Source organism: Canis lupus, unplaced genomic scaffold, assembly GCF_011100685.1.
Source record: "Canis lupus familiaris isolate Mischka breed German Shepherd unplaced genomic scaffold, alternate assembly UU_Cfam_GSD_1.0 chrUn_S1660H1854, whole genome shotgun sequence".
NCBI classification, from domain to species: domain Eukaryota; kingdom Metazoa; phylum Chordata; class Mammalia; order Carnivora; family Canidae; genus Canis; species Canis lupus.
The window spans coordinates 1-72,089 of NW_023330506.1; the positions used below are offsets into that span (position 1 = coordinate 1).

The 72,089-nt window shown below is 37.2% G+C and overlaps 1 long non-coding RNA gene and 1 pseudogene across 1 annotated transcript; one reads left to right on the plus strand and one right to left on the minus strand.

Annotated features, from left to right (window-relative positions):
• Nucleotides 1–5,880: 5,880 nt before the first annotated feature.
• Nucleotides 5,881–21,691, minus strand: LOC119878480. Its single transcript, XR_005386945.1, has 4 exons — nucleotides 21,629–21,691; nucleotides 17,490–17,567; nucleotides 9,162–9,288; nucleotides 5,881–6,555 (listed from the first exon to the last, which is right to left on the minus strand). It is a non-coding gene; the product is annotated as an uncharacterized LOC119878480 (long non-coding RNA).
• Nucleotides 21,692–38,817: 17,126 nt separating this feature from the next.
• LOC119878479 lies at nucleotides 38,818–47,955 on the plus strand (annotated as a pseudogene).
• Nucleotides 47,956–72,089: the final 24,134 nt, after the last annotated feature.

Sequence of the window (72,089 nt, forward strand, 5' to 3'; positions counted from 1 at the left end):
ATTGATTTATTGATATTGAACTCACATCCAAATGCTGCAACCCTGTGCATGAATGGAGCTTATGTAGCACATATTTCATCCATAAGGCATGTCACAGTCTTGTGCTCAGGACCACTAGACACTTCAGCAGTATATTTGGGGGCCATTTTAAGTGAAATCACCAACAAAAAGCACAGGAATGCAAAACATGTGCCCCTAAGTAAATCACAAGAAAGACATGTATTAACAGTATAAGACCTGAAACAGAAAACCAGCGCGTATCCCTGGTCAGTCTCAATTAGGAATGTGCACATTTGTAGACTCAAATTTTTCCCACTCTGCACACATCCATGAGCGACTGTGAAAGAACCATGAGTATTGATGGCAAGTAAACAAATATGCAAACACAGAATCTGCTAATAAAGATTATTGCTATAATTTAGATATGTGGTCTGAACATAATGGACTTAAACCATAAATAAAAATATAGATAAATCATGGCTTCAAGAAATAATGAATATTAGAACATCCTTAAAACTAAAAAAAAAAAAAGAAAAATAATAATTATGTATCATTTACCTTGCAGGATGACTTTATAGCAGGACTCAGAGGGACACATAAATTTAAGTACTTATTTTGGGAAAGAAAAAGGCTAAAAGTGAAGGGATTAAAGATAGAATTTTATTTTTTTAAATTTTTTTTATTTATTTATGATAGTCACAGAGAGAGAGAGAGAGGAAGAGACACAGGCAGAGGGAGAAGCAGGCTCCATGCACCGGGAGCCCAACGTGGGATTCGATCCTGGGCCTCTGGGATCACGCTCTGGGCCAAAGGCAGGCACCAAACCACTGCGCCACCCAGGGATCCCCTAGAATTTTAATTATTTTTCAAATAATGGGAAAAAATGAATATGAAGGGAAGGGAAACAAGAGCAAAAATTAATGAATTAGAAAAAAAGAAAATAAGTTTGAAAAACAAAAGGTTAGTTTTTAGACTAATTACATAAAGTATTATTATCTTTATCACATTACATTTGAAAATGCACCTTCAGTGGATAAATTCATAAGGAAATAATACTGCCACCAAAGGGATTAACAAAAATGGGATAAATACATAATATTAAATAAACTGAATCCACAATAAAACAACTCACAATAAAATACCATTCACAAACTGATTTGCCAAACACTGAAAATGCAAGAAACGTGTAATTCCAGTCTCACCCACAATGGTCCAGAGATATACCCCTTAAAAGAGGACTCACTTCTCAATTCTTTGTGATGAAAGAATTTCAAAACTAGGCATAATGTAAATTTTTAAAAAATCAGTTGTAAATGTCAATGTCAAAAGATTAGCAAGTCGTTTGAGGTAATAACATATATGGTGCAGCAAGTGTATTTTGAATTTATCCCAGGAATTCAAGATACATTTAATTTAGTCATTTTTCTCTACCTGACAAAAATATGGTTAAGAAGAGCTCCAAGTTTTATATATCCTGCAATTCCTACCCTTTCTAAAACTAACTAACACTGCACAGCATTCTTATAGGTCTTGATAGATGGAAATAAATCTCTGTAGATGTGCATTTAAGAAGCACAGATAATGTTGCTCTTTGTAGACTCTCCCTTCATTAAGAACTGCTTCCTTCTCTGGGGCCCCTGGGGGGCCTAGGGCGTGACGCCGGGGTCCTGGGATCAAATCCCACATCAGGCTCCCTGCGTGGAGCCTGCTTCTCCCTCTGTCTGTGTCTCTGCCTGTCTCTGTGTCTCTCATGAATGAATGAATGAATGAATGAATGAATGAATACATCTTTAAAAAAGTCTTCCATCTAGATTTTTGTAACTAAAATCAGAACTACATATAGAATAAAGATACACTATCTCTGCCAACCTACATTTGTTCAATCATGTTCAATGATTTTTCAAAATTTGTTAGAATTTGTTCAATTCTAACAAATGAACCTAGAAGCATCTTTTGGAAACTAAACTTTCATAAGTAAAAGAACTTTTGCTTTGGGATTTAGTTTCTGATACATGAGGCAGCAGCACAACTAATTGGAAAAAGAAAGCTCACCAGACCAGACAATATCTGGATCATGGATTATATTTTTGGGGAAAAAAAGTAATTCTTACCTCCTACTATTAAACAAAATTAATGGTGGATGAAATACACATATAAACAAACATTTTAAATAAGAAGAAAATACAGGTAAATTTCAAGCTGATAGCTTATAGATATTTTTAAACATATAAGAACAATTAAAGAAATGAAGACATTGTTTACATTTACAAGATAATTTTACTGGATCAAATAACCTAAACAATTTCCAAGTCGATTAGGTAGACTGTAAGGAATATCAACAACAAATATTGTAGACTAAGATTTAATATTTTCAGTATATTGGGGATCACACCATAATAGAAAACTATCAAATTCTGTTAGAAAAAATAAGCAAAAGAATTTATATAGAAATTTCATCCAGAAATCTGTCCAACTTCATCAATAATCCAACAAATCAAGTAAGAACATGATATGGTTTTTGGATTCTCTATTTAATAAAACCGTAATTATAAAATAATAGTACCAGGCTGGAAAGGTGTGGTGAATGAGAACATATAGAGAGGGTATTACAAAGTATAAAACTTCTGAAAACCAAGTCACATTAGAGGATTTAAAAAACTCTTAATTTTTGACTTAGTTACCAGTTGTGAGCATAGATTTCAAGTGGTGGTAAGATCACAAATTTATTATAGAACACAAGTGTTCATTGATGACAAAGACTGTGACATAGGAAATTGGAGAAAATCTAAGTGTCCAATAACATGGGGATGGATAAATAAAGCACATCTACTTTTTAATAAGGACATTAAGTTAAGTTTTAGGAATATTAAACTCCAATTATGTTACTGCATTCGTATCAATGTTTATCTTTCCAAAAAAAGACAAATTCCCTAGAATGTTATACATATTAGTCAATACATCTTCTTCTCTAAGGCAATTTTCTGAATTACTGTATATTTTTATTTGGAGCAAAGGGATAAAATTTAATGTGTTAAATTATTTTGGATAATTTCATAGTCAACAGTAGACTGATAATAGTGCGTGCTTTCAGTGTAGACACATTTTCTGATCAAATGAAGAGTAATTTATTATAATTGCTCTTGATTTTTTAAGTAAAAGAAGAAATGAGTGTACTTCACTATAAATCATATAATTCTGTATAACTGATATATGTCATTAAATTGTTCCACACACTTCTTAATCAATACTGTATACACAGCTATAATTTTTGAAATTTTTTTCTTAATCAATTCTCCTAGGAATTTGTCTTATAAATAGTCTACATTTACCTAACAGCTACAGTTATTCACCTGATTAGTTAATAAAGAAACATTAGAACAAAGATTTTAATAATTGAAGGTATTTTACAGTTATTTAGATATAAGGGCTTATTACATTTTACAATTTGATATTTTGGAATCTTATGAGATAGGAAATAAAATATTACATCCAAATTTTTTTTTATTAAATGAACAAAAGTCCATGTATATAAATTGGCTAATGCTACCTGACTAAATAGTTGTAAAATAAGTTTAAGTTGCGTGTCCTTTTCCTGGCCACAGAAATATGTGTGAAATTGGAACAGTACTAATTCTGCAAAATTTTACTATTGGTGGTCACCAACTGCAAACGATAATATGAACGAAATCACTGGGTAAACATGAGTCCTGTTGTAGATACGGGATGGCCACTGAAAGCTTTTAAAGGAAAAGCAAAGAAATGATGTAGAGCTCTGGGTCCACACTCACTTTCACTTGTTTTTCCTGCAAGATACAGCAAAAGCAGCATCACCTACAGTCAGGAAGGAAAGTTATTTAGGTACTACTTGTTTTCTAAATAGAGCAAGCGAGCACACCTGGGCGGGGAGGAGGGGCAGAGGGAGAGAGAGAATCTTCAGCAGGCTCCACACCCAGTGGGAGCCCCTTGGGGGGGGCTCAGGCCCAGGACCCTGGGATCACAACCGGAGCCGAAATTAAGTCAGATGCTCAACCAACTGAGCCACCCAGGCACCCCTACGTACTGTTAATATTAGCATTTTACAGACTTAAAATGGAGTATTCTTGTAAGTGGGTGGCTCAGTTTTTAAGGTTTCAAGTCACTGTTTAGTATATTGTTGTATAAGATGTAGAGATAATGACTCAACTGATTTATAACCAAATTGGCCATTTTCTCTTAATTCTTATTTCTCTTAACTCTCCAGATATACTGTTTGTCCATGTATTTAACAAGTGTATCCTCTTCACCTTATTTTCCATTTAATTGTCTACATTCAGGTATTTTTCATAGTATTCCTGCCTTTTTTATTTTTTTGCCTTTTTTTTTTAATTTATTTATGATAGAGAGAGAGAGAGAGAGAGAGGCAGAGACACAGGCAGAGGGAGAAGTAGGCTCCATTCACCGGGAGCCCAACATGGGATTCGATCCCGGGTCTCCAGGATCACACCCTGGGCCAAAGGCAGGCGCCAAACCACTGTGCCACCCAGGGATCCCTTTTTTTGCCTTTCTGATCTTACCTTTCTTACCTTCAAATGCACACCACAAAAGACGTGCTGCGTGCACGGAGTAGGAAATCTACCTCCTACTTGCAAGTTCTAAATTTAATCATTGTGCTCATTCTCTAAGCTTCTATTTCTGGCTTTTGAGGGAGCGCGATCCAATTCCAACCCACTTGCGCCTGAACTCCTGAAGGTATACACGCATGCAGTTTAAGTCGCTGTGCTAGAACAACACTGCTGACTTCACAGAAGAGAGAAAACCTACTTTGATTAAGCCCAGTGTGGGGTACAAATGCCATCACTCAGGCTAGCTAGGGCATGCAACTGAAGTGTCTACCTAGGGGGTAAACGGGGATGCAACATCATCTGGGGATTAGTGACATGGAGGTAGTGAATCCACAGATGTAAAAGCAACTCCTTATACTCTGTAGAAGCTAAAGGCAGGATGCCAAGGAAGATCCCACACCAATAAGTGTCACGGAGGTGGGTAGCCACCGCCCAAACCCCCACCTTTGTGCGTGCATGCACAAAATGTTTTTCCTAATGCATACAGCAAGGAAAATGTTCAATCAGGAAAGTCTGCACAAGGAGAGTGGATTTCTATCCCATGGAAGGATATTTACAACAGCCTCTGGGAAACCCCAGTGCAGATGAAAAGTGTGGTTCAAGGTCAGTGCTACTGGAAGGTACCAAGTGTTAGAAGCCACAGGACTCGCAGAGAAAAGACAATGGGGACCCCACTCTGCAGAGATCGTTTATTCAACCCTATTTAATCTTAAGCAAACTTAACTGCTTGTGGCGATTTTGGCCTGATTTTTAGACCTCTACTGAAGGAGGATTTTGCCATTTTAAAAGTGGTGACTTCGCCTTTTAAAGGGGCTTTCTATAGAGTAGGATTGGCTTTTCCTGAAGTGGATCCAGGAGAAAAATGTGTTTCGTGTTATTAGTAGAGGACGCAGAGAAGGGTGTGGGGAGCAGAGTTGAGAGAGGGTGAGACTGGCTGTAGCTGCCATAGCATCCAGCGTCAGAAAGACTGTTCCTTTCCTCCTTGATGGAATGACCCTCAGGACTGGGTCTTGTCCCCGCATTTAGTTTTATTATCCAAGTCTCAGTAATTCTTTCTGTGGGACTAATTCAAAGCAACCCAATTCCTTGCCTAATGCATTCCTCAAGAGAGCTCTGTGTAGGCCGTTTCCTAGTGTATTTTGAATCAGCCATGACCCTGGGATGATCTTCATGGTCATTTCATTCCCAGGGTGAGGAGATCTGAGTGCTCCAACTCCTTCCCCAGGGAGCTGAAAACCATAGGTGCCATTGGAGACCCTTACCATTAAAATGTGTATCTGTAATTATATCCAAAATCATCATTTTATTCCAGACTTATATCCCTAGAAATGACAGAGAATCACCAAACTCACAGTCTACCAGAAGTCACACACTGGGAATGCAGTTAAGTTAACATGGATCTGTATCTTCCAGATTTATGCAGACCGTATGCATGTGAGGACGAGGGATGGGAGAGGTCTTTGGAAGCCTCAGCTGCTCCCCACTGCTACTTCTGGAACCTCTTGTCCGATGTGGAGAGGAGCGTCTCTGAGCTGCCCCTTATCCCATCTTCTTGATTCTGTATTATTGAGTGAGCTTCTTAAACATGTACCAGGTTCTTCACAGATGGCTTGTGCTCTTCTTTGACAAACTTTACACAGTTTGGGAGGCAGCAGTTTTTCTGTTTGCAGCACTTGGACTTCAATAGTAAGTGCTTCATAGCACTTGTTGACTATGTGAGGTCTGCTCTTCTCACTGCCAGGAATCATTTCTATAGTTGCTCCCCAAATAGCAGCCCCAAGTAGCCTCTCTCTGTCCCTCCCTCCCTTTCTCCCTCTCTCCCTCCTTCTCTTTCTCTCCTTTCTGTTTTCATGCTGTCAGCTTGGTCCGTGTTTTTCTCTAGTGGTAGTTTGAAGTTTCCTGTCGAACTTTTCCAGCCATAGAAATGTTGCCTGGCGGATGCTGCTTGAAATATCTCCACCATAGGGAAGAAGTGATTGGCATTAGGACAGTGAACAGAGAAAATCTCCTAATGTGAACAACACCACCCAGCCCTGTGTATGGTATTCAAGGCATAACCTTCCCTGGAGGGCACTGGAGATTGGGGTCACTGCCAACAGGAGGCTTAATTTGCCTTTCCACTTCTTAAGGTAATATACCTGATTTATGAGGACACAAATTTCTGCCACACAGTGATACCTACCTGAATAGACTGCAGTTTTATTAGAATCTCTTACGTTCCATTGGTATTTTTTATAAGGTGAATCCTAGCCACCGTATTTAGTCTACATAGATCACACCTGCTCTTCTTGATAGGAACGGGGACTTTGTTCTGGACACTGATGCACATATAATGCTCTTTCTTGCTAAGTACTCTAAAAAATAGGCACTTCTGCTATTGTCGGCTGTGTAGGTTTCTACTGGACCAAGTGTCTTTGGAGAGTGACTTTTTCAAATTTGGTGCCGTTTCTGAAGGTGTATCCTAGTTAGTACCAGGAAACTCCGGAGGACTAATTACACTTAAAACATTCCCCTTCTGATCTTTCTTCGGGAAGAAAAATAATAGTTTTGTTGTATTACCGTGGCACAATGGTTAACTTGTCCAACTCATAGCAACAATTATATTCTAGTTGGTTCTAAGAGGTATGAATTGCGACAAAATAGCTCCTATGACTAGCATATGTGTGTGGTGGTTAAAGATATTAAGATGTCACAGGACTAGAAGTAGTCATTGGTTATCCTATGTTGTTTTATTGTTTGTCAGATACCACATGGTCTTTCCCTGACCAGTCTGTTTTCTTTGCAATTATTGACTAAAGAAAGGTAAATACATTTGTGCAATTTTAAACTCAAGTGGATGTAATGGAAACTAATGGCTCCCACAGAGTAGATGTGGTTAAGATATAAATCGTTGTTAGAGACAATATTGGTCGTTATTCTTCATATCTGAATACCAACCCAGGCCCTCTATATGTATATGAATATGTATAATGTTATCACATATAGTGAGTATACATATATACGTATAAATATACATATACATGTATAAATATATATGTATTTATTAATGTCCATAATTCTAAAAAGGGCACCAGAGAGCAGAGAGGAGATAATGGACTTATATATTTCATATTTATTTTAAATAAATTATTAATTTTTTGCTTGTGCAGTACACCTCTTGGTAGTCCTTTGTCTTCTTATGAAATCTCTAAATTATTCTATTTTCCATGTAAGTAGCTGGCCATTTATTTCACATCAATTATACTCAAATTAATATTCTCAGACAGTTTAAGTCTGCCTTTATTTTATAATCGGCAGAAAAATCTTTCTTTGAATGTTAGGTTGTGTTGCCAGATACAGTTTTGATTGAGAAAGATGTAGATCTTTTTCTTCTCCAAGAATCCACAGGCTATACAATCAGTACATAAGTAGTAATAAGAAGTAAAGACTAATAAAAATCATAAAAATATGCCGATAAAGTTCTAGCAGCAGTTCTGAAGAAATTAGAGTGGGCTAATAGAGGAGTTGGCATCTGACATAGACCAAAGTTAATGTATTGACCTAGAAGCATGAAGAGCATAGACAGAGCAAGGAACCTGACCAATTCATAGCAATAAGATTTCACAAAGAGTTTGGTGAAATAGAGAGCCTCCCAAGCTCTGAGTGGAATGTTGACACTTAACCCTTTCAGACTTAAGCCTTCCAGATGTTAACTACCTTGTATTTGGCATTAAATTGGATCCACAGTGGCTGTGGGTATAATGAAAGAAGTCACATTCAATGAAAAGGTACCTGTCTGCTTATTTTGCACACACAGGCCTCTGCTAGGTGCTACAGGAATATCCATAACATTTATTTTCTATATGCTCCATAATTATGTTATGAAATCAGCATTGCTAAGGCCAGGATCCAATCTGCTGCCTAACAGTATTTTTACTCCTGGGTTAGTTCTATTTATGGACTGTGGGTTGAGGAGATATACTGTGATGTCATTTCCAACGTACATAGAAAAGGAGAATGTAGTTGTAACAGAATGGGATGATACACATCGCTCTACCTGGTAAAATGGGCCAAAGCCTAGCCACTGACTACAGATCCCAGGGGACTGCGGTTGAGACAACCTGGCGGATGGCTCCCACAATATGCTTCCTCCTCTGCCTGTGAGTACAATCACTCAAAAGATTTTATGTGTGGAGCTACTAACCATAAAAGGAATGAATGTAATTTTAGTCATGACACTTCTCCAGAAAATTAATTTTTTCTTAGTCTATCAAACGACCTATGATAGGATATTCAAATTCAACTTTTCAGTTTTCTCCCAAGTTTCATCTCACCTGCAGAAAAGATGACTCTGAGATTCCTGTCTATGGTTATTTCTTGGACAAGTTTGGGTCTGAGACATTCTGGACCTCAGTAATGAGTGAACGGAAGGCCTAGTTTCACCCCAGACACATGAAATATTGAAGCTGGAGCAACAGGAATTTCTAGATGGCTCCTATAGATGCTCTAACCATCTGTAGCTGAAGGCATCCCTCTTCTCCCCAGCTGCACCACCTATTTGGTATAGACTTCTGTCCCCACCTGTGTGAACTCAGTGCAGAGGTGGAGCCTGAGCCTGAAGACAGCGATACAGAGGCATGTTTCCCAGGGAATTCAATGCAGTTCCTGCTGACCCCTGAGTGGAGGACCTGCCACCAGCATGAGTAAGCTGAGAAACCAGAGGAGAGAAATTAAATTCTTAAAACTTTAAAAGACAGGCTTCTGTGTAATATAATCTAGCCATTTTAGGGTCCGAACAAGAAATCGGTGCATCTGATTGATTTATCTTACCCTTGAAACCTGCCCAGATGTGGCATCCAGGTGATTTTAGTGCCTTGTGTTTGGTTAGTACAGCAGGCATAGGAATCTAGCCATGAAAACATGGAGAATTGGAAAATCAAGCTGCCCAGGGAAATGGTGTTATAGTATGTATGTGAATGCAATTCAGGTAATTTTCCTTAAGATAATAATGGGGAGGTTCCTATTTCTACTAATATGTTCAAGTCTTTTCTACTAGAATGTAGATTTGATGAGGAACGAAGCTATGTCCTCCTTGTCCTGTAACTCCTACCCACAGGAGAGTGGTTTTCTAGACCAGCAGGATCAGTATCACCTGGGAAATTGTTAGAAACTTGTTAGGATCCAAAGTACAAATTTTCATGCCCTTCTCCTTATCTATCATATCACAAACTCTGGAAGTGGGGATACAACAATTTTGTTATAATAAGCCTGCCAGGGGATTCTGATGCAAGATATTCCTGGCACATAGTAGACATATATCAAGATGTGCTAAAGGGATGAAGCAGTAATAACATAAGAGAGTAACATTTCTGTTTTGTAAAAACATATGCAAAGCACTGATGAAAGGTGTTTCTCTTACAGCATGAATTTTTATAATGTAATAAAGGAATAACTGGACTGGTTTATTAAGAAACACAGTTTGCACTACATGCAGAAATGCTGGTATAGATTTCACAGCAATCAGGAGTTACCTCTAACCCTGTGTTATCAGTGAAGATCTGTTTCTCAGGGCAAGGATGTAGTTGCTTTATACCTGGCCATTGAGCTTTTGTTTTATCCTTTCATATATTAGTGGTTGTTGCCAGCTATAATTTATTCTGATTTCGCATATGGGTATATTAACTTCAAAAATAGTTTGCATTTCTTAAGCAAAGGCAAAGTTCATGAACATTTGTGTGACTGATGGGTCCAGCTGGTGATAGAAGAACAGACTGTCCCTCCTCTTGGTGATCACTAGCAAACTTGTTCATTCTTTAGATGCTGCTCGGTAATCAACTGTGTATTTTTGTCAGTCTGCAAGGAAACTATCAACTAACTCAGAAAGATAAGTATCTTTCTTATCACTGTAATTGCAATTAGAAAATGAGTTTGCCATATTTGACACTCTAGACCTCTACCATCACTTCTCCCCTTCCCATTTAAATAATGGATTCAACAACATAATTGGATAGTATAACTTTTAGGAGCTAAATTCTTAAGTTATAAGAACAAAGTAGCATGTAATATTCTAAATAGGATGTACAGTCCTACAAATATCAGTGACAGAAATCTTGAAATAAATCATAACTGACGGCAAAAACCATACATCTCCTGTAACTTTTCCTAATAGAGTCAAGAATCTGATTTGTTGAAACTATTAGGTATTCCTTAATTATTCGGCTCAGTGAACAGAGCTGAGCAAAATATACCAAACATAATCTGTTAGCTAAGTCAGGATTTAGACACTTGAAATAGATTATGTTTGTATTCCAAATCAGATCATGTATTTATTCAGAGCATATGATGTACAGCTTACCATGTTAATGTGCTGGTGGGAAATATAATGAGTATCAGAAACCTTTTCTGACCCGAAGAATTGGCACAAAACATAGACTCAAATACACTGAGAGTTCTAACATCCTATGCATTGCTAATATAGGACATTTCTAATTTTTAAGTCTATATAGGCAATTCAATTTAGTTATTTAACACTCAACATGTATGGCTTGAACTCATGACCCCAAGATCGAGAGTCACAGGCTCCATGGCCTGAGCCAGTCAGGTGCCCCAAGGCAATTATATTTTTCTTTCAGGAAGGAAGGTTTATTTATGTATAAGTTCAATATGTCCATAACAGTTGCCATGCCAGTAAATACCATATATTAAATTGAGCTATATGAAATTGTCTTTGGGTAGGTCAAAATCATAGAATATTAGCAATTTGGGATCCCTGGGTGGCGCAGCGGTTTAGCGCCTGCCTTTGGCCCAGGGCGCGATCCTGGAGACCCGGGATCGAATCCCACATCAGGCTCCCGGTGCGTGGAGCCTGCTTCTCCCTCTGCCTGTGTCTCTGCCTCTCTCTCTCTCTCTCTGTGTGACTACCATAAAAAAAAAAGAATATTAGCAATTTCATATGGCTCAATATAACATTGTTTAAAAGATGGCTTTACATTTTTTGAAATATTGTGCTTTATGTTTGACTAATGTTGCCATGAATTCTCTCTGTGGATGACTTCAGAAGTCTGCATAATTTCTGTTTACTTGCATTCCTCATCCTATAATGTACTTTGAAACCATATGAGTGAACATTTGAGGAAGATTTTTAGTGTCTTGTTCTATCACAAATTAATACTATTGAGTGGCTTTGAAGGGTTATTTAAGCTTCAAAAATATATAGTCCTGGGACGTCTGGGTGGCTCAGCAGTTGAGCATCTGCCTTCAGCTCAGGGAGTGATCCTGGGGTCCCAGGGTCAAGTCCCACATTGGGCTCCCCACAGGGAGCCTGCGTCTCACTCTGCCTGTGTCTCTGCCTCTCTCTGTGTCTCTCTTGAATAAATAAATAGATATTATATATATATATATATATATATATATATATATATATATATATAGTCCAGTAAGAGAGTATTTATCAAATAAGAGGAGCCCAGCACAGAGGAGACATTTCATATTGCTTAACATTCAAATTTTACCTATATGTTATTAAATTGATGTGAACAATTTAAGAAATGGTCTTATACTCATTTTTACAGTAAAGTAATTTTTCAATTATGTTAAATTTGACTTTGAATTTCACATATTGCCATTTTATTTTAGCACCTCTTTAATCACTGTTTTGTGAATTGAATAAATTAAAATATGTAATTGAGTTTTTAGAAATATTAGCAACTTATTTTAATATTCAACTTGATGACATCATCAGTGGAAGATGAGATTTGAGGCTTTTGCTTTTGAGAATCTAAATGGTCATTTGGATTCTTTATTTTGTAAAAGAAAAAAAAATAAAAGTGAATAGTGCAGAGATTGAGATTACACCACAAACCTCCCCACATCTACTCCAAAGAAAGTTCCATTAATTCAGATTTTAGAAAAAGATAATAAATTTCTTTATAGTTACATTTTATTTTTTTATTTTTTTAATAATAAATTTATTTTTTATTGGTGTTCAATTTGCCAACATACAGAATAACATTTTAAAATCCAGCATAAAGTTTAATGACCATTTTAACTACATTTTGAATGCTTTATTTAGTTTATTCAATTTCACATAATGCTTCTCTGCATTGAAAACCTCTTTTCTTTACAATCTCTGCTAACTTCTATTTCTCTAAAATAAATTCCAAATTATTTAGCTTCATATTCAAGATCCTTCAACATCCAGACCCCATCTATCTTGCAACATTGCTATATAGAACCTTCATTTCATTCAAATTTGTTTTTTGATATTAAATCAGCAAATAACCACAATGAGGTACCACTTCACACGCATTAGTGTGACTACTGTTGGTAAAACAGAAAGTAACCAGTGTTGATGAGGAAGTGAGAAAATTGGAAATAGTGAGCATGTGAAGTGGCGCAGCTGCTGTAGAAAACAGTATGGCAGTTCTTCAAAAATTAAAAGTGGAATTACTGTATGAGCCAGCAGTTTCACTTCTGGATGATATATATCCAAAAGAATTGAAAGCAGAGTCTCAAAGAGACATTTGTATGCCTGTGTTCATAGCATCTTTATTTACAACAGCCAAAAGGTGGAAGCAACTCCCATCTATTTACAGGTGAATGAATAAACAAAACATGGTTTTTACAAATAATCAAATGTTACTAATCCTTTAAAAGGGGGATGATGACACCCTCTATAATGGATGAACCTTGAAGATATTATGTTATCACAAAAACACAAGCACTGCATCACTCCCCTCCCAGGAGACACCTAGCATAGTCAAATTCATAGAGGCAGAAAATAGCATAGTGGTTCCAGGAGCTGAGGGAAGGTGGGGATGGGGAGTTGTTTGATGGGTACCGAGTTTTAGCTTCACAAGATGAAAAATTTTGAAGTTCTGTGTCACGATGTCAATGTACTTAAAACCACTTACCCATACACTTTAAATAGTTGAGATGGTTAACTTTATCTCATGCATTTTTTACCACCATTTTAAAAAATTAAGTGAATAGATAATTTTTTAATGTTCCAATAATAATAATAATAATAATAATAATAATAATATTCCTATATCTAAAGCAAGTCCTTAGAAAGTGGTTTCCGGGATCCCTGGGTGGCGCAGCGGTTTGGCGCCTGCCTTTGGCCCGGGGCGTGATCCTGAAGACCCAGGATCGAATCCCACATAGGGCTCCCGGGGCATGGAGCCTGCTTCTCCCTCTGCCTGTGTCTCTGCCTCTCTCTCTCTCTCTCTCTGTGACTATCATAAATAAATAAGAAAAATGTTTGAAAGTGGTTTCCAGTCACTGTGTTGTACACCTAAAATTAATGTGTCAACTATACTTCAGTAAAATAAAATATAAAAATTAAAAATTAGGGGATCCCTGGGTGGCTCAGCGGTTTAGCACCTGCCTTAGCCCAGGGCCTGATCCTGCAGTCCCAGGATCGAGTCCCACATCAGGCTCCCTGCATGGAGCCTGCTTCTCCCTCTGCCTGTGTCTCTGTCTCTGTCTCTGTCTCTCTCTCTCTGTCCCTGATGAATAAATAAATAAAATCTTAAAAAAAATTAGGGACACCTACGTGGTTCAGCAGTTGGGCATCTACCTTTGGCTCAAGGTGTGACCCTGGGATCCTGGGATCGAGTCCCACATCGGGCTCCCTGCATGGAGCCTGCTTCTCCCTCTGCCTGTGTCTCTGCCTTTCTCTCTGTGTCTCTTATGAATAAATAACTAAAATATTAAAAAATAAATATGAAAATTAAAAATTAAATACCAAAGGGATGGCTACTAAAATTAGTATGGCAGTTATATAATGTATTGAAAAGTCAGAGATTTCTTGTCTCTTGCTGTTTTAAGGATCTTCTCTTTATCTTTGGAATTTGCAAGCTTAACTATTAAATGTCGAGGTGTTGAATGGTTTTTATTGAATTTGGGGGGGGGATCTGTCTATCTCTTTGATCTGAATTCCTGTTTCCCTTCCCAGATTAGGAAAGTTTTCAGCTATGATTTGTTCAAATACATATCCTGGACCTCTGTCCCTTTCGGCGCCCTCAGGAACCCCAATTAAACGTAGGTTTTTCTTCCTCAGGCTGTCATTTATTTCCCTTAATCTATCCTCATGGTCTTTTATTTCTCTTTTTTCCTCAGTTTCCCTCTTTGCCATCAAATTGTCTTCTATGTCACTCACTCGTTCTTCCCCCTCATTCACCCTCGTCGTTAGGACTTCTAGTTTGGATTGCATCTCATTCAATTGATTTTTAATTTCTGCCTGATTAGATCTAAAGTCTGCAGTCTTGAAGTCTCTTGAGTACTTTATGCTTTTTTCTAGAGCCACCAGTATCTTTATAATAGTGCTTCTGAATTGGCTTTCTGACATTGAATTATAATCCAAATCATGTAACTCTGTGGGAGAGAGAGAGGACTGTTTCTGATTCTTTCTTTTGAGGTGAGGTTTTCCTTCTAGTCATTTTTCTGAGTGCAGAGTGGCCAAAAACAAGTTGTATTGGGAAAAGGAGAAAAAGAGAGGAGAGAAAGAAGGAAAGAAAAGAGAAAAAGAAAAAAGGAAAAAAAAGAAAAGAAAAGAGAAGAAAAAGAGAAAGAAAAAGAAATAAAGGGAAAAAAGGGTGGGGGGCAGCAAACAAATCAAAAAGAAAAAAAACACGGGGGAGTATCTTCTGATTCTGTATACTTTAAGTCCCTTGACTTCCCCTGGAACGTGGCCATCTAGCTGGTCTTCTGGGGGAGCGGCCTGTTGTGCTGATTTTCAGGTATTAGCACTTGGGGGAGCTGCTGTGTCACCTGCCTGGTGCAGGGCTCAGTGGGGATGTTTACCCCGTGAGGCCCCAGGAGGGACAAGTGCAGTGGGCAGAGGCCAGCTCTGGAGCCCTGGAGTCAGCTCCCGCAGTAACTAGGGAGCTCTGCGTCTGCAGGGCCTGGATGCTCCGGGCGGGGCTGCTGATCTGCTTATCTCGGGGCAGGAGCGTCCTTGCTGTCCTGGGCTCTCCTGGCCTCTGCCTGTCCTGGGGGGAGGCCAGATCCTGGGCTGTGTACCCGGCGCCCTGTGCTCCTGGGCCTGCGCTGTTGGAATTGCGATCCTGGCCCCGCAGCCCCCTCTCCGCAGAGCCGCCTGAGCCACCTCCGCGCTGCTCCCAGGTCCAGCCGTGCGCGTGCTGCAGCCCTTGGGGAGCTCGGCGCACTCTCCCCGGGGCGCAGGTGTCTGTTAGTGTCCCAGGGAGCCTGAGGGCATCCCCGCCCTCCTGGGGTCCTGCTCCAACTCCCTGCGAGCCCTTTCCGCCCGGGAAGGTTGGTGCAGCTTCTGCTTCTCCGGGACGGGGCTCTCCTGTCCTGGGGACACTCGCCCGGGCCTCAGCCCGGCTCCTCGTGGGGCCCCGCCCCCCTGGAGGCCTTTGTTTCTTTATTTCGTTTTTCCCGTCTTCCTACCTTGATAGAAGCGTGAACTCTTCTCACTGTAGCATTCCAGCTGTTCTCTCTTTAAAGCTCAGGCCGCATTCGTAGATTATCAGGATGATTTGAAGCTTATCTAGGTAATTTGGTGGGGACAGGTGACGTGGGGACCCTACTCTTCTGCCATCTTGCCCCTCCTCAATCCTCATAAAGTTTCTATGATTAAGCATGGTAATGTACATAATTTAACAGTAAGTATGCAGTGCTAGCTGTTATTACCATTATTATTATTATAATTATTACTGAAGGATTCTTAATTCCTAAAACATTTAATTACAATAAATTCATGACCTTATATTGAAACTTAAACTGAGGTGTGTATGACACACAATAGATATATATAATGTTTCACTTTTGGGCAAATTTTTAAAACATCTGTACTAACATTCTAATGCTCTAATGAATGCTGTATTTACAACCGCAAGACAAGAAAATAGATGCCAATCTGTTCAACAGACTTCATCATTCTTCAACAGATATTTTATTGTATAAATTTTGGGTTTTTGTTGAGTGTGGTTTGGGGCAAATCATAAGATGGGTAAAGGAAATAAAGAACTAAAATTCATTTTTAAATGCTCATTTGCTTAAAGTAATTACCGCACTAATATGCTTTAAGTCTTAGATTAAAAATACATGCTTTAACTCTTAAAAGTATAAATGTACTTATTTATGTCTCTGGGCAATTTATACCTCCTGCATTCTCATTACAGAGGTGACAATGTTCTGATCTCTTATGTGTATTTCCAGACATATTTTAGGCATATATAAACAAATGCATTTTCCTTCCTTTTCACACAAATGCAAGCATACAAAACACTCTTACCTTCTCATCTTTTTTTTTTCACCAAAAGCTGTATAGTGTGTTGGTGTCTATATCAGCACTTAGTAAGCTTGTAAACTCTATGACTTATACAGCTTCACTGGATGGATATATCTAACCAATGTCATCAGACCACAGCTCATGGACAGTTTCGTTAACAGCTGTAACTTCTTGTTATAAACGTACTGAATACATAGTATTGTCCAATTTAAATCAGTTAGTATGTATGTAGTATACTGGATGATAATTCCAAGGAAAGGAATTGGTAGGTCAAGGATAATGCATGGTAATTAATTTTTAAAAGAAATTTTTCATTTATTTTTGAATATTAATACAGGCATGTAGCACATAACTCAAAAGGAAAAAAATGAATGGTAAAAATAAGACTCTCTCATACCATTTTCCTATATTCATCCAGTTTGTTGGACTGGAGATAATCAGGCTTACCCGCTTTATGTCTAAATATCCTTCCAGAGACAGGTAATGTGTACATGTGTACGGAGAAGAATCCCTATTTTTCAGGCAAGTGTTGTTTTCTGTAGCATAAAAGCTTATGACATCAGAAGACTCTTGCCTAGATGTTTGTTTAAACAGAGATACTGGGCTCGAGGGTAACCATTCACCCAGGATTGCACATCATGTGGCCTTACCATTCAGTCTCAGCCATCGTAGTCCTTATCAGGAAAAGTGATGCTTCCTGGGAATCTCACTATAGGGCACCGTTTTCCCTGAATGAAGAAGGGATAGTGATGAATTCTGTACCTCCTCACCAAGGATTTTCAAACCTCCTGCCATCCGCCTCTATGCTTGGCATGCAACGTGCATTCTGGGATTCCTCTTCACCATAATTAGAGACATTACTTTCACTACTCCTCTAAATCTTTTATTTCATGTGTCTTGGCCACCCTCTTTCTTAGTTCTGTGTCTAGTGTGTTACATCTCCTAGTAGCTTCCTAAAGAAACGTTAAGGGGGTGGCTATTTTTTTAAGTCATGTACGTTAGCACATCTCTTTAGCTAATTCTCTCAGCTGATTTTTCTGGATATAGACTTCCGAAGCAGTTTTTCAGCTTTCTGATTGCCAATGTTGCTAATGAAAAATTCAGACATTCTGATTCTTCATTCTTTGTTTATGAAATTTTTGTCACTCTCCCCCCCCCATGGCAACTTCTGGGATCTTCTTTTTTTGCCTCTACTGTCCTAAAATATCAGAATGCATTACTGGTCTGGCTCACCCATCCTACTGGGTACTTGGAAGGTCCTGTTAATCTGGAATTCGATTCTCTTTAATACTAGTAAATGGTCTTAAATTATATTGCATCATATAATATTCCATTTGTTAAATTATGTTATACATGTTTATTGTGTATAATACATACAGTGATGATGTATGTAGTTTATACTAAATGTGATGTGACATTTATAAGTCAGCATGTAAGTTATTATTATTTTTTTTCAAAATGAACAAGAGTACTATTAAAGAGTGTTTGCAGTCAGTTCAGGAAATCACATATATGCTACTTGCAGAAGAGTTACACCCACAGTAATGATGTCCTCTAAACAATATATATTTTTATATTTTCAAAATATTTTGGCAACAAATGACTAAATTTGACACACCATATTTTATCATTCATCTCTCACACACATACATACAGATACATATCTATAATATTCTACTACTCTATCGCAGAGACTATTCTAGAAATATAATTATTGGTAGGTAACAATATTTTTAAATGAATTAATTCAAGTTCCAAATGTCAAAGTTCACTAACACCTTATTCTTAAAACAGAAATTTATATTGTTTTCTTAAATATTTTACAATCATTTCTGATGTTAAATAAGATAGCTTTTGCTTTTCTATGCTCAAAAATATATAGGGTTATATATAACCTGGATTTAATATACTAATGCAGATTTATAAAATCATAGCATATAATAGCTATGGCCTATAATAAATGTGTAAATATTCATTTTGGATTTTCAGCCCATTATTTCCCCAGATCATCTACCTTCTTACCATAACAAAATTGTTCAGTGTACAAATATTAAGACTGAATTTATGTGATATTATCAATAAGAACGTTCCATCAAGTGCCATACCCCACTGAGGAGTAGAAGTAGACCTCCACTAATAATCTCCCTTTATTGGACAAAATGTCATCATTATATTACATCTCATTATATTTGAAACATATATTTAATTTTCATTTTTAAAAAGCTTAAACACAATTGTACTACATTTCTTTCTTTCTTTTATTACTGTTGCTTTTCATTATTGAAATAATTTGAGAACTAGCATTGGCATTATGCTAAATTATCATTCAAGATTTGTGTTGTTTTGCTTTGTTTTCAGCATGCAGTGACCTGGAGTTCAGGGAATTGGCAAACAGATTGCGGGACTGGTTCAAGGACCTTCATGAAAATGGAAGCCAAAACAAGATGACAAAAGCATTACTGAGGCCTGAGAGAAGCAGTAAGATTTCTAAATATGACATGTGCCATTGTCTTTGACATGGAACTTTATTTCCAATGAATCACTTAGATCAAAACACATATTCCAAAATTTATTCTTTGCTAGGTGCTGAACAAAAATCAGAACATTGCTATTACTTCCAAGCACACTCATAGTATTTTGCAAGGAAATAAAACATTTGTGACAACTCTGATTGGTTAAAAAAAAAGACATATCCCCTCAGAGACGACATTAACTTCCAGTTGAAGTGAAAGAATAAGAATATTTTTCAGTTTTGATAGCAGTGGTAAAGAATAAAACAACACTAGAGATAAAGGTAAGATTGTTCGAGTGCTTGAGATTTTTACAGACACAATTAGTCCCCCCTCCACACACACAGGCCACCCTTTACGTGATGACTCTGCAGGCATTTCTACTTTTCTACCAAAAAGCCAGTAGACAAGAGTTCTTTCAACAACAGAGTGCAAATCAAATTCATTTTTAAAAGAAGAAAATAAGCTATATGAAGATTATATGAATCTTTTATCATCTGTATAATTTCCTCAGTGTTTTCTAATTCCTTAGAAGTAGGAAATGGTGATTGAAGTAAAGCACTTGTTATGAAAATTGTATGAACTTTAATTCTATATTTTTCATTTATAGAAATGTTATTACACATTTAATACATGTAAAAGAAAGATATTGAAATATGAGCTTAATCTGAGGAGGCTTCAAAGATTGAATATTTGCTCTGAAATATAAGAAGAGGTGGTGGGGCAATAATTAGAAGCAGCATCTTTTAGTTGACCAAGTCCCAAGTGTGCCCCCTTCTTTGCTCATTGTGACATGACCCATTCACTCTACTTTGCAATCCTCAAATAGCACTTTCTTTTTTTATTATATTTTATTTACTTATTCCTGAGAGACACACAGAGAGAGGCAGAGACACAGGCAGAGGGAGAAGCAGGCTCCATGCAGGGAGCCCGATGCGGGACTCGATTCCAGGACCCCAGGGGTCACGCCCTGAGCCACAGACAGACGCCCAACCACTGTGCTACCCAGGGGTCCCCTCAATAGCACTTTCTAACAAAATCACCTCATAGATGGTCATGGTTATCCATTCGCTATGGTCTCCAAATACCTCACTTTTTTTTGTCTTCTCATCCAGGGATTTTCTAAAATCCCAACCTTTTGTATTTATGAATCTGATATATGTTCTTAACTAATTTAATAGTTCTTTTTAACTAAACTAATTCAGCTACCACTGATAGACATGATAATTATCTTTGAACATGTGATGACGATGTATATATGTTTCTTCTCATGAACTTCAGAAAGAGATTATAGTATTCCCCTACCCTGTAGGAGTGTTTCTCAGGTGTGTCTCAGGTGTGTCTTTGGAATCATTGATTACATTTATACCAGATGCTAATTTTTTGGATACCTTGAGTATAGGTAAAATGACTAACCTTACTTAATAGAAACAACAGAGTATGTTTGTCTCTGCATTCATAAAGCAAACACATCTGGGGTCGCGTAAAAGTTTGTTCCAGACCCTTACATATCGATCTTTAAAAATTAATGTCTACACCTACCCTACCAATTCTCAGACTTGAATATTTGTATTTCTTGATCTCAAATTTCTCCTTTAAACTTAAGACTAGTGATCTCTCCCATATTTGGAGGTGGATAGAAGGAGAGCTCCTGGAACACTCAGCACAGTGCCTGGTTAATTGTACACAGTCATAAATACCATTTTCCTTTCCGGCTTCTTGTTTCAAGAAATGAGGCACTCTTGATATAGTGGGTTATTTACAAGAAACTTGTAGGTAGCTGAATATCTTTGGAAAGTAAATGAAAAACTGGACATAGGATTATTTTTACTACTTGAAATGGTCAGAGGCCAACTAGGAGTAAGAGATGAAATCCATTCAGAGATAAGACAAATCACTAGAAGAAAAATGGAGGATTGCCTCAATTCCTCAGAATTGGACATCATCTGAGTGTATTCTTTCCTGACTCAAATCATACTTAATTTGTGAACCAACCCACGATATTATATTCTATTTCCTTCATATTTTTATTTTTCCTTCACAGCATTTCTCAGTATCTACTGCAGTAGTAATCTACATGTTTATTTGGATTCTCTCTCTCCCTCTCTCTCTCTCTCCCCTCCCCCTCTCTCTTTCACACACACACACACTAGATGACAGAAATCTTTACTGACCATCGTACTATAGGAGTAGAGTGGTTTGGTACATAGCACTGCTAAATAAAAACAAATACTAGTATTAATGGAAGAAACAAAGAAACCATCAAAATGCTGCATTACCTGGATGTACCACAATTTAATCAGCTTTCCTCTTAAGAATGTTTATTGTTTCCATTATTTTCTCCATGACGACCAATTCTGCAGCTGATTGTTATGCTTTTATTTCTAAGAAAGATTCCAAGAAGTGCAAGTGATGGGTCAACATGTGCATGCAGTTCAAATGCTAAATGATAATAGATGTTGCAGGTTGCTTTGCAAAACAAAAAATCTTAAGGTATTTCTAAGATTAGGGTAACTCACAACATGGGAGTTACCTTTTGTCTTCATCCCTGGCAGCAAAAATATTAACCATTCTTTTTAACGTTTCCATTCTGGTGAGCATGCTGTTATAGTTCATTATTAATCCCATTTGCATTCCCTTGATTAGTAGTGAATTTGAACATAAAATATTAGTGGAGGAGAACTTTCATACAGCAAAACGATATAAAATGACTCATTCAGCTCAGGCTACTCTAATAAAATACTATAGACTAGGCGGATTAAACAGTTGACATTTCAAGAATTCTGGAGGCTGGGGAAGTCCTACATCATGATGCTGGCAGATTGGATTCTGGATTCTTTTCTCATGGTGGAATCAGAAAAAGATCTCTCTAGGGCCTCTTCTTATGAAGGCACCAATCCCCTCACGTAGGCTCCACCTTCATGACCAACTGCCCCCAAAGGCCCATCTCCAAATGCCATCCAGCTAGGGGATAGGACTTCATCGTATGCATTTTGGGAGGACACGATTCAGTACAGAGCACCAAACAAAACGGCACACATACACCTGGAAAAACCACTAGTTATGTCAACTTACAAGTTCCATTTTAAGAAAGGTATATTGATGACTTCCATTATAATTGTTTTTAATCATTCCTTCTAGTATTTTGGGGAGTTTTTGCTATATGTGCTTGCTACTCTATTTCTTAAATATATAGATTTATTTATGTTCTATCCATTAATAAATTATGCTTATCACTTTATTTTATGATACTATATTCTACTTACTGCTTTTTTGCACAGATTTCACCTAATCTGATAGTAATATTATCACTCCTACATTTAATTTTATTGCATTTGCCCAATATATTTGGAAACATTTTTTGTCAATCTTTCTTTATTACTTAGAACTAAATGTCTTTCTTGTAAGCATCCATAATTGAGCTGTGAGTTTTCAATATGATGGTAAGAAAACTGAGTGACTTTTATAATCAAGATATAACAATAAAGTCAACAAAAAGCACAGAAAAAAAAGCACAGAAAAATATTCTGATAAAACACAGAATGTTTGCCATAGGAGATTACCCAGAAGACAAAGAAAACCTTGTTATCACAATTTCTGGTTAAGAAAAGACCAATAATCTAAGAGAAAATTGTCATTTTAAAAGAGAAACAAAATTTTAGTTTTACATCTGTCTAATATTTGATACTAATTTTAATTTTTTCTATAATAAATCTTTCAAATATTAGTGAGCCCTGACTATGAAAATAGTTTCAAGGATCCTTTTATAATATTTTGTATTCATATACCATTTGGTCTTATGCATTTTTGTAACAGTAAGTCATTTTATTTTAGAATAAAACTATGTTTTTTAACAAAGTCATATCTTTCATACCTTGCATATCAAGTTGCTTATATCATTATTTTTTCCTACTAGAGTATTACTTATATAGATATTATCATTTGAAATTACAGTAATTTTTATTTTATATAGAAAACTATGAAGTAGATAATTTTGAACTGTCATGCATTAGTATTTTGCAGATTAAGAGGATTTATAAATATATATTTTATGCTTTTTATACCCATATCATTTTTTATATGTAGCTTTTTAAGTTGCAAAAATGAACATGTTTATTAACATACCCAAATATATAAAAATGAAACTACAAAATTAGTTTGAATCATAAAAATTAGAGGCAAACAGTATATAAATTTAAATTTCTCTAGTAGATGTAATGCTAACTTATTGAATCAATATACCTATTTCAATTTAAGACAAATATGTTCCAGTAGAATATAAATGTATGCTTACAGTATATGTAATGCTGATAACTCTGAAGATACAGTTTTTTTATTAATTTTTAAAGGTTTTTATTTATTCATGAGAGACAGACAGAGAGAGAGAGAGAGGCAGAGACATAGGCAGAGTGAGAAGCAGGCTCCCCATGGGAAGCCCAATATGGGACTCGATCCCAGGACCCTGGGATCAACAGCTGAGCCACCCAGGCATCCCAGTTTTTTTATTAAAAAATATTAAATTAGTTTCTTTTACAAAAGTTTATACTATGCTAATTGAATTTTTAAATTTTTAAATTTTTTTAAGTTGACCTACAATGTTATGTTATTTTCAGGTGTACAACATAGTGATTCAACTTCTTTATACATGACATTAGGTTCCCCAGAAATGTACCTACCATGTGTCCCAAACATCACTATTAAATTACTACCGACTATATTCCATATGTTGTATCTCTCATTCCCATGACTTGTTTATTCCATAACTGGAAGCCTGTACTTCCCACTTTCCTTTACCCATTTTGTCCAGCCCATCACCTCCCAGTCCTCTGACAACCATTGGTTTTTCTGTATTTTTAGATCTGGTTCTACTTTTTGTTTGTTTATTTCATTCTTTAGATTCCATAAGTAAGTGAAATCATGTAGTATTTTTCTTAGTCTGACTCATTTCACTTAGTATAACATCCTTTATATCATCCATGGCTATATGATATTTATATTATATATATATCATATAATTTATATATATTTATATTATATATAATTTATAAATATTAAATGTATACATACACTACATTTTCCTTATCCTTTTGTCTATTGATGAACATAGGTTGCTTACATATCTTGGCTCTTGTAGATAATGCTGCAGTAAATATAAGGGTGCATCTATCTCTTTGAACTGATGTTTTGTTTTGTTTTTTAAAGATTTTATTTTCTCCCTCTGCCTGTGTCTCTGTCTCTCTCTCTCTCTTTCTCTCTCTCTCTCTGTGACTATCATAAATAAATAAAAATTTTAAAAAAATTTAAAAAAGGGATCCCTGGGTGGTGCAGCGGTTTGGTGCCTGCCTTTGGACCAGGGCGCGATCCTGGAGACCCGGGATCAAATCCCACATCGGGCTCCCGGTGCATGGAACCTGCTTCTCCCTCTGCCTGTGTCTCTGCCTCTCTCTCTCTCTCTCTCTGTGACTATCATAAATAAATAAAAATGAAAAAAATTAAAGATTTTATTTATTTATTCATGAGAGACACAGAACTGGGCTAAAGGCAGACACTTAACTTCTGAGCCACCCAGGGTCCTGAACTGATGTTTTGTATACTTTGGGTAAATACCTTTGTGAAATTATTGGATCATGTGGTACTTTTATTTTTATTTTTTTTTAGGAATGTCCATACTGGTTTCCACAGTGATGTTAGCAATTTACATTCTTGCCAATAGTGTACAAGAGTTCTTTTTGTCTACATCCTCACTAACACTTGTTGTTTTTTGCCTTATTTTAGCTGTACTGACAGGTATGAGGTGACATCTCATTGTGGTTTTGATTTGCATTTCCTTGATGATGAGTGATGTTGAGCATTTCTTGTATATTTATGGGCCATCTGTATGTCTTATTTGGAAAAAATGTCTATTCATGTCCTTTGCCCATTTTTTAAAAATCAGACTGCTTGTTTTTTTTTTTCTGATGTTGAGTTGCTTAAGTTCTTTGTGTATTTTGGATATTAGCCCTCTATTAGGTCATTTGCAATTATCTTCTCCTATTCAGTAGGTCACCTTTTTTGTTGATGGTTTCCTTCACTGTGCAAAAGTGTTTTATTTTGATGTAGTCTCAATAGATTATTTTTGCCTCTGTATTCCATGTCTTAGAAGACATATCTATAGAGTGTTGCTATGGCCAATGTCAGAGAAATTACTACCAATGTTGTCTTCTAGGATTTTCAGGTTTCATGGTTTCATATCTTTAATGCATTTTGAGTTCATTTTTTGTATATGATGTTAAAAAGTGATCCAGTTTCATTCTTGTGCATGTAGTTCTATAGTTTTCCCAGTACCACTTATTGAAGAAATGGTCTTTTTAAAACATTAAGTTCATTAGAAGGTTTTTTTTATTTCTAAAAATTTTAGTAATATATAATTAATATAAGCACTTACTATTCCTAAGCTAATCACAATACACATTTCTTAAGTGATTTTATAATCTAATTTGAGAATACCATCTGAAGATAGGGGAAAAATACACATACACACCCCTGCACATTCATGCATACACATAAAGATTGTGTTTACAGAGGATAGAATAGATTGTAGTTATAGTTAAATATGAGACCAATGCTCTACAAAGTATTTTGCAATTTGTCGAGATATCAGAAGGAAATAGTCCTTGGAGAAGCAGGCTCCATGCATCCATTAATCTGTTGATGGACATCTGGGCTCATCCATTCTTCTTTATCCATTCCTCTGTTGATGGACATCTGGGCTCTTTCCATGGTTTGCTCTTGTGGACACTGCTGTTATAAATGTAGGGGTGCAGGTGCCCCTTTGAAACATTATTTTTGTATCCTTTGGGTAAATATTTAGTAGTGCAATTGCTAGGTCATAGTGTAGTTCTATCTTTAACCTTTTGAGGAACCTCCATACTCTTTGCCAAAATGGCTGCATGAGGTTGCATTCCACCAACAGTGTATAAGGATTCCCCTTTCTCTGAATCCTTGCCAACATCTATTGTATCCTGAGTTGTTAATTTTAGCCATCTGACAGGTGTGAGGTGGAATCTCAGTGCAGTTTTGATTTTATTTCCTTGATGATTAGTGATGTTGAGATTTTTTTCATGTATCTGTTGGCCATTTGTATGTCTTCTGTGGAGAAATGGCTGTTCATGCCTTTGGCCCATTTCTTTTTTTTTTTTTTTTAATTTTTATTTATTTATGATAGTCACACAGAGAGAGAGAGAGAGAGAGAGAGAGAGGCAGAGACATAGGCAGAGGGAGAAGCAGGCTCCATGCACTGGGAGCCCGACATGGGATTCGATCCTGGGTCTCCAGGATCGCGCCCTGGGCCAAAGGCAGGCGCTAAACCGCTGCGCCACCCAGGGATCCCCTTTGGCCCATTTCTTAACTGGATTTTTTGTGTTTTGGGTATTGAGTTTGATAAGTTCTTTATCGATCTTGGATACTAGCCCTTTAATCTGATGTATCATTTGCAAATACCTTCTCCCATGCCATAAGATGCCTTTTAATTTTGTTGATTGTTCCCTTTGCTGTGCAGCAGCTTTTTATCTTGATGAAATCCCAATTTCCTCATCTCTCCATCCATCTTTTGTTTCCCTTGCCTTTAGAGACATGCTTGCAAGAAGTTGCTTCGGCACAGGTCACAGAGGCTGCTGCCTGTGTTCTACTCTAGGATTCTGATGGTTTCCTATCTGACATTTAGGTCTTTCATCCATTTTGAGTTTATTTTTATGTATGCTGTAAGAAAATGTTCCAGTTTCATTCTTTTGCATGTTGCGCCCCAATTTTCCCAACACCGTTTGTTGAAAAGACTTTTTTTTGTATTGGATATTCTTTCCCACTTTGTTAAAGATTAGTGACCATAGAATTGAGGGTCCATTTCTGGGTTCTCTATTCTGTTCCATTGATCCATGTGTCTATTTTTGTACCAGTACCATATTGTCTTGATGATTGAAGCTTTTTAATACAGCTTGAATTCTGGAATTATGATGCCTCCAGCTTTGGTCTTCTTTTTCAACATTGCTTTGGCTATTCAGAGTCTTTTCTGCTTCCATACAAATGTTAGAATTGTTTGTTCCAGCTCCGTGAAAAATGCTGACGTTATTTTGATGGAGATTACATCGAATGTGTAGATGATTTGAGTAGGATATACATTTTAACAATATTTGTTCTTCCAATCCATAAGTACAGAATGTTATTCTATTTCTTCATCTCTTTCTAAATTTCTTTCATAAGTGCCCTATGGTTTTCATAGCACACCTGTTTGGATAGGTTTATTCCTAGGTTTATTCCTTTATCTTATGGTCTTTGGTGCAGGAAGGAATAGAAAATATGAACAGACTCATAACTGGAAAAGAAATTGCATGAGTAATAAAAAATCTCCCAACATATGAGAATCTATGGCTGAATGGCTTCCTTGGGGAATTCTTCCAAAAATTTAAATAAATAATACCAGCCACTGTGGAAAACAATATGAAGGTTCCTCAAAAAGATAAAAATAAAACTACCCTGAGACCCAACAATTGAACTATTAGATATTTATCCAAACGATACAAAAATAGTAATTTGAAGGGGTTCATGCACCCCAATATTTATAGCAGCAATGTCCACATAACCAAACTATGGAGAGAGCCCAGATGTCCATCAACAGATGAATGGATAAAAAAGATGTGAGATTCCTATCTATCTAATCTATCTATAATGGAATCAAAAAGAATGAAATCTTGCCATTTGTAATGACATGGATGGAACTAGAGGTTATTATGGCGAGCAAAATAAGTCAGTCAGAGAAAGATAAGTACCACAATTTCACATATGATTTAATTCATATGTGGAATTTAAGAAACAAAAGAAAAAAACAGATGACTATAGGGGAAGGGAAGGAAAAATAAAATAAGATAACACAAAGAGGGAGTCAAACCATAAGAGCCTCTTGACTATAAGGAACAAAGACTGCACCAAAAAGGAGAATTATAGACCACTATCTCTGATGAACATCGACATGAAAATTCTCAACAAAATACTCCCTAATAGAATCCAACAATACATTAAAAGGATTATTCACCAGGACTAAATGGGATTCATTCCTGGGATACAGGCATGTTTTAATATTCAAATATCAAGCAATGTGATATACCACGTTAATAAATGAAGAGTAAGAATCATATGATCTTCTCAAAAGATGCAGAAAAAAAAAGCATTTGACAAAATATATCATCCTTTCTTGATAAAAACCCTCAAGAATGTAGGGTAGAAGGAACATGCCTTAACATCATAAAGCCCATATATGAAAGACCCTAGATAATATCATTCTCAATGGGGAAAACCTGAGAGCCTTTTCCCTAAGGTCAGGAACATGACGGGGTGTCCACTCTCACCACTGTTGTTTGACATAGGATCAGAAGTCCTAGCCTCAGTAATGAGACAACAACAAGAAATAAAAGGCATCGAAATTGACAAGGAAGAAGTTAAACTTTGACTCTGCAGAAAAGTCTTTCTTTTACAGGAAGGAGTAAGCAGACCAGCAATACCTTTGTGGATGAGGAGGCCAAAGGTGTTGTGTAAGCAGGCAGCAGAATTTGGGCACTTTAACAGGGAATAATGTTCCCCTGCTCAGCAGATTCTCAGTAAATCAAGTAAGAAAAGATTTTGTGTATCTTAGCGCTTTAGTTCTTGCTCAAGCATGTGGAAAAGCCAGAGTTTAGGTGTCTGGGGAAAAAGAAAAGCATGGCTAATGTTTGGTCAAGCCAAAGTTCAGTGGCTGAGTAATGGGCAATTGTGAGCATTTGGTCAAACTTTATTCCTAACTATAAGTGATTCATTTATCTACCAAGCGAGGATATGAGACTCTTAAGCTTCTGATTTCACTCATGATTTCAATCTTTTTATATCTTTGGTCTGTATTTTGATACATTCCTTGCACTTGATTCTCTAGACCATTAATTTGATGCTCCACAGTGGCAATTCTCTCTATAATTCACCCACGGGATTACTTGTCTGGAAAATCATGTTTTTCCATCTAGAAAGTATTATTGTACCTTTTTTATGTGTGTACTCAAATACTTGTGTGTGTGTGTGTGTGTGTGTGTGTGTTAAATTTAAGTAGACTGTCTCTTCCCTTATTTATTCCATTCAACATGAAACTAATTTTTCTCTCTCTGGCTACTTGAGCCCTTTAGATATGTGGTGCTTTCTCTGTGTTTATTCACTGAGCCCCAGTCTATTTGATGATATCTCTTTATTGGCGATAATATCACATGGGATGGAAAAGTCTCACACGGGCTTAGCCTCAAAGCATCCGGAAGGCCACTGGTTGCCTGAGCTGTGGAGGAAATCACCGTATTCCTGTATCTCTTACTGTCCTGGCCTCTTTTATGAAATCAAGCTCCCAATATAGTGATTCGATATTGAATACTGACTGACCTTCTCCCCAGGAGTCTATAGATTCCTGTGAGTCAGGCTAATTTTAGGAGCTCTCACTTCCTGTCCTCTGCCCTTGACCCACAATCTGTGCTCCATCACCCACCTGACCCCTCAGGAGAGAGAGCTTGATAGCAATTTGCACTCATTTGCTTTTAGACTCTAACACTCATTTGACTGGAGAGGGTGATAGTGGATTGAAGTTGATCACGGAGAAGGAGCTTGCTGCATTGGTTGGTCAGAACACCGTTCTTGTGCTTCATCAACCAACTTCAAATCTAATACAGAAAGTGACAGATCTGAAGAACAACTTAGAGAAAAATGCTTTTTATATTTAAATATCAAAGTGGCAATGCTAGGAGAAATACCTAAGGGAGGGCCACAATGTGTATTTTTCTGATTGTGCAAAGAAGGATGCTTAAATACTAATATTGTTTAATGTATTACCTTTGAGACAGATGATTTGGCTTTGATGGATTTGTATCTTTATGACATTTAAATTGCTAAAATTTTCAAAAAATGGTCAGTTTTTGCTTTACTGTCTGGAAATATTATAGTTTTCTTTCTATATTATTAGAATATTTGTGAATAGGATATGTAGTTCTTTACAAATTAATTATCAAAAAATACATCTGCTTGATTTAACTTATAGACCACCATACAGTAGAAGTTAATGAATGAGTTCAAGATGTTAGTCTGAGTTGCACAGAGCTGGTTGGCATGCAGGAAGAGAGTGGAGAAAGGATGTTAGTCTAGAGCTTCTTCGCCAGTACTTTCTGTCCTTAAATAGTCTGACAAATTCAGCGTTCTACTCACTTCATACAAAGCCTTAGATTTGTGCTACTTCCAACCAACCACATAGAGCGATAAAGGCTCATAGGAACAACACAGAAAAATCTGGCTCCAAATATTGTCTAAAAGAAGAACCATTGCCTTATCAGACAATGTCGCACATGAATGTAATATGTTAGGTTCAACCAAATGGAATGACCAATTGTGGAATCAGAAAACAATATTCTCAAAGGATCAACTTATAAAATAAAAATCATCTGAAAAATTTGCTACTTTATTTTTTACTCGTATCTCTCATCATCACTTTTTATAGGTAGGTTAATCTGTATACTTTAATAATCTAAATTATTCTCTCTCCCCAAGTAATGCAAACCTTTCACCTGTTTAATTCTTCTTCAGAGTTATAATGAGCAAAAATATAAATTAAACCACAATATCTTGTGTTTTCTTTTATCATAGTCTCATAACCCAGCCCCATTATATATGAACTGCATAGCTGCTAATGATCCTGAAGCTGAATTCACAATGTGTAATATGTTCTCTAGCTTCATTTTTTTCCTATTTGGAAGCCAGATTGCTAAAAACAATTAGTACAGATTGCTCTTGTGGCCTAGCCACTGCCTGCTGACCTCTCTGTGGGTTCTAGGAGGTGTTACAGGACTTTTGATTAATGCACTTCCTCATAATAAAGTACTTGCTTCATACTTACTGTTTTGGGGGGGAAATCCAAGAACACTCTTCACCCTGTTATCTGTACCTTCTCACTTCATTCTGCTTATTGCTTAAATATCTGGCATCAGAGGTTCTCCTTTCTACCATGTATGAAATTGTAACACCAGCATGAGTATTTGCCTGAGTGTTATGCTGCTTTGCTTTTCTTTACAGCAAATGCATTTATTCCAAAGGAAACTTAAGTTCTATGAGGCCAGGGATCATCTGCTATGGAACCTCCAGTTAGTAGAAACAGCCCTGGCACACCATAGGGGCTCAGTGACTAATACAGTAGCTCATCACTGCTTTCCTACCGCTGAACGACACCCAGGTTCCAGGATGACACATGTTTGACAGTAGAAGGACTGAGAGTCAAGGGTCAATGAAACATAAATGGATACTCTGCTTCTTTTTATAAGGCAATAGCTTTGAATATATACCATGGCTTCATTAAAGAAGGGAAACTTACTAGCCTCATACACTAGCCATCCGATTAGTAGTATCATATTTTTATGTTAAACATCTTTAAAAAATAAACATCTTATTACACTGTCAGAAATATTTTTCACAATGGTGAAATATAATAGGTTTTTTTTTTCCCTTAGAGGTTATATTAGTAGTTGTTCTCAATTCTCTAACACAGTAGGGTACTAACCTGTGTTTTTGACTGACCAAATTTTATTACAGCCGTTATCTAAAACATAGTATTGCCATTCCCTAAGAAGAATTGTTTATCTGAATCTTGGATAGTGTCAATTTTCATAGTTAAAATGTTTTCGGTTGACGGGGAAGATCAATAATGTTATTGCTTTTTAAGAAATTAAGCAAACTGGTAAAGTTTGCCATTATTTTTAACAACCTACATCTCCTTTATATACAAACTCATGTGTCTTGGGGTATCCAGGTGGCTGAGTCAGTTAAGCCTCAGGCTCTTGATCTCAGCTCAATTCTTGATCTCAGGGTCGGGAGTTCAAGCCCTGCTCTGGGCTCCAAGCTGGGTACAGAGACTACTAAAAGAAATTTTTAAAATTTACAAAGTCAGGTTTCTATGGGTCTATCTTGTTTGGCTCTATTTTAGAGCTATCGTTGGCCACTGATCCATTATAGAAGAGCAACTAAGATGGTAAAAACTTAAAAGTTGTTATATAAAGAGAAGCTGAAGATAATCAAGCCATTTTGTCTCTAATTCTATGATCTTTATACCATTAATATAACTCTTTGAGTTTTTTTCAATAAGTGTATGTTGTACATAATGTAGTCTGTACACTGGATATATTTTGTTTTATTAGTTATATCTCCAAAAGTTTAAGAACAGAAATACAATACAGTTTTCTTTTTAAAAATGGTTACTATTGAGTACATGTGTATGTGGGGAAGGATATCCTTCTCTGAAAGAGCCACTGTATTAATTTTATTTTTGTCGATTTGTAAAGCATCAAGACATCAGAAACACATGCAAAATCTTCAGATTAACAGGTTAACGCAGATTAAGAGAATGCCTCATGTTTGCATTCCTAGGTACCAAATGCTCTGCACAGTCATAAAAAATGACAATACTTAAACCCCCAGGGTAAATGAATGCATTTGAAATTCTTTTTTTTTTTTTTTTTTTTTTTTTGCATTTGAAATTCTTACAGAGACTTTGTTCACTTTATGTCATGCTGTCTTCACATTCAGAGGAAGATTGAATTTGAAATCAGATGACTTGTAAACAATGCTCATTTTAATGCAGTTAGGAGCTGTTTAGGTACATCCTGTAACTTTATCTTTGAAAACAAAGATTTGTAAAGGTGGTAGATGAATTTTCTTTACTTATTTCATTTTAATAATAAATTTAGTTATTGGTGTTCAATTTGCCAAAATACAGAATAACACTCAGTGCTCATCCCGTCAAGTGCCCCCCTCAGTACCCATCACCTATTCACCCCCACCCCCCAACCTCCTCCCCTTCCAACACCCCTAGTTCATTTCCCAGAGTTAGGAGTCTTTATGCTCTGTCTCGCTTTCTGATATTTCCTACCCATTTCTTCTCCCTTCCTTTCTATTCCCTTTCACTATTATTTATATTCTCCAAATGAATGAGACCATATAATGTTTGTCCTTCTGCGATTGACTTATTTCACTCAGCATAATACGCTCCAGTTCCATCCACGTTGAAGCAAATAGTGGGTATTTGTCGTTTCTAATGGCTGAGGAATATTCCATTGTATACATAAACCACATCTTCTTTTTCCATTCATCTTTCGATGGACACCGAGGCTCCTTCCACAGTTTGGCCATTGGGACATTGGTCCTAGAAACATGGGGGTGCAGGTGTCCTGCCGTTTCATTGCATCTGCATCTTTGGGGTAAATCTCCAACAGTGCAATTGCTGGGTCATAGGGCAGGTCGATTTTTAACTCTTTGAGGAACTTCCACACAGTTTTCCAGAGTGGCTGCACCAGTTCACATTCCCACCAACAGTGCAAGAGGGTTCCCTTTTCTCTGCATCCTCTCCAACACTTCTGGTTTCCTGCCTTGTTAATTTTCCCCATTCTCACTGGTGTGAGGTGGTATCTCATGGTGGTTTGGATTTGTATTTCCCTGATGGCAAGTGATGCAGAGGATTTTCTCATGTGCGTGTTGGCCATGTCTATGTCTTCCTCTGTGAGATTTCTGTTCCGGTCTTGTGCCCAATTCATGATAAGATTGTTTCTCTGGTGTTGAGTTTAATAAGTTCTTTATAGATCTTGGAAACTAGCCCTTTATCTGATATGTCATTTGCAAATATCTTCTCCCATTCTGTAGGTTGTCTTTTAGTTTTGTTGACTGTATCCTTTGCTGTGCAAAAGCTTCTAATCTTGATGAAGTCCCAATAGTTCGTTTTTGTTTCTGTTTCCTTTGCCTTCATGGATGTACCTTGCAAGAAGTTACTGTGGCCAAAAAAAAAAAAAAAAAGTTACTGTGGCCAAGTTCAAAAAGGGTGTTGCCTGTGTTCTCCTCTAGGATTCTGATGGAATCTTTTCTCACATTTAGATCTTTCATCCATTTTGAGTTTATCTTTGTGTATGGTGAAAGAGAGTGGTCTAGTTTCATTCTTCTGCATGTGGATGTCCAATTTTCCAGCACCATTTATTGAAGAGACTGTCTTTCTTCCAGTGGATAGTCTTTCCTACTTTATCAAACATCAGTTGACCATAAAGTTCAGGGTCCACTTCTGGGTTCTCTATTCTGTTCCATTGATCTATGTGTCTGTGTTTGTGCCAGTACCACACTGTCTTGATGACCACAGCTTTGTAGTACAACCTGAAATCTGGCATTGTGATGCCCCCAGATATGGTTTTCTTTTTTAAAATTCCCCTGGCTATTCAGGGTCTTTTCTGATTCCACACAAATCTTAAAATAATTTGTTCTAACTCTCTGAAGAAAGTCCATGGTATTTTGATAGGGATTGCATTAAACATGTACATTGCTATGGGTTACATTGACATTTTCACAATCTTAATTCTGCCAATCCATGAGCATGGAATATTTTTCCATCTCTTTGTGTCTTCCTCAATTTCTTTCAGAAGTGTTCTATAGTTTTGAGGGTATAGATCCTTTACCTCTTTGATTAGGTTTATTCCTAGGTATCTGATGCTTTTGGGTGCAATTGTAAATGGGATTGACTCCTTAATTTCTCTTTCTTCAGTCTCATTGTTAGTGTATAGAAATGCCATTGATTTCTGGGCATTGATTTTGTATCCTGCCACGCTGCGAAATTGCTGTATGAGTTCTAGCAATCTTGGGGTGGAGGCTTTTGGGTTTTCTATGTAGAGTATCATGTCATTGGCAAACAGGGAGAGTTTGACTTCTTCTTTGCCAATTTGAATGCCTCTAATATCTTTTTCCTGTCTGATTGCTGAGGCTAGGACTTCCAATACTATATTGAATAGCAGTGGTGAGAGTGGACTTCACTGTCTTGTTTCTGATCTTAGGGGAAAGGCTCCCAGTGCTTCCCCATTGAGAATTATATTTGCTGTGGGTTTGTTATACACGGCTTTTAAGATGTTGAGGAATGTTCCCTCTATCCCTACACTCTGAAGAGTTTTGATCAGGAATGGATGCTGTATTTTGTCAAATGCTTTCTCTGCATCCGATGAGAGGATCCTACTGTTTTGGTTTTTCTCTTGCTGATACGATGAATCACATTGATTGTTTTAGGAGTGTTGAACCACCCTTGTGTCCAGGGATAAACCCTACTTGGTCATGGTGAGTAATTTTCTTAATGTACTCCTGTATCCTATTGGCTAGTATCTTGTTGGGAATTTTTGTATCCATGTTCATCAGGGATATTGGTCTATAATTCCCCTGTTCGTTGGGGTCTTTGTCTGATTTTCGAATGAAGGTGATGCTGGCCTCATAGAACGAGTTTGGAAGTATTCCATCTCTTTCTGTCTTTCCAAACAGCATTAGTAGAATAGGTATGGTTTCTTCTTTAAACGTTTGATAGAATTCCCCTGGGAAGCCATCTGGCCCTGGACTTTTGTGTCTTGGGAGGTTTTTGATGACTGCTTCAATTTCCTTCCTGGTTATTGGCCTGTTCAGGTATTCTATTTCTTCCTGTTCAGTTTTGGTAGTTTGTGGCTTTCCAGGAATGCGTCCATTTCTTCTACATTGCCTAATTTATTGGCGTATAGCTGTTCATAATATGTTTTTAAAATCGTTTGTGTTTCCTTGGTGTTGGTAGTGATCTCTCCTTTCTCATTCATGATTTTCTTAATTTGAGTCTTCTCTCTCTTCTTTTTAACAAGGCTGGCTAATGGCTTTTCTATCTTATTAATTCTTTCAAAGAACCAAGTCCTGGTTTTGTTGATCTGTTCCACAGTTCTTCTGGTCTTGATTTCATCGAGTTCTGCTCAAATCTTTATTAACTCTCTTCTTCTGCTGGGTGTAGGATCTCTTTGCAGTTTTTTCTCTAGCTCCTTTAGGTGTAAGGTTAGATTTTGTATTTGAGTTCTTTCCAATTTTTGGATGGATGCTTGTATTGTGATGTATTTCCCCCTCAGGACTGTTTTTGCTGTATCCCAAAGAGTTTGAACGGTTGTATCTTCATTCTCATTAGTTTCCATGAATCTTTTTAATTCTTCCTTAATTTCCTGGTTCACCCTTTCATCCTTTAGCAAGATGATCCTTAACCTCCATGTGTTTGAAGTCCTTCCAAACTTCTTGTTGTGGTTTAGTTCTAATTTCAAGGCATTGTGATCTGAGAATATGCAGCGGATGATCCCAATCTTTTGGTATTTGATAAGACCTGATTTGTGACCCAGTATGTGGTCTATTCTGGAGAAAGTTCCATGTGTACTTGAGAAGAATGTGTATTCATTTGAGTTTGGCTGTAAAGTTCTGTAGATTTCTGTGAAATCCATCTGGTTCAGTGTATCATTTAAAGATCTTGTTTCTCTGGGTATGTTGTGCTTAGAAAACCTATCGATTGTAGAAAGCGCTAGATTGAAGTCACCAAGTGTAAGTGTATTATTATCTAAGTATGTCTTATCTTTGGTTATTAATTGATTGATATATTTGGCAGCTCCCACATTCGGGTTATATACATTGATGATTGTTAAGTCCTCTTCTTGGATAAATCATTTAAGTATGATATAGTGTCCCTCTTCATCTCTCACTACAGTCTTTGGGATAAAATTTAGTTTATCTGATATAAGGATGGCTACCCCTGCTTCTCTTGAGGGCCATTTGAATGGTAAATGGTAATCCAACCTTTTATTTTCAGGTTGTAGGTGTCCTTATGTCTAAAATGAGTCTCTTGTAGACAGCAAATAGATGGGTCCTGCTTTTTTATCCAGTCTGAAACCCTGCTCCTTTTGATGAATTAAGACCATTCATGTTCAGAGTTACTATTGAAAGATATGAGTTTAGTGTCATCATGATACATATTCAGTCCCTGTTTTTGTGGCTTGTTACATTGGACTTCTTAAATAGGAATTTTAAGAGTCCCCCTTAAAATTTCTTGCAGAGCTGCTTTAGTGTTCACATATTCTATCAGGTCCTGTGTGTCTTAGAAGGTCTTTATCTCTCCTTTTATTCTGAATGAGAGCCTTGCTGGATAAAGTATTCTTGGCTGCATATTCTTCTCATTTAGGACTCTGAATGTATCCTGACAGCCCTTTCTGGCCTGCCATGTCTCTGTGGAGAGGTCTGCTGTTAGTCTAATATTTCTCTCCATTAACGTTAGAGATTTCTTATCTCTTGCTGCTTTAAGGATCTTCTCTTTATCTTTGGAATTTGCAAGTTTAACTATTAAATGTCGAGGTGTTGAACGGTTTTTATTGATATTTAGAGGGGATCTCTCTATTTCCGGGATCTGAATGCCTGTTTTACTTCTCAGATTAGGAAAGTTTGCATCTGTGGTTTGTTCAAGCACATATTCTGGCCCTCTGGCCTTTTCGGCGCCCTCAGGAACCCCAATTACATGTAGATTTTTCCTCCTCATGCTGTCACTTATTTCCCTTAATCTATCCTCATGATCTTTTGTTTGTCTCTTTTTTCCTCAGTTTCCCTCTTTGACATCACCTTTTCTTCTTTGTCACTCACTCCTTCTTCTACCTCGTTCACCCTCGTCATTAGGAACTCTAGTTTGGATTGCATCTCATTTAATTGATTTTTAATTTCTGCCTGATTAGATCTAAATTCTGCAGTCATGAAGTCTCTTGAGTCTTTTATGCTTTTTTCTACAGCCACCAGTAACTTTATAATAGTGCTTCTGAATTGGATTTCTGACATTGAATTGTAATCCAAATTTTGTAATTCTGTGGGAAAGAGGGCTGTTTCTGATTCTTTCTTTTGAGGTGAGGTTTTCCTTCTTATCATTTTTCTCAGTGCAGAGTGGCCAAAAACAAGTTGAATTGAGAAAAGGAGAAAAATAGAGAAGAGAAACAAGAAAAGAAAAAGAAAAAAAAAGGAGAAAAAAAGCAAAATAAAGCAGAGAAGAGAAAAAAAGAAAAAAGGGGGGGGGAAGCAAACAGAAATCGAAAGACAAAAAACAAGGGGGAGTGTAATCTGATTCTGTATACTGTAGATTCCTCGATTTCCCCTGAAACCTTCCAGTGCTGCTTGGTCAATAATTTGTTTTTCCCCTCTCGGTCTAGCTGTTCTTCTGGGGGAGGGGCCTGCTGTGCTGATTCTCAGGTGTCAGCGCTTGGGGGAGCTGCTCAGCCCCCGGGCTGGTGCAGGGCTCAGTAACATTTGTTTAACCTTTTTATGTGGTGAGGCCACTGTGAGGCTCACTGGGGGTTGTTTACCCCGAGAGGCCCCTGGAGTAACAACCACAGTGGCAGCGGCCAGCTCTAGAGCCTTGGAGTCAGCTCCCGCAGTAACTCCGGAGCTCTCTGTCTACAGGGGCCTGGATGCTCCAGGGGCGGGGCCACTGATCTGCTCAGCTCGGGGCCACCTGGTGGCAGGAGTGTCCTTGCTGTCCTGGGCCCTCCTGGCCTCTGCCTGTCCCGGGGGGAAGCCGGATATTGGGCTGTGTCCCCGGCGCCCTGGGCTCCCGGGGCCTGTGCTGTTGGAAATGCGCCCCTGGCTGCGCAGCGCCCTCCGCTCAGAGCCGCCGCAGGAGGCGCTGGAGCTGCTCCCGGGTCTAGCGGTCGGGCGCTGCAGCCCTTTAGGGAGCTCGGCCACGGGGTGTGGGTGCTCTCACCGGGGGGCAGGTGTCTGTTAGTGCCCCTGGGAGCCTGATGGCATCCCCGCCCCTCCTGGGGTCCTGCTCCAACTCCCTGAGAGTGCCTTTCTGTCCGGAAGATTGGTGAAGCCCCTGCTTCTCCAGGCGGGGCTTTCCTGGGGCTTTCTTGTCCTGGGGGCACTCGCCCTGGCCTTAGCCCGGCTCCTCACGGGGCTCTTCCCCTTGGATGCTTTTTGTTTCTTTATTTCTTTTTCCCCGTCCTCCTACCTTGATACAAGTGTGAACTCTTCTGACTGTAGCATTCCAGCCGTTCTTTCTTTAAATCTCAGGCTGAATTCATAGGTTTTCATAATGATTTGAGGGTTATTTAGGCAATATGGTGGGGACAGGTGACTTGGGGACCCTACTCTTCCGCCATCTTGCCGGGCTCCCTGTGCCAATTTTTAAAAATAATTTTACCTATTTTTTTTAACTTAGGAGACCAACAGCCTATAAACTAAAATAGTCCATGCCCACTTTCTTTAAAAAATAAAATAATGGTTCAATTTAATCACTCCAAACTATGCACTTCTTCTGACTCATCCTCTTATGATACTCTTTTACCCATATTAAACAAATGAGAAACTTTGCAAAGGGGAGATAGGAAAATATTTTAAAAGCCTTGAGTTAATGGATTTCTGGATTTCAAGGATAATGACATCTCAGTCTCTTAGGATATTTTTTTTTTTCATTGAAAGCTACTGTAGATAGTTTAATGAGTTAAAAGAAAAAAATAACTATTTTTCATTTATTTAACTCTAGGAGTTGATTGGTTATTTCTTTGACGTTAGGCTTTTGAGATTAAAAAATCACACAAATATTAAGATATTAAATACATAAAAACTTTATACAATTAGACTTAAACTTCAAATCCAAAATATATACTAAAAATGTTGAAGATATATTAAAGGATTCTTAACATGGGGGAAATCACGTAGTAAAATCCTCTCTTTCAAACCTACAGAGTATGACCTGGGATATTTTATTAAATAGCGAGAATCTTTTACTGTTAATCAAATGCATCTTCACAAGTGTAGTGATTTTTTTAAAGCATCTGTTGGTCTTTTTAAGAGATACTTGAATCTGAAAGTAGTTTGCTACATCAGTTTACTGAAAATAAACTACACCAAATGTGCTAGAAATGAATAGACAAGAGCAAGATGTTTGTGACCAAAATGAATTGATGTCAATGATAACTGAAGGTACTAAAAAAAAGAAAATGTATATGTTGAAACTTGTAGGTTTTCATTTTAATCATTCAGCACCACCTGACTGAAGTGAATAAAGACAGGAAAAAATAATTTACTGTCACTTCAAAGAAATATGATTTTGGTGCAAGGAAAGAAATATGGCTGACACATTAAGAGTAGTTATTATGAAAAACAATATGGTCAAATTGCAGTTTGCCCATAATTCAGCCAACTTCCTTCTTTCATCATAAGATTTGCATTCTTTGAAGTTGTAGCTTCACAGAACGATGAAGTCTTTTCATTATTCATCTTTGTCACTGTCTCAGAGTTAAAAGGCTTGTTGGTGACAAAAAGCCAATTAATCACATGTACAGTGACAACCATGATCGTAATAAAACATTCTTAGAAAACATGCCCTTTCCTTTACATCAAAACCTGTTGAATGTGCTCTTCCATTCCCTGAAGCTGTGAAGATAGATTATTGTTTTTCAGAGAGATATAAAGAGTACAGACCTAATAGTTGCTGTGATGATGATAGAAATGGACCAAAGTCAGGATTTTTATATTCTATTAGTTTTGACGGTAATTCTTTCTGTTACCTATTTCATCATTTGAAAAGGATGAGGTAATTCATTCTGTAGTAATTTATCCATTAAATCACATTCTAAAGTTCTGGATTGTTCCCTATGTGCCTAGAACAAGAAATTCAAATGAAGACAAAATCTGGACAAAGGCTGAATTTATTCATTAGCTAATGTTTGAAACTAATTATAGTGAAGAGATAGGAACTTAATTATATCATCCTAATCACATTCAACAAAACCTTCAAAAATTCATATGGCACGGTCTAACTGACAAAGTTTTTAAGGGATGTGTCATTCAGTCATGAAAGACAATTGCCTTTTTATTTTATATGGTCAGATTAAGAAATAGGTTGTATTGGTTGGTTGTACAGTTCTTTTTTAGTCAAATATAATTTCTACTTAGTGAATTTAGAGTAAATCTTTTATAACTACAGTCATTGACTTTTTGAAATTAAAAGACTTTTAGAATTTTGTTAGTGCAGGGACTCTTTACTTCTTGTATGCCCAAATGCTTTGGCAGTCTGAAGAAGCCCATGGCTCAACTCCTACAACCATTATATTATGATGTAAAAATAACCTTAACTTCTATAGGTAACAAAGTGAGAGGTAGTATTACTACTAATATACATTTGTTGCTTACAACCATAATTGAAGGAAATGTTAAATTTTAGTGAGGTATGAGTGAGAATAAAAAATGTACTATTTTTCTGCCCAAGTTCACAGACTCTGTCAAATCTATTCAGATGCCCGGGGGTGGGGGTGGGGGGGTGGGGGGCAGTGGTCCTTGGACCTCAGATGAATTGTTGGTCTGTATAATTATCCATTGTCCTGATGAGGAAACACGTCTTTAAGACATTTGTGACAATTTGTACAGGCAGGTGGTGAGTGAAGAGCTAGACCCTGATTCTCCAGATGGTTTTCCCCACACTCTCAGAGCATCACATCTACCTCAGCATGAAGTGTTACAGAGTTTTATTTCATTCTATTTTAAACTAGATATTTTCAAAGTACTAATTTGTAAAAGACAACCATTTTACAGATGGTTGTAGGAGACTTTGGAGAAAGAAAGTTTAGTACAATCACTTTACTTTGTTCCTCAGCACTCATGATGGGAAATCTGAGTAGCTGCGTAGGTTCACAGTGAAGATGAGTAACACAAGCCCTTTTGTAGCACTGACTATTCTTGTTTCTGTTTCTCATGGCTGGGGATTCTCTCTGCATAGGTCACTGTTTTCATTTTTGGGGTGGTCAGGGTTATAAAATGGCTAACACATCCATCATCTTATTCCAGGAGATGGTTGCCATCAAGAACCATTAGTCATATACTTTTGCTGAGATTTTCAACCATAAACTGATGAATATACATTCCTTCTCTTTGCAGAAGCCACAGACACTAAGATTGAACTCCAGAGAGTAGATGTGAATTTATCAGATGGCATGTTTGTCAATGCATTTACTATGCAGGTTGATTAGCAGGGGAAAAAATAGACATCATCTTTTAACATTTTCTGGGTTATATTTGCAATTTACAGCAATTGCTAAAAGTAACAAGTCTTCAAAATTTGAAAAAAAATGAGAGGACAATTTTTAAAGTTAAGGAGTGCTGAGAGAGAACTAGCAGAACTAACAGATGTTGCAGTGACATGATCTGTCAAAAAAGATTGTATTGGATTTTCAGAAAGCAGCACAAATAAAAGTTGAAAGTAAATAGACCTGTTATACTTTTGATTAGTTTGCCCAAATATGTACTTCTATAGAGACAGGGACCATGTAGCTTCCATATATTTAATATTCTCCATCATACCTGGCCAAGAGGAGTTCTATTTGCAGCATGCAACAAATGCTTAGTGTAATGGAAAACCTTGGAATGCTGAGCTGAAAGAGACCTCAGGAATCATGTAATCCAAGCTCCTTTATACTGGGTGAAAAAGCATCTGTAATTTAGTGTTTGAAGTGCCCTTTGCTCAGAAGATTATTTAAATAGGTATTAAGATTGAATTATTAGGCCAACAAAGAAGATTTCTCACCATTTACTATAAAAAGCATCTGATGAATTTTAGGGATGCTATTTTAAGCTACATTTTTTGGTGTTATCCACTATCCATATATTAAGTTTCAAAACAACTCTAAATTAGATAGTATTACTGTCATTCTCAGACAAGGAAACTAATACAAGAAAAGGCTAATCAAATAACCCAAGGTCAAAAAGGTAGCAATTGGCAGGTCCAGGATTCAAGCTAACAATATCCACTTTGAAAGACCATTATGTTAAAAGGGGGAGAAAGAGGAGGGGAAAAATCAAGGCTGGTAGATGAAGGAATGAATATGAATAAGGGCACATACCGATCATGAGGCAGCTCTAGCAAGTTACACTGGATTCCTATATTCTACACAAAAGAGATATAATATAAGCACGTACATATTTGACTAATATGTCTGCAGTGGGGGTAGGGGGACAAGTGCCTCAGGGGAAATGAGAGGGAAGGAGGATCTTACCAATTTTTTTCTAGTGATTCATAGGTAAGTCTTACATTTATTGTTTTCATTTCATATATGGGTTCCTTTTCCCGTATTATGTGACAGATAATGTAAGGCTATATTTTATTTAGAGGATTTCTATTTCATAAGATGCTGAACTAGGAGAACTTTAGTAAGTTTCTTATAGGAAGTTACATACTTGAAATTCTTAAGACCTATTACATCAGACAAAAAAACAGTTAAAATTGTGTTTAATTTACTTATATTTTTTTGTATTAAATGGAATTTTCTGGATTATGATAGATAAATATTATCTTTAAATGAGCTGTTTATTAAAATAATTTACCAAGTAACATCTCCATTCCCAAACTACACATAATTTATGTAACATCTTTTGAAGGTACTCACGGTCAACTCCACTTGAGTCATTCACAGTAAACACTTTTTGAGTTGGAGACATGTTGATGATGAACAATGTACTTTTTATATTAAGACCAGTTTGCTATTTCTCTTGGGAGGCTGGATTAGAGGAGGAATGATGCCTGTCCTCTACTTGGGAAGAACATATTTTTAATTCCTCTAAACTTCCTATATTGGGATTCATCAATATGAATCATGAAAGAAATTTTGGCTCAAGTGAGGCTAGTGCCAGTGCCAAGATTTTAAAATACATTCTGTGGATCATAGCCAAAAATGTAATCATGTTCAGGATTTAGAAATTAGAACACTAGCTGATAGGTCAGGTGCCAGATCATAAAACACAGTGTGCTTAGAAGAAAGAATATTTTGGACATTTTTGTGATGGCCCAAATATAACTGATAGAGAGATCCAGTCCAAATGAATGGCTGATTAACTTTTCTACTCACTTTAACAAATTTACGAGACCTTTGAAGTTTAGCGTTAATATAATGCTTCATCAGGCTCAGTGAGACAAAAGCTTAATGTTGAGATTTCTCATTTACTGTTGGTTGCTTATATACAGAAGTTCCAAACAATTTTCTTCCTTATGGAACCTAGATTTTGGTCATGAATTTGGGGGGGGGGTCAAGTATTTCAGAGGAACTGGACACCTCCAAAGTTCCAGGCTGGAGATCCCTTTGCCCTTGGCTGGTTTGATTATCCTCATTATTCTCATGTGACTCTGTTCTAGCCAATGAGCTGTGAAGAGGTTTCTGTTAAATATCTTTTGGGAAAGGAAAATAAGTAGTATATATTATATTGAAGATAACTACTTCTTCCTGACCATGGAAGCTATTCTATGAAGATGAGGTGCTTGACATTGGTATAGCCATCTTGTCACCATGAAGTAACAAACTTGTAAAAAACCAAGACAGTGAGGTGTCAGAGCTTAAATATGACCCTTGGTGAACTATTTCTGTGCTAAGTTTAATACGCTAAAATAGCCCTATCTCCTCACTCCTTGATATGTGAGATAAATTTGCATTATTAATGTCAACCTTCAGAGTTAACGTGGTTAATATCATTGCAACTGGAAACATTCTAACTGAAACATTCCACTGAAACATTCATCACCTGCTACTCTGGGGCTCCTGAGAGTTATAGCATAAGAAGTTCTCTAGTTACAGGTACATTTTTTATTCTGTCCCATAATTCATGCTGCTTTTCCTACCTAGTTTTGGCCTCCTAGACTAAAACATAAAGGTCCGCTTTATTGCTCTTCATAGATCATTTCCTACTTCACTCCAGTTCCTCAAGCTTAGATAATGTAATTAATTCATTCATAGAATTATTTACTGGATACACATTCAATAGCAAGCTCTGAACTAAATAAGATGATGGGGATAAAAATGAAAAAGATGCCACTTCTATTATGAAGGACTCACTCTACTGTAGACACAAATGATTAGTCCATCTTATGAACAATCTGTCCTAGAGGGATACACTGAACATTTGTAAGTACTAAGTGTATAGAGAACAGGAACTTCAGATTGGGTGGGGGGGAATTCTGGAAAAGCCTTCTTGCCAATAGCACCCAAGACAAAAGCCCATGGGAGCACATTATTAATATAGATCAAGCATTGAGTATCTTCTTTCTTTCTGCCTCATCTTTAGATTGTCCCAGAATCAAATGTGCTTCCAAACTGAAGGCCATCAATAACAATACAAACCACTATTTTAAAGATTTTATTTATTTATTTATTTATTTATTTATTTATTTATTTATTTATTTATGTTTTAGAGAGAGCACATGAGAGCGAGATTGGGTTTGGGAGAAGAGAGGAAGGACAAGCAGGTTTGGCATTGAGTGCTTAGCTTGACTTGGGGCTCGATATCAGGACCCCAAGATCGTGACCTGAGCTGAAATTAAGACTTAGATGCTCACTGGGTGTTATGCTATATGTTGGCAAATTGCACTCCAGTAAAAAAAAAAAAAAAAAGAGTTGGATGCTCAGCTGACTGAGCCTCCGAGGCACCCCCAATACAAACCACTCTCTCTCCCTTTTTAAAAGTTATTTATTTATTTATTTATTTATTTGAGAGACAAAGAGAGAGACAGAGACACAAGCAGGAGGAATGCCAGGCAGAGGGAGAGAGAACAGCAGGCTCCCCATGGAGCAGGGAGCCCAATGAAGAACTTGATCCCAGGACCCTGGGATCATCATCTGAGCCAAAGACAGAGGCTTAAGTGACTGAGCCACTCAGGCACCCGAGTACAAACACTCTTACTCAAAAAAGAAATCTAGCTATTGCACTTGGGGATGTTATACTTGTCCAATTGTTCAGTGTGAGTGTAAATGGAGCTTCTTTCTCCAAACAGGCTTATGTAGGCTTTATGGAATCTGGTTGATAGAATTAGATTAGAAGGTATGGATAAAGGAATAGGCGAGACTTCTGACCACTCTAGTAAGGGGAAATAATATTATAATATAATGATTAACTACCTTCCCCAGTTTTTAAGTACTGAGAACACTGCTTACTTTAGAAATTTATTTTGCTTTTGGAGTCATCTCATGTAAGCACTGTACATGTAACTGTTCAGGATTATCGTAAGGAATGATGGTTTATCTCTCTCAGTCTAGTAAAAGAGCGATGAAATGCATTTATCTATTTTGAAACATCTATGCCACTTCTACAAATATTTGCTGATGTCCAAATGTATCACTTTTTTCTAAAACTTACCATAGTTATATTTCTGAAATTAGAACTATCACATCAAGGTGAGAATTCTTGCACTGAACTATAGGTACAAATTTCCATGACCCACAAATGATCTTCCAACACCAGCTCATCAAGAATAAGCTCAAGAGCTCTGCCCGCACCCCCGCGCCCTCGCTCGCCGGGCCTCCCTGAGCCGGGCCGCGCCGCCGCAGCCGCGCAGCCCACCGCCGCCCTCCGCAGCCACGGCCACCGGGTCTGTGTCCTCGTCCTCCTACCGCAGGATGTGCGGCGGCCGGCCCGGGAGCCGCCGAGCTCCGCGCGGAGCTACGCGGCCGCGTCCCCCCGCACCTACAGCCTGGGCGGCGCGCCGCGCCCCGGCACCAGCCGCAGCCTCTAGGCCTCGTCCCGCGGCGCGTCCGCCACGCGCTCCTCCGCGCTGGCCTGCGGAGCAGTGTGCCTGGCGTGCGTCTGCTGCAGGACTCGGCGCGCTTCTCGCTGGCCGCCGCCATCAACACCGAGTTCAAGCCCACGCGCACCACGAGAAGCTGCAGCTGCAGGAGCTGAATGACTGCTTCGCCAACTGCATCGACAAGGTGCGCTTCCTGGAGCAGCAGAACAGGATCCTGCTGGCCGAGCTCGAGCAGCTCCGGGGCCAGGGCAAGTCGCGCCTGGGGGACCTCTACGAGGAGGAGCTGCGGGAGCTGCGCCGGCGGGTGGACCAGCTCACCAACGACAAGGCCTGCGTCGAGGTGGAGCGCCACGACCCGGTCGAGGACATCATGCGGCTCTGGGAGAAGTTGCAAGAGGAGATGCTTCAGAGAGAGGAAGCCGAGAGCACCCTGCAGTCTTCCCGACAGGCTGGTGCCAACGCTTCTTTGGCGCGTCTTGACCTTGAGCGGAAAGTGGAATCCTTGCAAGAAGAGATTGCCTTTTTGAAGAAACTACATGATGAGGAAATCCAGGAGCTGCAGGCCCAGATTCAGGACCAGCACGTCCAAATCGATATGGATGTTTCCAAGCCAGCAATATGAAAGCGTGGCTGCCAAGAACCTTCAGGAGGGCGCGGAATGGTACAGGCCCGAGGTTGCCGACCTCTCTGAGGCTGCGAGCCGGAACAACGATGCCCTGCACCAGGCGAAGCAGGAGTCAACTGAGTACCGGAGCCAGGTGCAGTCCCTCACCTGCGAAGTGGATGCACTCAAAGGGACTAATGAGTCTCTGGAACGCCAGATGCGTGAAATGGAAGAGAACTTGGCCGCCGAAGCTGCTAACCACCAAGACACTATTGGCCGCCTCCAGGATGAGATTCAGAACATGAAGGAAGAAATGGCTCCTCACCTTCGGGAGTACCAGGACCTGCTGAATGTTAAGATGCTCTCCACATTGAGATTGCCACGTACAGGAAGCTGCTGGAAGGCGAGGAGAGCAGGATTGCTCTGCCTCTTCCAAACTTTTCTTCCCTGAACCTGAGGGAAACCAACCTGGATTCACTCCCTCTGGTTGACATTCACTCAAAGAGAACGCTTCTGATTAAGAGGTTGAAACTAGGGATGGACAGGTTATCAACGAAACTTGTCAGCATCATGATGACCTTGAGTGAAGCTTGCACAGATTCGGTGCAATTATTACCCGCTAGAATTTCAAAAAAAAAAATCCATATCTTAAAGGAACAGCTTTCAAGTGCCTCTCTGCAGTTTTTCAGGAGCGCAAGATAGATTTGGAATTAGGAGTAACTTCTAGTTCTTAAGAACCAACACTCTTATAAGATTTAGGAGAAAGTTTACAACATAATCTAGTTTACAAAGAAAACTTGTGCTAGAATACTTTTTAAGAAGTATTTTTGAAAACCATTAAAACTGCTTTTTTCCAACAAGTATCTGACCCACTTGTTTCTGCTTCAATAAATCTTTGGAAAACTCAAAAAAAAAAAAAAGAATAAGCTCAAGAAATGAAATGAGTGGTATAAGTTTTTTAATTTCAAAAGTGGTAATATTGTAATGCAAACTCACAAAGGAGCTAAGAGAAAATTCTTTTTTCAAAAATCAATTTCTTTAGCATATATAATTTGGAAAGAAAAAAAGCTTTATACTATGGTTATCAATATGCTCCATCAGGAATTCCCACTCAAAGTTCATATAAGTATTAAGTTTAGCTTCATTGCTAATTAGATCAGTGAATTTGGGAATGTTTTGAGAAATGCTTATCAGAGCTTTTAAACACTCATATATTTTAGAGTAGATGAAATGTTAATAATGAGAATTTTTCATTATTTGTTTCTTTACGTTGTAAGTTGACAAAATACAGATGAAGAGGTTAAGAACTGTATTTAGTGAAGTCTTCATGAATGTTATTTTAAAAAGCATGGCCACTATCAAACCACAGGCATTCTTGCATTCAACTAAAGTAGAACATTTCATCAGTAGCAGCCTTTTATGTATAGTTGAGTAACCCAGGAAGGCTAAGGAAACGATTTTTTTTTCAGCCTACAATGGTTATTTATTTTATAAAAAAGTTTTTTGAAACGTGTCTTAATGGCATAAAACTATTGTTAAGTATGGGGTTCCAGAAATTCTATATTTTCCATGATTTTAAAGACATTTCTAAGACTGAAGTTTTCCAGCACAGTCCATCCTTTAATACTTTCTCTCTGGTGATTTTAAAAAGGGAAGCCATTACTTGGGGACCTTCCATGAGAATCATTACGTAAGATGAATAAAAACACATTTAAAATGTTCTTTACCTCAAATTCTAACCAATATAAACTAACCAATTCTAACCAATATAAATTCTAAACAATATAAAGATAGACTACAAAAGACCAGAGGGAGTTTATTTTTTAAGTTTAATTATTTTTTAATTTTTTAAAGATTTATTTATTTATTTTTAGAGAAAGAGGGAGAGAGCAGGGAGAGGAATAGAGGGTGAGGGAAAGAGAGAATTCCAAGAGGACTCCCCTCTGAGCAGAGCCCAATATGGGACTCAATCTCACCACCCTGAAATTATGACCTGAGCTGAAATCAGAAGACAGACGCTTAACTGAGTGAGCCACCCAGATGCCCCCAAAGGGAGTTTTTCATAAGGATCAAGTAATAACTCCTTGCAACTTGGAAGCACTGGTATATTTGTTTGATCTGAGAGGTTTTGTTCTGCATTGTGACCTAAGCATATTGTTGGATTTTTACCAACTTTAGAAACATTGTCATAGGTCCCTAGAATTTAAATATTGCTTTGTGTTCTTCCTGGAAAGAAAAGATTCTTGAGAAAGGCTTGATAGTTGAAGGATGCATGCTTACTAAGTAGAAGACAAAGAAAAAGAAGAGTAAATGATCAACAGAAGTACTGCTGAAAGATAAATAACAAGGTAGAACTTAGAACATTAAAACTGGGAAAAATTAAGTAGAAAGCCTTAGTGATAAACACCCTAATATAAGAATGGGAAAAAATAAAACAAGACATAATCAGAGAGAGAGAGACAAATCATAAAAGACTCTTAATCATAGGAAACAAATGGAGGGTCCCTAGAGGAGGGGGGGGAGGGTAACTGGGTGATGGACATGAAGTAGGGCATGTGATGTAATGAGAACTGGGTGTTATATAAGACTGATGAATCACTGATCTCTACATCTGAAACCAATAATACATTATATGTTAATTAGTTGAATTTAAATAAAATTTTAAAAATACACCTTCTGGAATAAATAAAATGAAAAAGGAAAAGAATGGGAATATAAATAAAATTTATATCCACAGCTCAAACCCAGTAACTCAGTTGAGAAATAAGGAGTACTAGAATAAATGGAATTCACCTAAATCTTAACAGAATAATATAGGCCTCAGAGAGACACTGTGGAGCAGGTAGGTATAAAAGCATAATTGATTCTCCTCATGAGACTCTCTTCTGAGCATTCTCAACTGCCATATTTGTGAATGAGAAGAGCTTCCTAAATGTGTGGACTTGGCCCCGCTCTCCAGTATGTGTATTGGCATGGTTTATGAGATTACATAAACTTATGAGAATATACAATATGAAAATGCATCACTATTTCCATGCTACCCATCCTAAAGAGATCTTGGTATGACGTCAACAATGTCTTCAGTCAAATTAGTATCTGTGAGTGTTAATTATTTACTAAGCATTTCACTAGGCCCTAGGGGTTTGGTGATGAGCCAAAATAGACAGGAGTCTTGCCTTCCTAGACTTCACAAGTGAATGGGAGGAGCCAAGAGTAAAATTATCACTGAAATCTATCATTTAAAATCATAGTGTGCGTGATAAAGGAAGAGTACAAGGAACAAAGGAAAGGGTTCTGATCAAGTTTCAGGTCTGGGACCTCATTGAGAATGCATGAGTTGAAAAAAAATTTTTAAAAAAGAAGAATATAAGTTTAACTAGGTGAATGTTTGCAAGAATGTTTCCAAGACAGAGGTATCAGCATGCTCAAATCCCTGGGTGACGGGCACTGAGGGGGGCACTTGACGGGATGAGCACTGGGTGTTATTCTGTATGTTGGTAAATTGAACACCAATAAAAATAAATTTATTATAAAAAATAAAGTATAAAATAGGAAGTATAAAAAAATAAGGCCTTTGATAAAGCAGTATTTTGAGAATGTGAAAGTAGACCAGCATGCTTGTATTCAGAGAGCTTGCATTAAGAGCAGCATGGTGAAAGATCGTGTGTCCTTTTGTCAGCAAAGAAGCAGTAACTGGTAAAAACTGATGGGATTGAACACAAGGGGCCTCCAGCTAAGGAAGACCAAAGGGTCTCTATGAGTAGGCTCTCCCTGGAGGGTCCTAGAAGAGTAGATCTAGGAAGACAAAAGCTGTCCTCTTTTCTAACTTATGGACATACCCATTTAGCAGAGAGCCACTGCAGATATGTAGTTCTCACAAGCTGCCCATACAGAAAATCCATTCTAACTTTATTCCAGGGAGAACCTTCTGGCACAAACAGACTAGAATAATAAAATAAGGCCTTTGATTCTTCAAACACAATATTTTGGGGTGAATATGATAAAATAAATCTGGATTTGGCAGGGTCTGAGCATGGCTATTTTACTCTGAGATTAGAGTACCGTGAGCATTTCCCTCCTTCCCCAACTGGTATGCCATCAGCAGTTGCAAGAGACTGGACTTAATGAAGGACAAACCAGACCCTAAACCAAACACAAAAAGAGATGCATCAGTGAGATTTGAGGAGGAAAAAAGTGCCATATGGAACAAAACAAAAATAAAAAATGAACACAATGGGAATCATCAGAGGAGAGAGAAGACCCAAGGCCGGGGGATTTCCCCTTTAGATAACAGAAAGGGTTTTCCCAAGACTCACAACCACTGCTTCTCAAGGTGTGGTCCTTGAACCAGCAGCAACTGCATCCCTGGGGAACTTGTCAGTTCCATGAAGTCTCAGACCCTATCCCAATCTTATTAAATCAGAAACCCTGGGGGTTGTACCCAGCAATCTGATGCATGCAATAGCTTGAGAACCACTGTTCTAGATATAAAGTCTTACTACCCTTGAAGACCAATAATAGGTTGAAACTGTAACACATTACCATCTGCTGTGATTCTGTGTTGGGTGGAATAATAATGCAAATCTAAAATAAAAGTCATTTATTTCTGGATTCCATTTGCCTGGCTAACCAGTTGTCAGGAAAAACATTAACTTATACATCATGCCTCTTTTTCATGACAAGTTCTGAGTTTCAAAATGTATCTGCTTATTTGGCATATGTAGCACATATTTTATGTAGATTTATAAGCATCACATGAGAGGGCAAAATAATAATATGTAATAGGTGAATTACTGTTCCTCTGAAAATATTTTTGTTTGGTAATTCCATTTGGCACAGAAAGGATTCTACTTGAATTTAAAAGGCAATCAGATAACTATGAGGAAGGTTAAATAATTGAATGAAATTATTAGAAAATTCTAAAGTGTACTCCTATTATTAATATTTCAGAATTTACTTGCACAAAGTCTGTCTGCCTATATCATTCTGATAAGTAATGGATCATGAACACACATGTGCAGATTCCTGGAGCTAAATCTCCTACTTCAAAGAAGACTCGGTGACCTTTTCTAAATGGTTTAGTGCTCTATACCAGGATAGCAGGAGATCAGAACTTAAATCCAACAGGATATTATTGATATTAGAGTGAAGAAAAAAATAGAAAGGTTCATTCAGAAATCTGGACTTGATCTACTCTCTCTTCCTTGGGTAAAATATAACTTTGATGAAATTTTTTTAACTTTGATGAAATTTATATCTATTATCATCTAAGAAGCAAGACTTGCTACCATTAGTCAGACAAATCTCATGCAAATCTCACTGAACGACAGTACCAATCCAAATCCTTCAGGGGTGGTTTCAGGATTTCCAAGTCACATGACCTGGGTTTCCCATATCACAGTTTCCTACTTATATCACCTTAAGAAATTACTTAACGTCTCAGTCTTTTCCTCTCTTATCTTCAAAATGGGTAAAGCATCACTACCTACCATGTAAGACTTTTGTGAATATGAAGTGACATAATACATGTGAAGTGTCCACCACTGAGTTCATTAAATGCTTTATTATCATTGCAGTAATAACAAATTTAATATTTTATTTTGGAAATGAAACTCATGCAATTACATAGTGCTAAAATTAGTCCTTGGCAACCCAACGGTAAAGGGACTTATCTAAGCAGTACTACACTAAATACCTTTGACATGTGATTCATAGCTCATTTTCAAGTTTAACAACATCGATTTGGTACAAGGACTATCATGGATTTGCATGGTAATATTATATGAGATGGATTTAGGCAAGCCATTGGGGATAATCCAAGCAAGTTACCAGCAGCTGATAGATGATTTCTGCACATGAAGCTGTGTTTGCTCTGGTCTTCCTGCCTGCTGGTAGCAGAAAAATATCATATTAACTTTATCCTTCTGGTGTCCACCTGGCCCTCCACTCCTAGAGCTTGAGTTCCAGTGATGACGCCCTTTGATCTTTCCACTTTTAAATGTCCATCTGCTGCGTGACTTTCCTTCCAGCCTGAAGCACAGATCTATGAGAAAGAACAACTCCTTGTTTAACATGAAAAAACTGATTATTTCTACTAAATAATGTTTAAAAATAGACATGGTCTAATACTTTCAATAGATCTGGAGAAGATTCACTAAAACTTCAAAAATCTATTTGTTCTCTTGCCGATGCTTGACCCATCAAGAAAATGAAGCAGTATACTCCTCCATTTGTCACTGCCTATGCTTTTAAAATAAAAATAAATTTAGAATGCACAATTAATCCCCAGGTCTCAATATTTTTTAAACAGGGGAAAAAGAGATGACTTGTGGATTTGGAATAAGAGCGGTTATGTAAAAATAGAGTTAGAAGGAAACTGAAAATATGTGAATGACCAGATAAAAGAGTAATGAGAAAAAGTGTTTCTGATGGCTCTCCTTCTCAATTCAGCCAAAGGGGAAAAGCAGTTTGTGGGTGGTAAATATTGCAGGCAGGATAGCAGCGTGTGTAGCTACGCACATCGGGCATGCAGGGGTCCAAGTGGAATTTGCCATCACTCCAAGAAACCATCAGATGTTGTCTTTTTAAATGGAGAATGGTGTGAGGACTAGTGGAATTTGGTGTTAGATGTCAAGCGTACAACATGTTCATTTAACTCAGGGTTGCAGTCAGAGTCACTGCTTGACATCTTTTTGAGTTAATTTTACTCAATAAAAATGTTTCATGAAGATGAGACAAAAACCAATTTCTTGCTCTCCCTTCAGAATCCTTGCAGGGAACAATTGGGGGGAAAAAAGGCTGTTTCTAGTATACACTGCTGAAAAAACTTATTTAACTTTAGTTACAGAGAGAGCAATGCTTTTTTGATTTGAAAGCAATAAAAGAGTATCAGAAAGAGTATTGATCACAGATTTATTTTACTTTTTATTTTTTTCTTAGTTATTTTTAAAGCAGACGCCCAAGAACCAATTTATTTTTGACACAAACACAGGCCATTCTTGGCAACAGTTAGTGTCTTCTGGCTTTTTTAATCCCATTTGGGTAACTGCTGTCCCCCCTCCTCTCAAATTTCATGGCACCTACCTTTAATTCCGTTCTCAGAGACTTCTACTGTTAGATACTTAGTTTTATAACCTTGAATCCCTGCAGGGAGAAAATATAGTAACAAAAACAACTACAATAATGAACATTTGTTGTCATTGTAGGAAGCTCGGTAACTGTGTGTTAGCAACTTGAAAATATCTCTTTAATTTTTCCTCCTTCATACATTAAATCAGAGTCCTGCTTATTGGATGCTTGTGGGGTCACTTGCTCTTGGTTTTCAAGAAAATCAGGAATGAACAAAAAAATCTCTGATAGCTGAGAATTTGATTAAGATTATTGACAGCTCTCCGTGTGGCATGAGTAGGACTGTGCATACTTGCATCTGAACTCCCAGAAGCTATGTGCCATATATGCCAAGTTCCCTTGCCTTTCTGAGACTTTTTTTTTCACTAGGCTGAAGGGACATCTCCATGAGTCTTCTTGTGTGGTCTTGTGGTTTGATAGTGACATGGACACTGTGCTTTCTCTCTGAAGACTGTCAGCCCTTTTAACATTGAACTACATGTCTGTGGTTCTGCTAAGGATTACATTGGTCACCTTTTCCCCCCTAAAAACAGAAATTGATTCTTAACCACAGTGGTGTGTATGTGTGTATGTGTGTGTGCCTGTATATGTGTGCTTAAGGGATATTTAGAAATGTGTAAACTCTGGAAAAAGTTTTCTATCCTGTCAATACCATTTATCTTCATTTCTATTCTAATTATTTCTTCTTTAAAAAATAACCTTATTGGGCATTTCCTCTAACTTAAGAAAGTGATTTGTGTCCATTATTAAAAATCTGACATTTACACGCACACAGAAAACCTCAATTACTGCAATTAAATTTTAATGTTAATTACTAATTACTAATGCTAAATTTTACATTACTCAGATATTTTATTTAAGGAGGTATGTATATGTATTTATATATTCTTATATGTCACTAATACTGCCCTTCAAAATTATTTCATGTGTAAATTCATCATGTTATACTGATATATTAATGCAATATTTTATCAAAGTTATACATGTACATGGTTTTAAAAAGCTATTTCCAATGCTTGTAAAAAAAGAAAAAAAACATGAATTTATGCTATTCTTGATTTTCTAGTAAATATCATTTACTGACTTCCTACAGTGGAAAGATAGATACAATCAGCTACACACACACACACACACCCCTATCTACTCTATCCAAACTTTAAATACAATTACATTATAATTTTTGGTGGCTCTCTTAAGACTATGTAAATATTTTCACTGTTTGGGATGCCAAACAGGGTTGGCATCTGTGATTGAGCATCTGCCTTTGTCTCAGAGAGTGATTCCAAGGGTGCCAGAAATGTGTCTCACATCAGGCTCCCTGCATAGAGTCTGCTTCTCCCTCTGCCTCTGTCTCTGCCTCTATCTGTGTTTCTTGTGAATTAATAAATAAAATATTTAAAACATATTTTCACCATTGTATAATGCAGAATATTATGTTAACATTTCCTATCTTGTTCAATTTCTTGTTGTTATATCCATTGTAGATAAGGGTAATAATAATCACTTCCTTTCTCACTTACTTAGTTTCTATGTTTTTATCACTGATTTATCACCAAAAATGTTATAATTATAATCTTCTTTTTACTGAGGGAAGTGAATGTTAATCTCGATAAAATTGAGGTTCAAGTAAAACTTTTATGAGGTCTGTGGCTGAGTTCCTGGGCCTCGCAGTAGTACATCAAGGTACTGGCAGTATCCTCTAGTATTTGGGTTATCCATTCATCTTTAGTCTTTGTCCGTGGAGATCTGCTACACTATCATTCCTCATTCCTCTCTGCATGACCTCTTCAGGTCCAATGAATCATTTACTCTGCCACTTTTATTCTGAGGCACTGAGAGTCATTCTTCTGCTTTGATCCACACTGGGACCCTCAAAAAGTTGTGAAAGGCTGTCCATTCTTTTATTTTTCTGGACATGTTTTGCATCTAGAACCTATCTAGGGTCACTTATTGAAGTGATCACATGGTTGTTCTTCTTTATCCTATTAAGGTGGTGAAATTCAATGATTAATATTTATTTTTATGATTAATATTTAAATTCAAAGCCAATCTTGAATTCCTAGGATAAGCCCTACTTGGAAATATTGTATTTTTGATTTACTAATTTGATTTACTAATTTTTTGCTAAGAATGTTTGCATCTGTATTCATGAAGTACATTGGTCTGTAATTCTATTATTTGGAATATATTTATCTGATTTGGCCTGTACTTCTATTATTTGTAATATATTTATCTGATTTGGCATCTTAAGGTTTAAGTATAAGTCAGTTGAAAAATATACTCTCTTCTATTTCTTGAAGAGCACATTCAAGATTGGTAGGGTTCCTTTCACGTACATTTGATTGAATTCACCAGTGAAATCATTTAGACTTGAAATTTTGGGGGGAGAAAAACCTAAATAACAAATTTAATATTTTTTTGCAATATATGAGACTCTTCCTATTTTCTATTTCTTCCGTATTGATTTTGTTCATTTGCATCTTTCATACGATTTTTCCATTTTGGGTATGTTGCAAAATTCATTACTCTAAAGTTGTTCATAATATTCCCTTACCTTTTTTAATGATTAAAAAGATCCCTTACTTATTCTGGATATTAGTAATATTTTTATTTTGAAATTTAACAGTTACATTATTTTTCAAAGAACGAACTTTGATTTATTGATTTTCTCTGTCTATTTTTTTTGTTTTATTGATAGCTGCCTTCAATGTTATTTTCTTTTTTGCACTTATTTTTGGGTTTAAATTGCCAGAGTTTTATTTGTCTTTTACTTCTTAAGATAGAAATACATACAATTATTTTACACTGTCATTCTTTCAACATAACCATTTGAAATTACAACTTTTTAAAAATATTGCTTTAGGGGATCCCTGGGTGGTGCAGCAGTTTGGCACCTGCCTTTGGCTCAGGGCGTGATCCTGGAGACCCGGGATCGAATCCCACGTCGGGCTCCCGGTGCATGGAGCCTGCTTCTCTCTCTGTCTGTGTCTCTGCCTCTCTCTCTCTCTCTGTGACTATCGTAAATAAATAAATAAAATTAAAAAAAAATATTGCTTTAGCTGTATCTCATATATTTTGTTAAATGCTTTCATTATCATTTAGCAATCATTAGTTCAAAATATGTTCTAATTACTCGTAAGATTTCTTTGTTGCATGGGTTCTTCAGAAATGTGTTGTTTAAACATATTTGGAGATTTTATAGATAATTTATTGTTTTTAGTTTCTAATTAATTACATTGTAGGTGGAAGTCATATTCTTCCATTCTTTGAAATGTACTGAGACATGTTTATAAGCTATAATATGGTCTGTCTTGGTGAATGCTCCTTGTTTATTTGGGAATGCTACAATAAGTACCTATCTATAGTCTATGAATATCAATTAGGTAAAATTCATTGATAGCAATTTTCAAATCTATTTCTATGCCATTATCTTTGCTGTATTCTATGGTTTAGAAGCAAATCACACACATATTCAAAGAAAAGAGTTCACACAGGGTGTGAGACCAAGGGGACAAGAATCATAGGACTACTTTAGGAGTCTGTTTACCACAATCTAAATTTAAATATTTTTCTTGTAAATATTACATGTTTGGTTTTGTGTTTTTATTAAGCCTAGAAATCTCTACCTTTTAGCCCATTTATATTTAATGTAATTTCTTTCTTTCTTTCTTTCTTTCTTTCTTTCTTTCTTTCTTTCTTTCTTTCTTTCTTTCTTTCTTTTTCTTCCATTCCTAGAATCATTTAGGTGAATCAAGGAACTTTTTTTTGTATTTAGTTTTATGTGTCATGTTGACTTTTATTTTTTTTAAATTTTATTTATTTATTCATGAGATACACAGAGACAGGTAAAGACACAGACAGAGGGAGAAGCAGGCTCCATGCAGGGAACCTGACGTGGGACTTGATCCTGGGTCTCTAGGATCACGCCCCGGGCCAAAGGCAGTGCTAAACCACTGAGCCATCTTGGCTGCCCACAATATATATTTTTAACTTATAACAGATTACCTTCAAATAATATAGTATTTAGAGTTCAAATAATATATTCTGTATTATATATAGTCATATATAATGTACCATATATTATATACTGTATTATATACTTCAAATTATATACTACTTTTATATTATCACACAACCATTGTAAGAATTTTATAAGTTTATTACATTTCCTTTCCTATACTTTTTTCCTGTCCTATATTTTAATTCTATGTACCCAAAATCATTCACAAATGCAGTTCCTTCATCACAACCACAGATTTCAAATGGCATTTTTGAAATGCTGCTTTGCATTCTGTGAGAATTAGTGTACCTTGAAAGATTTTTTTTTCAGATTTCTTGCCTAGCCCTCTTCTTTCTGCAGGCTGCTATATTTCCCTTGTGAAATATATTGTGTACCTCATGGAGCAATGTTTTATTTCCCTGCTCTATTTCCAATCATTGAAAAACAAATTCTATTTGTTTGACCTTATTCTTTATGCCTACAATAGCCTCCATACCTACAACAAACCTATCACTGGAAATTCAACATACTTAGTTTTAATGAGCGAATATAGACAGATGGTTCTTGGGCAGTTATTTAGATGTCATACGAATTATTTCTTATTTAATGTACAATCATATTCCAAATGTTATCAGTAGTGTACATGCCCCCAAATGGGCATATACATATAATGACATTGGTTCTCTTTTGTTCTTGAATCTGTTTCAGATTCCAGAAAATAGAAATGTGAAAAGGACTCTATCGTCTCCATTTTGCAAAAGAATTGTGTAGAATAGAAGTAGAAACCGGCCGGCTGTTTTAATATTGATTATCTACACCCAGCTGTAATTTTTGCATCTCCTCTTGAGCCTGACCTAGTTGTCCCCAGGTATCGCTCTGCTGGTGAAAGAGGACACGTCTCTTAGATCAGGGCTGTTACATAGTGAAATAATCACCAACAGATGGTGATAATCTGTTAACAGTCTAATGGAGATCCCTGAAGATATGCTGGGAAATGAAGTTTTCACTAAGGACACTTGCTACTAAAGTACAAAGTGAATAAACGGAAGATCTGGTACAGCTGGAAGGGAAGCTGCTTCTGATTAGAGGAGAGGAATACACAGCCAGTTTAAGTTCCAGTGGCAAAAATCACTCTACATCAATTTCTGTATCTACGCTTGACTTTTAGCCTTGTTGACTATTCGATCATTTACCCCACTGTTTCCTGAGCATTGGATGTAGTTAGTGACAGCTGTTGGGTCAAAGACACCTAACACATGTGGACACATAGGCCTTAGCCTATCTAAGAGAATTCATGTTCTGTACTTTTGGAGCAAGGGTCAGGACTGCTCAGATTTATTTCTTTGCTCATTCTTTTTTGTAATATTTTATTTATTTATTCATGACAGACATAGAGAGAGAGAGGCAGAGACACAGGCAGAGGGAAAAGCAGGCTCCATGCAGGGAGACTGACATGGGACTTGATCCCGGATCTCCAGGATCACACCCTGGGCGGAAGACGGGTCTAACCCTCTGGGCTACCGCGACTGCCTTTCTTTGCTCATTCTTATGGTAAGATATATAACGTGGGTGTTATTAAGGTATGGGAGATGTTTAAAGAGGCTTTTTATTTGTGTGATTGAACTTAGCTACTATCTGTTACAAACATTAGTAAATGTCACTTAATTAAAAACATCATGAACTAAAAATGGTGTATATAAACTTGCTACTCAAAGTATAGTCTGTAGACCCACATTGTCAGCACTCTCCAAGAATTCATTAAAAATGCAGAATTTCAGCCCGACCTCTGACTAACTAGATTGAAATCTGCATATTTTCAAGATTTGCAGTCATGGTTGCCTGGGTGGCTCAGTGAGTGAGGGTCTGCCTTTGGCTCAAGGTGTGATCCTGCAGTCCTGGGATGGAGTCCCACATCGTGCTCCCTGCATGGAGCCTACTTCACCCTCTGCCTCTGTCTCTGCCTCTCTCTCTCTGCGTCTCTCATGAATAAACGAATAAAAAAAAGTTCTGTGGTCACACCTATTCACATTAAATTTTGAGAAGCCTAGGTGGGGCAAGATGGCGGAAGAGTAGGGTCCCCAAGTCACCTGTTCCCACCAAATTACATAGATAACCTTCAAATCATCCTGAAAACCTATGAATTCAGCCTGAGATTTAAAGAGAGAACAGCTGGAATGCTACAGTGAGAAGAGTACACGCTTCTATCAAGGTAGGAAGAAGGGGCACTTGATGGGATGAGCACTGGGTGTTATTCTGTATGTTGGCAAATTGAATACCAACAAAAAATAAATTTACTATTTGAAAAAAAGGTAGGAAGATGGGGGAACAAAAAAATAAAGAAACAAAAGGCGTCCAAGGGGTGGGGCCCCCACGAGGAGCCCGACTAAGGCTGGGATGGGTGCCCCCAGGACCGGAAGGCCCCAGGAAAGCCCCGTCCTGGAGGAGCAGGAGCTTCACCAATCTTCCTGGACTGAAAGGAGCTCGCAGGGAGTTGGAGAAGGATCCCAGGAGGGGCAGGGATACCCTCAGGCTCTCAGGGACACTAACAGAGCACCTGAGCCCCCGGGAGAGCACCCACACCCCTGGCTGAGCTCCCTAAACGGCTGCAGCGTGTGCCTGGCTGGACCCGGGAGCAGCTCAGAGGGGCTCGGTCAGAGGCTGCCAGCGGAGGGGGCTGCGGGCCAGGAGCGCAATTCCCACAGCACAGGCCTGGGAGCCTATGGTGCCGAGGACATGGCGCAGGATCCGGCACTCCCCCCCCCCCCCCGGAATAGGCAAAGGCTGGGAGGGCCTAGGACAGCGAGGATGCTCCTGCCGCCGGGTGGTGCCAAGCTGGGCAGATCAGCATCCACGCCCCGAGAGCCTCCAGGACCCTGGAGACTGAGAGCTCTGGAGTTTCTGCTGGAGCTGACTCCAGGGCTCCAGAGCTGGCTGCCGCCGCTGCTGCTGTTCCTCCTGGGGCCTCATGGGGTAAACAACCCCCACTGAGCCTCACAGTGGCCTCACCAGATAAACAGCTTAAACATCTTTCACTGAGCCCTTGTACGAGGCAGGGGACTGAGCAGCTCCCCCAAGTGCTAACACCTGAAAATCAGCACAGCAGGCCCCTCCCCCAGAAGACCAGGTAGAGAGACAGGGGAAAAACAGATTATTGACCAAGCAGCACTGGAAAGTTCCAGGGGAAGTTGAGGGATTTACAGCATACAGAATCAGAGGATACTCCCCCTTGATTTTTGTTTTTTGATTTCTGTTTGCTTCCTGCCCCCTTTTTATCCTTTTTTTTCTTTTCTTCTCTTTTTTCTCTTTTTCTTTTCTTCTTTATCTTCTCTCTTTTTCTCCTTTTCCCAATACAACTTGTATTTGACCACTCTGCACTGAGCAAAATGACTAGAAGAAAAACCTCACCTCAAAAGAAAGAATCAGAAACAGTCCTCTCTCCCACAGAGTTACAAAATTTGGATTACAATTCAATGTCAGAATGCCAATTCAGAAGCACCATTATAAAGCTACAGGTGGTTCTAGAAGAAGCATAAAGGACTCAAGAGACTTCATGACTGCAGAATTTAGATCTAATCCGGCAGAAATTAAAAATAAATTAAATCAGATGCAATCCAAATTAAGGTCCTAATGACAAGGGTTAACAAGGTGGAAGAACGAGTGACTGACATAGAAAACAAGTTGATGACAAAGAGGGAAGCTGAGGAAAAAAGAGACAAACAAAAACAAAAGACAAAAAAATCTATCATGAGGATAGATTAAGGGAAATAAGTGACAGCCTAAGGAAGAAAAATATACATTTGTTTGGGGTTCCCGAGGGCGCCAAAAGGGACCGAGGTCCAGAATATGTATTTGAACAAATCATAGCTGAAAAAAGAGAGAGGCAGAGACAGAGGCAGAGGAAGAAGCAGTCTCCATGCAGGGAAACTGATGTGGGATTCGATCCTGGGTCTCTAGGATCACGCCTGGGCCAAAGGCAGCAGGAAACCACTGAGCAACCTGGCTGCACACAATATATATTTTTAACTTATAACAGATTACCTTCAAATAATATACTATTTAGAGTTCAAATAATATATTCTGTATTATATATAGTCACATATAATGTGCCATATATTATATACTGTATTATATACTTCAAATTATATACTACTTTTATATTATCTCACAACCACTTTAAGAATTTTGTTTATTACATTTCCTTTCCTATACTTTTTGTTTTTCTTGTCCTATATTTTAATTCTATGTACCCAAAATCTTTCACAAATGCAGTTCCTTCATCACAACCACAGATTTCAAATGGCATTTTTGAAATGCTGCTTTGCATTCTGTGAGAATTAGTGTCCCGTGAAAGATTTTTTTCAGATTTCTTGCCTTTCCTTCTTCTTTCTGCACACTCCTATATTTCACTTGTGAAATATCTTGTGCACCTCGTGGAGGAATGTTTTATTTCCCTGCTCTATTTCCAATCATTGAAAAACAAATTCTATTTGTTTGACCTTAAGAGAACATTGGGGGGGGGGGGTTCATGACTCCTTTGTATCTGGAACTTCCAGGAATTTCAGTCTCTCAATCTGGTTCTTACACTTCTGTTAGAAGTTCTACTAGTTTCTCCATACTCTCACTTATGATTGACTTCTCTGATTTTATTTTTGCATGTCTAACGATGATTTAAGCTGTTGTCCTCTCTTTTTTTAAAAAAAGAGTTGATTGCTTTCTGGAAATCAGCACAATTAGCTTTCTTTGCATCCCAAACTAGCTGATAATTTAGCAATATGTCTTATTTTGTGGATTATCTCATTTTGCATTTTAGGATGTGAGCAATTGTCTCTTGGGACTTTCTATATCTTAAATGGAAAAAAAAAAGAAGTCCAAAAACAGACTTTTTGAGTAAAATAAAGCCAGAACTTTTTTTCCTTAATCTACATTCATCCTTATTATAATTTCCCATGGACAAAACCAAGGAAGTAAAAGCAACATGTATTAATGTTTCAAAAGTATTATTCTAGAAAATGCTTTTTTCTAATTTGTAAAGTCTTTTTAGAGAATATAAACTTTACAATTATTTCAATGAAAAAGAAAATTTCTGGACTTGTTATAAAGAAGACAAGTGGTAGCAAGTACAATTTAGATTTCTGAGAGATTGTGTCAAAACACTAAAAATGTGACATTGTTTTTTTTCAATTAATAAAGTCAATAAAGGTTTTTTCAGCTAATAAAGTCACAAACCAGAGTTCCTGGGGTCAGTCAGTTAAGCGTCTACCTTTGGCTCAGGTCATGATCCCAGGGTCCTGGGAGGGAGCCCATATCAGGCTCCCTGCTCAGTGGAATGTCTGCTTTTCCTGCACCTCCCCCCTGCTTTCTCACTCTCTCTCAAATAAATAAATCTTAAAAAAATAGTCACAAACAGTGCTTAGTAAGAATATGTATATTTCTTATAAAAAGTCTTAATAAAGTATGTGAAATATCTGTTTAATAATTACATTGACTAAGCTGAGAAATATTTATCTGAACATTTGGTTTTTAATACTTCACTGAATAACCAGAGGAAAAATAACTATGTCCCTAAATATATATAATAATTCCTCCCATTTCAAGAAAGGAAACTAATATTTCCTTTTGAGCTATGTTCACATAAGTTGAATGACTGAAAAAAAAAGTTGAATGACTGGATTTTTTTTATACTTTAAGCTATGATGGCTCCCATATGTGATTCTTTGTTACTTGCATGGGTGATAAGCCATGAAGATCACTGCAGTTAAAAATAATATCATATAATATAGCAAATATTATTTGGACTCATTTTGTAATTATTAAAGACCACTGATGATTTAACACATAAAGAAATTGAGCCTGAAAACTGCCTACCTCCCATAAATTCATTTCGCTTTTTAACTCTATTTTACTATTGTCATCATTCAGAACAAAATCAGACTCTAATTTTTATATGTTGAAGAAAACTTGAAGCAAAGTAAAGTTTGGGACAATTACTTTTTAGATTATGTTTGGTATCCATTTATTTTATTTTATTTTATTTTATTTTGGAGAAAAAGAACATCTAATTTCTCATGTGATAAAATTTAAATATATATTTTCCACTCCATTTCTTGTTTTTTAAGATTTTACTTATTTATTTGAAAGAGAGAGAACATGAGAAGGGGAAGGAGCAGAGGAAGAAAACTTCCCACTGAGCATTGAGCTTGACAAGGGACTTGATCCCAGGACCCTGAGATCATGATCTGAGCCAAAGTCAGCCACTTAACCCATGGAGCCATTCAGGCACCCCTCACTACTCCCTTTCTAATGACTTCACATTGAACAACAATTATCTTAAGATTAGAAATTAGAAACAACGTGTTTCAAAGGATGCTTATATTTTTCTACTAATTCAAAGAGAAAAGTAAATGTAAAAATATTCAGGGCAAATCACTATTTTCTTCTGATATCTGGAGGCTCTTTCACACCAAAAAGTGGCACTCAAAAATGCCTCAAGGAAAGAGTATCCACTATTATCATTATAATAGCATTCCAAAAGGAACACGAGATTCGTGTGCCTAAGCAACCTCAGTAAATGAGCTCCATTAATTCATTTCATCCTGTTTATAGAAAAATTTACTTAAGAAATCTTTCACTTCCCTGAAAATGTTTATTCTCGCTTTAATTTTGTCATTTTGCAAGCCTAAGGTAAAGAAACATTTCAAACTATAATGTTAGTTCTACTTCTTAGAAGTCTCATATATGAATTTTTCAGTTATAATCAGATCGAAATATGCTCATATTCTGCTCTACATATAGCCTTATGTATGACTTATGTATAGGTTATGTACATGTGTATGTATATGTATATGTAGAGCTTATGTAGCCTTATGTATAGCTTCCTTTTCCTTGCCCACTCTGAATCATGGGCTGTAAAGACAGCTATGTGGCCACATTCTCTCAAAACTTCAACTTCTCTGATATGCTTACCAACAAACAGTGTAGTGGATGGCTGCTATACCTCTAAAGAATTCACCTAAATGTTTGCCAAGCATAGTTTTTCTCTTCACGGATAGTCCATTATCACTTTCAGGAACCACACCAATAGGTAGTAATCTTCTTTTCCCTGATAATTCATTTCATTTTATTTTTTTCTTAAGGATTCATTTATTTTAGAGACAGAATGGGGGAGAGGCAGAGGGAGAGAGAGAGAATCCTAAGCAGACTTCCTGTTAAGCGGGCAGAGCCCAACGCAGGGTGGAGTCTAATGCAGGGCTCCACATGGGGCTCAGTCTCATGAACCCGAGATCACGACCTGAGCTGAAACCAAGAGTCAGTCACTTAATGGATTAAGCCTTCCAGGCACTCCTGATAATCCTTTTCATTTTAATAACTATATTGTCTGATATTAATGTAGCTGCTACAATTTCTTTTAGTTAATATTTACATATATGTATATCTATCTATCATCTATCTATCTTTGTTCAGTCTTTCCCTTTTCAAAACATCTGTTTTTATCTTAAAAGGGTATCTTAGAAATGACATATAGCTATATTTTTTCCCAATATGCAGTTGACCTTTGAACAACACAGGTTTGGCCTGCACATGTCCACCTACAGAATTTTTTATATAAATACAGTATAATACAATAAATGTATTTCCTCTTCCTTATAATTTTTTAAATAGCATTTTCTTTTCTCTAGCTTACTTTATTGTAAGAATATAGTCTATAATACAAGTACCATACAGAATAGAGGTTTATTAACTATGTAATCAGTAAGGCTTCCAGTCAACAGTGCACTATTCATACTTAACAGTTTGAGGGAGTCAAAAGTTAAACCTGGATTTTGACTGCAAGGGGGTTGCTGCCCTAACCTCTAATGTGTTTAATGGGCAACTGTGTATCTCAATTTACCTGATGAGTTTGGTCCATTTACATTTATTATTTCTATTGACATTTATTATTTCTAATATATTTGGAATTAAATCTAGCCCCTTTTGTGCTTTCTTTGTTCTATTTTCTTGTGCACTTCATCTCTTTCTTCTTGCTTTTTCATATTAAATGCTTCAGTGCTGTTTTGTCTGTACTCTTTTAGACTGTACTCAGTCTTGAAATTTTAACAATACACATTTCATTTACTAAAATCAAAAATTAATCAATGTCTCTACTCTTTTTCTAAAGAAATAAGAAGCACTTTAATTCCAGTCACCTTCCTTCAATGTGCATGTTAATTGCTTTTAAACATTTTAATTGTATAGAGATTTAACTGCATCCTTTCTTGGATGTTATTATTTTTGCTGTATATAGCAAATTTTGTTCATATTTACTCTACATTTGATTCTTTAATCACCATTCTTTATAGGACTTCATATTTTCTCTGGGTTTGTTTTCTGTGTTCTTGAAGTAAATAACAAGCATCTCTGCTTTTGTTCATATGAAAAATGTCTATGTTATCCTTGATCTTGAAATGTCATTTAGTTGGCTATAAATTATAAATCTATATTTTTCAATCTCAGCAGAGATAAGATTTTTATTATTTTTTATTACTTCAAATTATTTGTTTATTTACTTTGTCAATTGACTTTTTTTTTGTCAATTGACTTTTTCACTAAGATATAGACCCTGAAAGTTTCTAAATTTCATGTGGTAGTCTAAGTTTCATTCTCTACCATATTTTTTCTCCCCTTCCCAAATATGGGCATTGAAACTAAAACTTGAGGTGTGAAGTATCTGTAGTATATCCTGGCTTCATTCTATCGTGTCATTTTGGTTCAGTTCACTTTTCAGTTCTGGCTTCTGTGGGTTAACTCTACATATTGTGAGCACAGTCTTGCATTTTAAAAATGTTTTATCTCCTTCAGAATATTTAGTGATTTTAATGGGATGATTTTTTTCATGCAATAAATGTTATATTGCCTGTTTCAAAACCATTTTAATGTTTACCTCTTTCTTATTTCCTCTGTTATTAAGCTTGGATTCCATAACCCATAATGATGACCACTCCTTGCACACACCCTTGATTTCTTTGCTCCCCTTTCCTTCCATCATGCTGGAGTGGCAAAACCACAGACTCAGTTACACAAATCCCATCTGCTTCATAGGCATTATATTGTGCTGGGTGGGGTGTGCTTTAAATTTAAGACAGCAAACCTTAAGTAATTCACCAGTGCTGCATAATCTTTCTACCTTTCTACAGCCAATTGTTTGTTCTATTCTCTAGGAAGACACATTCATGCATTTTTTAAATTGCCATCAACACAGAGTTAGTGACTCTACCTCTTCTTTCATTGAACAAAAAGACAGCAAAAAAAGAGAAACAAAACAAAAACAAGACAAAACAAAACCAAAAACACAATGACTTCATCTTTCCCATCACCATATCTTCTGATGTTCCTCCATCTTTGGCTTTCCACACTGTCTTCCCCTCCATCAGAGTGGCACAGGGACCTGTGTGTGCTCCTGTCATGTAACAATTCTTTCTTTAGGGATCCCTGGGTGGCGCAGCGGTTTGGCACCTGCCTTTGGCCCGGGGCGCTATCCTGGAGACCCGGGATCGAATCCCACGTCGGGCTCCCGGTGCATGGAGCCTGTTTCTCCCTCTGCCTGTGTCTCTGCCTCTCTCTGTGTGTGACTATCATAAATAAATAAAAAAATTAAAAATTAAAAACAATTCTTTCTTTATACATTGGATCCATCTCCCTCACATGCTCAAAGCCTGCTCCTGCAATCATCTCTCTCCCACAGCAGTAATAGTCTCTTTTCCCTTTCCCAACAGCATATAAAGAAATTGTGATAGTTCTCTGCTTAATGTCACTGTGACAACTCCCTAGCATAGCATTGTTAAATGAGATACAGAGCCATAGGGTATACTGAGACATGAACATGTCCCACAGTTCCTGGCCTCAGACATCTGTGAGTAGTGAAGGAGGAACAAAGTCTGAAAATCTTAAATAATGTTTGTTTTTTCTTTTTTTAATTTTTGAAATAATTACAGACTTGCAGAAAAGAATAATCTTTTCAAATATGGAACTGAGACAATTGGATATCCACAAAATAAAAACAACTATTTTTAGAAAGGAGCTTAGTTCCTTATTCATTGAGCTATCTTGGTACCTTCATTGCAAATCAATTGATATTATGTGTAAGAATTTGTTTTGGACTTTCAGTTACATTTCATTGATCTGTATGGCCATACTATACTCCCATACTGTAATTACTATGACTTTATGGTAAGTTTTAAAATTGGATAATATAGGGTACCTGGTGGGCAGCCCCGGTGGCCCAGCAGTTTAGGGCTGCCTTCAGCCCAAGGCGTGATCCTGGAGAGCCAGGATCGAGTCCCATGTCAGGCTCCCTACATGGATCCTGCTTCTCTCTCTGCCTGTATCTCTGCCTCTCTGTGTGTCTGTCATGAATAAATAAATAAAATCTTTCAAAAATATGGAGTACCTGGTGGCTCAGTGGGTTAAGCATCTGCCTTCAACTCAGGTCATGATCCTGGGGTCCTGGGATCCAGCCCTGGGTGGGTCTCCCTGCTCATTGGGGAGTCTGCTTCTCCATCTCTTCCCTGCTTGTGCTATCTCACTCACTATCTCTCTCTTTTATATCTCATATAAAGTCTTAAAAAATAAAAGTGAGTTGTGTAAGTCCTCCAATTCTGTTATTTTTTTCGTTTATATTTCCAGACATATTAGAATCAGTATGTCCATTTTGACAACAAAATCTGCTAACATTTTGATAGTGTTTATATTAAACTTACACACAAAATCAGGTAGAATTGCCATCTTTATAATATTGAGTATTCCAATTCATGAATAAATATTATTTCTTTATCTATTTTGATATTCTTTATCTCCACAATGTTTTGTAGTTTTTTTGTTGTTGTTTTGTAGTTTTGAGTATAAAAGTGCTACACTTCTTTTGTTATACCCATCCCTAAGTTCTTGCAGATGGTATTGTAAATGGAATTATTTTCTTAAGTTTATTTTAAGGTTTTTCATTCTAGCATATAGAAATAAAATAATTTTTGTATGTTGATCATGCATCCTGGAGCCTTGCTATATCTATTTCTTTTTTGTTAATTCCTCAAAAGTTTCACTAATAGGATCAAGTTATCTGCAAATAAAGTTTTTCTTCTCTCTTGTCCTTAATTTCTTTTTTCTTTTTCCTTTCTTTTCATCATTTTCCTCTTTTCTTCCTATTTTTTTAAAGTTCTTTTCTTACCCTTCTGATTTTATTATATTTTTATTTTATATTTTAAAATATTTTATTTATTCACGAGAGAGAGAGAGACAGAGACAGAGACAGAGAGAGGCAGAGACACAGGCAGAGGGAGAAGCAGGCTCCATGCAGGGAGCCCGACGTGCGACTCGATTCCTGGTCTCCAGGATCACGCCCTGGGCTGCAGGCGGCGCTAAACCACTGAGCCACCCAGGCTGACCTTCTTCCTATCTTTTTTAATTGCACTACTTGTGTTTGAATCCTGGCTTCACCACAACTAAGAATTTGTGGTAAGGTTCCTTTATCTCTTGGACTCTCAACTTCTCCATCTGTAATATGAGGTCAGTTAGTATCTACCTTAACGTGTTGTTTTGCAGATCAAATGGTTAAACACACATAAAATGTTAGAATAGTATGTATGGCATTCTGTACCTTCTCAACAAATAGTAGTTGCTATTATTTAACTGCAGACAAGTTTTAGTTGTGTCTATAGTCAATAAGAATTACTTTTCTGAATTCTTTGAAATGCCTCTGGCATCAGTGCTATAATCTTCAGGTTAGCCATGCTCACCACTTCTCTGAGGATATCCTTCAGGCTTCAGCCTACTGCCACAGTAGGTATATCTGAGACCAATGTTTTTTTCAGCTATACCTATTATATCCATCATCTCAGAAAAAGTCAACAGAAACTGCTAGCCAAATGGAATTTTTTTCAAATATAATTTCTTAAGAATATTTCTAGTGTATAATGATTTAAAAAATCTTTTCTAAATGAAGAAAGTCTGTGAATAAACTTTGAGAAGAAAAAACTTGAAGTTTGCCTAGAACATTCAATAAATTTTGATTCTTCATAATAGCAATAAAATCAACACATTAAAAATACAAATGCATTGCACAGATTATGGAAAAGAATGGACATTACATGATGGTATATTAATTGATGTTTGCATATATTTACTTAAGAAGTCTTAATTTTAGTGAGGAAGAAAAAAATCTAAGATTATACCAAAAATTTGGCTCAGTTTTTTTAAAAAAATTAGTTAATTTCATGTACATATACATATATATGTAAAATTATTTCATGTTGTTTGTAAATAACATAAGACCATAGCACTTATTGCAATTTTGAAAATTCATTAAAAGTGTTCATTTATGCCCAACAATGATGTTACAGTGAGTTTTAATCAATTGTGTATACATAGTTTATTTTCTAAGAATTAAGTGTTACCTGATGTCTATTGAGTGAAAGAAAGCTTATAAGATAGGGTTTGGCTCATTGTCTTCTTTTGAAGAAAACCCACTTAACTGAAATATAACACCAATTATGTAATTTTGCACAATTGAGACACTGGGAAACACTGCATACTAAAGCCCACTGCAAAGATTGACAAAGTTCATTAGCATATGAAAAATAAATTTCCTTGGCAAAATGATTGCATTATGTATATGTTTAAAAAAAGAGTAGATTTTCTTGTTGAAATGTCTGGAAATATAATTGTGGATCATATTGTTTTAAGTGGCCATCTACTCTGCTGGATCATGCAGCTCATCTCTGGCTTGAAATACTTCACAAAATTAGTAACTGAGTCTGGATTCCTGCTATGACTTGCTGAACATAAGTTCAAACATAACTGTTGAAATTGACTAATAGGAACTACTAATCATATAGTAAAGTGAGCTCAGCTCAAGTAAACAAATATACATAGTTACCAAAAAAATAGTTACTAAAGCAGTGTAGCTGATGTATTTCCCACTCTTCCTGTTTCCATAAAGAGAGGAAATTTTCCAATCTCTTTCTTGGAGGAAAAACATGTGAAAGGAATCTATTCAGCTTCTCCCTGCTTTCTTGTTCATTTTTCACCAAGAGAGGAAGAATGGTTTATCTCTTTGATCAGTTTGAAAGAAAAAGCTGAGCATGCTCAGCGAAGCCCAATCCACAGTCCCCTCATGTCTCTGATCTGCCTGCTTGCAGATGTGATTAACTCCTTTTAGGGCTGATGCATATACAAACCGCATTACTGCAAAAAACTGCCAGCAGTATCTGGAGGCCTTCAGTAGACAGCACGTAGGGACAATAAACAACAACTATGTGACTCCCTGTGGCTAATCTTGGCCTGTCCTGGTAGGTGCAACATTGAGAGAAGGAGACACAGCTTCTAAATAAAAATAGTTAATAAATATAAGGATAATCATATCAGAACCCATGCCTTCTGATTCTACTGATTTCCACTTCATTGTATGCATGGTCTGTTTTCCTGAATGTATTCAAATTGTGTCTAACTTCTAATGATTCTTGCATAAAAACGAGTGGAACACTAGGAAAGCTCCTAATGTTCTGTGTACATAGATTATATGAACCAAAATCAGAGATAATCTTGCATGGCATAAATCCATAATGAATAACTGTTCTAGCA